At 40.0% G+C, this 72,089-nt stretch overlaps 4 protein-coding genes and 1 long non-coding RNA gene across 6 annotated transcripts; 3 read left to right on the top strand and 2 right to left on the bottom strand.

The window, feature by feature from the left end:
• The first annotated feature begins 23,806 nt into the window (after positions 1–23,806).
• On the top strand, positions 23,807–25,053 carry LOC119069412 (zinc finger protein 484-like). Its single transcript, XM_037173461.1, has 5 exons — positions 23,807–24,078; positions 24,143–24,583; positions 24,641–24,688; positions 24,757–24,835; positions 24,910–25,053. The coding sequence occupies exons 1-5, from the start codon at positions 23,842–23,844 to the stop codon at positions 24,960–24,962; spliced, it is 858 nt and encodes a 285-aa protein (XP_037029356.1). The 5' UTR covers positions 23,807–23,841; the 3' UTR covers positions 24,963–25,053.
• A 2,025-nt stretch (positions 25,054–27,078) lies between these two features.
• Positions 27,079–29,438, bottom strand: LOC119069408 (RNA polymerase I-specific transcription initiation factor RRN3-like). Its single transcript, XM_037173457.1, has 5 exons — positions 29,378–29,438; positions 28,840–29,051; positions 28,332–28,647; positions 28,154–28,262; positions 27,079–27,331 (listed from the first exon to the last, which is right to left on the bottom strand). The coding sequence occupies exons 1-5, from the start codon at positions 29,385–29,387 to the stop codon at positions 27,079–27,081; spliced, it is 900 nt and encodes a 299-aa protein (XP_037029352.1). The 5' UTR covers positions 29,388–29,438.
• An 8,017-nt stretch (positions 29,439–37,455) lies between these two features.
• On the top strand, positions 37,456–48,912 carry LOC119069413. Its single transcript, XM_037173462.1, has 6 exons — positions 37,456–37,826; positions 37,882–38,177; positions 48,057–48,162; positions 48,226–48,378; positions 48,528–48,670; positions 48,739–48,912. The coding sequence occupies exons 1-5, from the start codon at positions 37,811–37,813 to the stop codon at positions 48,629–48,631; spliced, it is 675 nt and encodes a 224-aa protein (XP_037029357.1). The 5' UTR covers positions 37,456–37,810; the 3' UTR covers positions 48,632–48,670; positions 48,739–48,912.
• Positions 41,320–45,348, bottom strand: LOC119069414. Of its 2 annotated transcripts, XM_037173463.1 has the most exons (6): positions 45,156–45,348; positions 45,056–45,100; positions 44,740–44,989; positions 44,449–44,682; positions 44,295–44,383; positions 41,320–41,424 (listed from the first exon to the last, which is right to left on the bottom strand). In XM_037173463.1, exons 1-5 carry the CDS (start codon positions 45,181–45,183, stop codon positions 44,314–44,316), a joined length of 627 nt encoding a protein of 208 aa, XP_037029358.1. In that variant the 5' UTR covers positions 45,184–45,348; the 3' UTR covers positions 41,320–41,424; positions 44,295–44,313. The 2 variants fall into 2 exon arrangements, with proteins under 2 accessions (XP_037029358.1, XP_037029359.1); XM_037173464.1 differs by lacking the exon at positions 45,056–45,100 and having other exon boundaries at positions 45,156–45,346.
• On the top strand, positions 46,816–47,946 carry LOC119069415. The gene is made up of 3 exons (XR_005086325.1): positions 46,816–47,066; positions 47,144–47,460; positions 47,773–47,946. It is a non-coding gene; the product is annotated as an uncharacterized LOC119069415 (long non-coding RNA).
• Positions 48,913–72,089: the final 23,177 nt, after the last annotated feature.

Genomic DNA, 72,089 nt, shown 5'->3' with positions numbered 1-72,089 from the left:
AGAAATGTGCGGGTCAGAGCTCCAGGATTACCGGGGGCGAGCAAAGTAAAGCTTTCATACTCACCAACCCGCAGTAGCAAGCGTGGTGTTTTAATGCTAAAAACCTTCAAACGAAGCCATAACGAATTATACATTGCCACATATAATGCCAGAACATTGTCGTCAAGACAAAAAATGCAAGAAATGGAAGAAGAGCTAGAAAAGATAAAATGGGATGTTGTGGGAGTGAGCGAAGTGAGAAAACCTGGAGAGGAATGCCTGAAATTACAATCAGGGCATACATTCTTCTACCGAGGAAGTGAGTTTCAGTAGCTCTTTTAAATTGTTTACGCAAACTAGAGTTACGCAGACTATGTCAAACGAGATATTTTTTATAATTGAAATAAATGAAATGAAATGAAATGACAGTCAGATGCTGATGCACGGTGTCGGATTGTTCATAAACAAGCGGTGGTCGGATCGCATAATTCACACGAAAAGCATATCCGATCGAGTGATATACGTAAGCCTGAAGATAAATAACAGATACAGTGTCAAATTAATTCAGGTTTACGCACCCACGTCCACTCATGATGACGAAGAAGTAGAAAGATTCTATGAAGATGTCGAGAAAGCTCTGGACGAAAACCCTTCACATTACCAATATCTAATCGGTGATTTCAATGCGAAGCTGGGAAAACGAGAAGAGGACTCCGAAGTTTCTGTTGGTAGTTTTAGCAACGACCAAAGAAATGAGCGTGGAAATACTTTACTCAACTTCTTACAGCAACACAATTTGTACGCAATGAATTCATTTTTTGCAGGAAAGCCTCAACGGAAATGGACTTGGGCTAGTGCAGATGGTGTAACGAAAAATGAGATCGATTACATCATAACTGGCTGTAAGTCAACCGTTAAGAACGTTACGGTCCTAAACAATTTTTCAACCGGTAGTGATCACCGAATGGTTCGTGCAAGAGTCACGTTAAATACCAGATTTCAAAGATCACAACTAGTTCAGAAAAGTGAAAGGATTGACGTACAACGGCTTTACACACAAAATGAAGAATTTGCTACGAAAATGACTGCCGAATTAGATAACGTCAACAATCAATGTGAAACATTGGACGAATTGAATACCAAAATCGTCGATACAATAATGGGTTTCATGAAATCCAAATGCAAATCCGTCCAAGGGAAAGAATCAAAACTCAGCAGAGAAACATTAGACCTGATCGCAAGCAGAGCAGAGTTGGTAAAAAACGGAGGACGAGATTCGGTGGAATACCGGAACCTGTCTAAAAGTATCAACAGAGCAAGGAGATCAGATGAAAGAAAATATAATGTCCAATTGGCTCAAAACATAATTGAAGCTAACTGCAATATGAAAGTCCTACGGAGAAAAATGACAAACGCCAAAAAAGAAATCTTCAAATTACGAGACAAAACAGGAACGATCCAAACGGACCGAAATGCGATATTAAACATTGCAACAGAATTTTATGAGAATTTGTTTTCTTCAGCAAGACAGAGCCCAACGGAAGAAACCGAAGATAGACCAATAATAAGAAACGTGGGATCGGAGGATATGCCCGACATAACTGTTGATGAAGTCAAAGCTGCAGTAGCCGAGATGAAAAACAAAAAGTCTCCCGGAGAAGATGGTGTTCCAGTGGAAGCCATTAAACTAGGTGGAGACTCATTATTAAAGGCAATCACGGCTTTGTTTAATCGATGTCTCCAATGGGAAGAAGTACCAGAAGCCTGGGAAAATGCGGTAATTACATTGCTGCATAAAAAAGGAGACATAACAAAGCTGGAAAATTACCGACCCATAAGCCTATTGTCAACACTCTACAAGTTGTTTATGAAAATCATTACGAAGAGGAACACTAACAAGTTCGACTTCTACCAACCTGTTGAACAAGCTGCTTTCAGATCTGGTTTCAGCACAAACGACCATTTGCAGGTGATGAGAACGCTTATTGAGAAGTGTCGTGAATACAACATCGACATAGTCTTGCTATTCATAGACTTCGAAAAAGCTTTCGATTCAGTGGAAACATGGTCAATATTGGACGCATTAGACGAATGTAGAGTAGACTCAAGGTACTCCAACACAATTCGATATGTGTACAAAAATGCTACTTCATGTATAAAACTTCATAAGACAACGGAGAAATTCAGAATTGGCCGAGGTGTAAGGCAGGGTGACACCATTTCACCGAAATTATTCACGGCGATTCTGCAGAGTATTTTTAGGAAGTTAAACTGGAGTAAAATGGGAATAAAGATAAATGGAGAGTACCTGAGCAATCTCCGCTTCGCTGATGACATTGTACCGATAGCAGCGAATCTAGGTCAGGCTCAGCTTATGCTACAACAGTTAAGTGAAGAGGCGAGCAAAGTTGGCCTCAAGATGAACTTATCGAAAACAAAAGTCATGACCAACATCGGGGACGATAGAGAAATCAAAATTGGTGACACTGTCATTGAACGAGTCGACAGCTATGTATATCTAGGACATAAACTGAAGTTAGGTCTGGACAACCAAACTGCAGAAATAAGACGTAGGATTGGTCTTGCATGGGCAGCGTTCGGAAAACTCAGACTAATTTTCAAAAGCAAAATGAATAATAGTCTGAAACGCAAAGTTTTCGACACTTGTGTCCTTCCAGTGCTCACTTATGGAGCGGAAACGTTAACTTTAACAAAAGCATCCGAAGATAAATTGAGAGTGACACAAAGAGCCATGTATGCTCGGAATAGCGCTCAGAGACAGAATGACGAATCAATGGATTCGACAACAAACCAGGGTCGTTGATGTCATGGAAAGAATAGCATCTCTGAAATGGAGCTGGGCGGGACATATTGCAAGAAGGACAGACGAACGTTGGACCAAAAAGATCATGAACTGGCGACCATATAAAAGACGAGCTATAGGTAGACCACCAGAGAGATGGACAAACGGAATTAAGAATATTGCAGGTACAAACTGGCAGCAAATGGCAATGGATCGTACGAAATGGAAAGAAGTTGGAGAGGCCTACATCCAGCAGTGGATAGAAACAGGCTGAAAAAGAAGAAGAAAGAAGAGCTCTTCTTTGGTATGTTTTTGTGTTTTATTAATTTGACATTCATTACATTTTCTTACATAATTTTGAATTGTTTTTGTCATATTTTTCCAATAATATTTCGTACGAATTTTTGCGTAAAGACGTTTTTGTCCGCAATGTCCACCTTCAACGGGGTTATCATGATATTGTTTTAAAATTGCTAGCTTTTCATCGTCATTTGAGATTATTTGAATCGGTTTTGTGAGAATAATTTTTAATTTTTTCAATATTGAATTACCTACATTCTTCGATCGGTATTTTTTCAAATATTTTGTCATTTAATTGAATATGCATTTTGTCTATATTGAATTTATTAGCTTCATTTTCGAGCTTTGAGAGAATTGTCTCGAGCGATAATTTCTCATTATTAATCAATTTAGAAGTATTTAATTGCGGTAATATGTTATTCTTGAAATATACAACAAGATCAATCCGTGGATTGCTGTCGTTTTTGAAACGCGTAAATTTAGTTAAAGGATCCTAATTCTTCATATGCATTAACTTTTATATTTTCAGTAATTATTGTAGGATTTTTATCTTTTTCTAGAACTTTTTCAATGTCTGCAGAATTTGTACAATTTTTATTTTTCATAGATCGTGTGAGTACTCGAACATATTTCGTTTCTTTATGGAGGCCTTTAAGTTCGTCAATAGTTATTTGATTATTGGAATTTGTTGACATTCTAGAGAGCGCGTCCGCCCCTACGTTGTCTTTTCCTTTAATGTGTTGTACAATAAAATTGTATTCTTCAAGGTCTAGTCGTATTCGTGTTAATTTTGAGGATGGGTCTTTTAAACCAAACAAATAAACGAGGGGTCTATGATCTGATTTTACTATGAAATTTGTTCCGTAAATATAGGGTCTAAAGTGTTTTATTGCGAAGTGGATTGCAATCAATTCTTGTTCTATAGTAGGTTTATTAGATTCACCTTTGGTAAAAGATTTAGATGCGTATGATATTGGTAAATCTTCATTATCACATAATTGACTTAATATTGCGCCTGTACCGTATTTTGATGCGTCTACTGTTATGATAAATTGTTGCGAAAAGTCTGGATATTGTAATATTGGAGGAGAGATTAAAGTGTTTTTAAGTTTATTGAAAGATTCTGTGCATTCAATTGTCCATTCAAATTTCGAGCTTTTTCGTGTAAGCTTATTCAATGGTGCTGCTATATTAGCAAAATTTTTGATGAATTTGGGATAATAATTTGCAAATGCTACAAATCTTTTGACTGCGTCTTTGTCAGTCGGGATTGGATAGTTAGTCATGGTGTCTATTTTGGAGTTATCGGGGAGTACACCGTTTTGAGTACATCTATGACCTAAGTATATAACTTCTGGTCTGAAAAATTTGCATTTGTACGGGTTAAGTTTGAGATTGTATTTACTACATGCTGCAAATACTGATTTTAAGTTGTTTAGATGATGTTGTTCTGATGTGCCAGTAACAATCAAATTATCCATATAAAGAAAGCAATGCGTAGGAGTCAATCCGGAAAATGCAATTGACATCATATGTGCGAAAGAATTTGGTGCTATGTTTAGACCAAATGGTAACACTTTCCATCGGAATGATCCAGTATCTGTGCTAAAACTTGTTAGATCACGGGATTCTTCGTCTAATGGAATTTGATGAAATCCTTGAAATAAATCTAGGACAGAAAAATAACGAGCACGGCCTAAACCATCTAATATTTCGTCAATTCTTGGTAACGGAAATTTGTCTGCAATTATCTTTTTATTAACCAAACGGTAATCTATGCACATTCTCCATTTGCCTGTTTCTTTCTTTGGAACAATCAAAATTGGACTATTGTAATTTTATGTGCTATGTTCTATAAGATCATTTTTCAGAAATAAATTCACCTGTCTGTTAGCTTCCATTTTTTGAGTGTGTGGAATACGATAATTTTTTATGTAAACTGGTTCTTTGTCAATAGTTCGAACATGTTGGGTATAAAAATTGTTAACAGTCATTTTATCTTCTTCTAAAGCAAACACTTCTGAAAATTCTGAACATAATTTCGAAAATTAAGGTTTTACATGTTGAGGAACAGTAGTTGTGAGAATATTTAATAAATTTTCTGTTCTCTTTGGATCAACTTTTTTGTAAGTTGCTACGACATAATCATCCATATTTTCAGTTGTTAATTTATTTCTATTAATAGTTTTTGTTCCATTTGTTCCATTTTCAGGATCAATTATAGTGTTTGTTGTAAAAACACCTGAAGTTAGTTCTTGATTAGGAACGAATCTTGAAGTTTTATCTTTAGTTTGTATTAAGAATCTTCGCACAACTTCACAGCGTGGAGGTATCACAAAAGTATTTTCATCAGGACCTTGTAGTATATTTAAAATTATTTTTCTCGTATCTGTGTGAATAGTCAGTGTCATGTTACTGTAGTCGATTTTGCAATTGAAATGTTTTAAGAAATCTCTGCCGAGAATACCATCTGAGGGAATATTAAATTCTTCAGTAACTACATGTAATTTTTGTCTAATGGTGTGACCATTTATGTTAAGTTGAGTATTTATTGAGCCTAAAGATTGGATTGAATTATTGGTAATTCCCTTAATATTAATGTGGTCAGATGAGTTGTAATTCACAGAATTGTGAAGAGAAGTATTTTTAATTATCGAAATATCTGCTTGAGTATCAATTAAGAAAATGCAAGGATTTGGACTTACGTCACAATAAATTTGAATAAAATCAGAGAAATTTAAATCTAAAGCAAATATTGATACTTGATTTTTCGTGTCATTGTTAGATTTTTTGTCTGGAAAAATTATATTATTTCCAGTTTCTTTGTTTAATTTTCTTAGAATAATTGGTTTGCTGCCCCTAGATTCTGGTCCAGGGGGCCATCTGAGTTTTCCGAGTTCGTATATCGAACACTGGTATTGCGATTTGTATTACGACCACGATTGTTTGGGTTTGAATTCCACTTATTATTCCTGTTGTTACTTTGATTCGAATAATTTCTTTGGTAATTGGAATTAAAATTTCTGTTGGATTTATTTCTATCAAAGTGATTTTTGTTGAAATTTTGAAAATTTCGACTCGAATGACTAGTAGAGTTGAAGTTTTTGTGGGGATTATTGCACCTATTTTGAAAAGGTTTGTAAAATAGAATTTGCTTTTCTTTAGAATCAGTGTTAGATTCGACAATGAATTTTGCAATGACGGTTTTTGCATCAGGAAAGGTAGAGGATGCTAATACTGATTTAACTAAATTTGAACGAGTCGTTGCTCGACACATTTCAATAGTTTTATCAATAGCGATTTCGTTTGCCTTGTCGCTAGACATACCTTCTACAATTAAGGTTCTTTTGAGTGCGTCAGCTAACTCTTCAGCCTGTTTCGAAAATTCTTGATTGGAAAAATTATCTTTTCTTAATGAAAGCATTTTTCCTTCTATGATTTTGGAATTGTCTGGTTTGATTTTGTCTTTAAGAGAATCTTTTATTATTTTGATTGTATTGGGAGTTGGAGGAACAGCTTCTAACTATCACCACTGGACCACAGTCTAGTGGACCGCAATCTAGCTCTAGCGTCTCGGAGTTACGTGAGTGTGCCACATGTGGTCGGACGTTTCCTACCACGCGCGGGCTTGGTGTACATGTAAATCGTGCACATCCTAACCAAGCCAACGATGCCATAAATACTGATCGAATTAAACGTCGATGGAACGATGAAGAGCTAAGACTGATGGCAGATCATGAAGCTCGTGCATTAATTGATAATGTTGATAACATTAACCAACATCTCGTTCCTCTCATGCCTGGTAGATCTTTAGATGCCATTAAAGGCAAGAGGTGGAACGTTGAATACAAACGTTTTAGTAGTAGATCGGACCGCCATACTTGGAAGTGGAGATTTGAACGCACATCAAAGTGTACCGGACAACAATGTCAGTCAGCCGTCGACCCAGAAGTTATTAGCGTTCCCCCGACGTCGCACAGCGGTCGGATCATGGACGCGTTGGAAGAGAGTATGATCGACGTGGACGCGATTAGGGGTAGTTCTGCTAAGGAACTTGTTGAGATTGGTAAGGCTTGGAAAATCGCTTGGAATATCTGTTACTCCACTGTGAAATTTCAAATACGTAAGTTAAGCTTCGTTTTACTTAGATGAAGCAAGACTTATTAGTAAACAATTTTTTGTCTTTGGCGTGGACGGCTTCTTACTGTTCGACGGCTGTGTTGTTTTTGAAAGACATCCTCGGAGGTGTGGCCCACTGACCAATCGGAGGCCGAGGTACCACTGTGAAGTCTGCCACCGGCTGGAGTTCGCCTCCATAAGTCCCTTGGCCTGAGTTCGCCTCTATAAGTCCTCGTAGGTAGATAGGGTGGATCGAACAGTGGCTATTGACCGGGGGTGTCTAGCCCAAAGTTCGTTAGATCCATTCTAGTTACCAAAAGCGCAAAATGGGTACTACTGGTTGAACGGCGAATGCCAATTCCAGGATGTCTCCCGGAGTGTTGCGACTCCGCGCAATTTGAGCAAGCTGATCGGAGCTGGAAGTTCATGCTTCCATCCGAAGTGGTCATACCAACCACGTACCCTACCCGAGGGTTTGTATCGGTACTATGGGCGCTGGCAGCCCCCCGAGAACCTTTGGGAACTCTCGGGCCCAGCGATGGTTGAGGAGCCTATCCTTGGCTGAAACGTGGTGGCTGTGGGTTGCACCCTTTGGGGTACTACTCCCGAGGGAATTGTAGTAAGAATTAAGGTGGGTTCTGGCCTCACCTTTGGTATGCGGTGCATGAAACACCGGCATAAAAAGGTAGTCTTCGGACGCGCTGATTGAGCGTATCTCAATCTATTCCTCTTAGAGAGGACGAGATGTTATGCCTTCGGGTGGGTAATCTCGTTAATCTAAAGATATTATTCTGTGAAGTCTGCCACACCGTATCTTGGGGCGCATTAGAAGAACTTTTTCGCAGACACCCTAGCGGGCTCGGTTCACTGATTCATCGGGTAGTCCTTGGTGCACGGAGGTGAGCCGTAGTGCACCGAGGTGAAGCGTGGTGCACCGAGGTGAAGCGTGGTGCACCGAGGCAGGGACGCCGACTTGTGTTTGGGAGTAGTGGTGCTCATACAACAAGCGAATCTGGGAGTAGTGGTGCTCTTTCAAGTAAAACTGGAAAGATGTAGTGGTGCTCATCATTCGAGTAGTGGTGCCCGAGCCTCGCTTGTCCTTAGAAGTCGGCGCCCCTGCACGAGGTGAAGCGTGGTGCACCGAGGTGAAGCGTGGTGCACCGAGGTGAAGCGTGGTGCACCGTCTTTGTGTTTTATATTATAGATGAACTTCATTCCTGATGCCTTTAAATTCGATTTATAAGTACGATTTATCGACGTTTATCGATGAGAAATAGTCCGATTTTGTACTTTATTGAAAAAATATATGTACTTTTCCTTAGAAAATGTCCGATTTAGTCCGACTTTGTAGCGAAAATATGTCCGATTTTGTCCGACTTTTTCAAGAAAAATGTCCGACTTGTTTTAAGTTGGACACCCCGAAAATCAGTGGGACGTCTGGTTATACATATGATGACAGGCAAACTGCATATTTGCCGATAGATGGAGTTTGCATCAATGTGAGCATGCTCACTGCTATTATAGCATAAGCTAAACGATTGAGAAAGGAGTTGCATATTGCTATACTTGACTTAGTCAAAGCATTCAACTCCGTGTATCATTCGGCTCTCATTGAAGCGATAACGGAAGCTGGCTGCCCCCCGGGGTTTGTCAACTATATAGCCGATACGTATAATAATGTAAAAACTGAAATGCAGTTCGAAGGCTTGAGTGAATTGGCATACTTGCAGGTGTCTACCAGGGTGATCCACTTAGTGGATTTTTGATAGAAGAAGAAGAAAACGTTATTTATGGTTTAACCGTTTAATTCGACCGTACTTGTTACGTGTTTTAGTGAAAAGATCAAGTGTGACACCCTGGCTACACGAATCAGTTGAAGTGCAGGATTCAAAACCAAACCATTAGGAGTAATCAAGGACACAAAATTACTGAGTGCAACGTAACCTCAAAGGATTTTGTCACACAAGATATTATCGAACTGGCCGAGGATTTAGTAAGGTAGAGGATACGACGGTAAGTCCACTCGACACTAAGTCACCTGTGTCAGTGGTCTGTTCCGGGATAGCGCCCCAGATTAAGTCGCTATTTACCTCCGCCACGGACCAGTTTGACAGTTGAAGCAACGACACTTTCACCCAGCTAGAGAATCACGACAGAAAACCCGACCTCAATTGGCTGCTCACCTTAATCCGTTTATGTTCAAATAAGTGAATGAAGGCGAACTCTGTGCCCTGGAGAAAGTTCTTGTATGTGCACCCAAGCACCCAAGGCTTCGGATATAGGTCACGGAGTGGTTTGAACATTTCGGATTAAATTGGTTTCTCGATCGAGATACAATCACCGATTCATGGACTCGGAAAGTGACGAAGGTGATCAACGTATGTCCCATCTGCCAAAAATCATTTAGCTCGCTGGCGGGCATCCGCCAACACTGGACCAAGAGCCACACTTTAGCTGATATTCAAGCTGCCATAGAAGCCAACGTCGAGGCTAGTGGTCAATCGCAAAACGCTCAGGCCGTTTCATCATCCAGTACGGCACAAGCGTCAAACGAATTATCGTATTCAACGCAATCCTTACCCCCGACTAACCATTCGTCAGACCAGACGGCTAGAGAAACCGTCAATGCACGGATCACCTGCAGTGCTTGCGGGTTCTTGGCTAAAAATGAGCGAGGTCTCAATATCCACGCCAGAGTCCATGGTCAGTCAACTGTTGAGGGACTAATCAATCCTACTCATTACAGCTTCGAACCACTTGATACACCCAACATTGTTGATAAACTAGGTGAACTGATTTACAAGTGCAAGTGCTCACTGCCGTTGGTTCGTATTATACAGAAGTCGGTGAGGTCGGCGGTGTGCCAAGAACTCACGAAAGTGATCGAGTACGTCAACAATAATAATGATTTGTTTGCGTGGTGCCGCATGTTGTGTTTCCCCATTATAGTGCTGAACACTATTCCAAAGAGTAGTTTCAAGGACAATCACCGGCCGAATATTGTTCGCCACAATCTGGGTATTTTCAACAAAATTACTGACATAACCGGCCTGTTCAACGAGTTGCTGAATTTGCTATCATTCGAAAGGCCTAAAAAACCAATCTTCCACTCAGACAAATTGATTATCAAAATCGCACAGAGAAAGATAGGCGAGGGTGACATTGGTGGTGCGGTACGAGTACTGAGTTCTCGAGAAGGAATGGCGGAATATTCACCAGAGAATTTTACAAAACTTCAAAATAAGCATCCGGACGAGTGTTTACCTCTGGCAATGGAAACCATACCGAATCTTGAACCATTTGATACTTCTGTTGAACAAGTCATTAACGCAATCAAGAACTTCCCGATCAGCTCATCGGGTGGCATCGATGGCCTAAGGCCCAGACATTTGAAACCACATTATTTCGTTTTCCTGCGGAGACGCCTCTTCGAAATTAACGACAGCCATCGCTAAATTGGTGAATACGATTCGTTCAGGTAAAGTGCTCACCGACATCGAACCGATATTTTTCGGTGCAGCATTAATTGCTCTGGCCAAAGAAAATGGTGACCTGAGGCCCATCGCCATCGGGCTTGTGTGGCGTAGACTGGCAGGAAAAATTGGTTGCTTTGCAGTAAAAACGTTACTGTCAGAACAGTTAGCCCCGATCCAGAATGGTTTTGGTGTTCGTGGTGGTGCCGAAGCAATAGTTCACGCCGTCAGAGCGTTCAGCAAAGCAGACCATAATAGACCCACGGCAGTCGTCAAATTCGACTTTCGGAACGCGTTTAATGAAATGTTGAGAAGGTTCTTATTACACGAAGTCAAATTAACCGCCCCTTCTTTATTTCCAATGCTGCAGCAGGCCTACCGATGTGAATCCAGCCTTTTCTTTGGCGACTCGATAATTTCGTCCAAAAGAGGGACCCAGCAAGGCGATCCTTGTGCCCCTGCAGCTTTCAGTATTGGATTGATGCCGTTGACGCATACACTGCTCTCGAAACTGAACGCCTGGTTTCTCGATGACGGCGTCATTGGCGATGAGTTTAGCGCTATTTTGAATGACATCAGGAAAGTTATTGCGTTCTCCGCCGAGTCCGGCTTAACCTTAAACTCGTCAAAATGTGAAGTTTACTTCCTGAACGAATCGCCTGAGGCAAAAGAGGATATGATGGATGAGCTGAACCAATTGTTGCCTGGCATTAAGCAAATTGATGCAGCGTCATTCCAGTTGTTGGGCGCCCTGGTTTTGACTGATGGTATTGAAGCTGCCCTCTCACACGGTTTGAACTCGGTCAAAACATTGTGTCGACGGCTCCTGCTTCTAGATATTCACCCAGCACTCCGTGTTTTGAGATGCTCGCTATCGTCTCCAAGGTTCCAATACTTGCTCCGTACCAGCCCGACGTTTTTATTCGAGCACCGGCTTACAGAAATTGATGATTTCTACCGACTGACACTAGAAACGATAACCAACAACAAGATAAGCGACACATCCTGGATCCAAGCCACCTTACCAATGGCTTCAGCGGGTCTGGGAATAAGGAGCACAGTTGCATTAGCTCACCCGGCGTACTTTTCGTCGGTATTTCAATCAGAAGCGTTGTCGGACCTAATTTTGGCCAGATCGAACCTCAACATTGTGAATATGGAGTTTTCTGCTTTGGTTGAAAAATATCCTACCGACTGGACCCCTACGTCGATTGAATCAAAAAGAGTCCAGAGTTCCTGGGACAACCTACGGTGCACTACAATCTTCAAGGAGTTGTTTTCGCTGAGTGGTCCAATTGACCGTGCTCGGCTGCTGGCGTCATCATCAAAATTTTCTTCTAAGTGGCTCCAAGCGGTCCCATCGCACCAATTAGGCCTCCTGCTTGACAATGACTCCACCAGGATCGCAGTTGCTTTTCGATTGGGTAACAAGGTTTGCGAGCCTCACCAGTGTGCGTGTGGTGAGCTGGTGAGTGCCAACGGCTACCATGGATTAACATGCAATAAGACCAAGGGTAAATACGTGCAGCATGCTGAAATCAACAAAAAAATTTCGATGGCATTTTCCTCAGCGGCCTTCCCCAACAACCGAGAGCCTTACGGTCTTTCTCGACGCGATGGTAAACGTCCGGACGGAATGACTTGTTACCCATGGAACCGTGGAAGAGCATTGATTTGGGACGTGACGGTGGTGAACAAAACTGCCTCCTCTTATCTAGACCTAACCTCCGTCAAATGTGGTTCGGCTGCTGATCTTGCCGAGCGTGCAAAGCACAATGATTATATCGACCTAAAGCAACAATACGTATTCACGCCTCTCGCATTCGAAACTTTCGGTGCGATTGGTCCGGAGACCGAACTTTTTATCAAGAAGTTGGGCAAACATATGAAGGATCAGACCGGTGAGCCAAGATCGCGTGATTTCTTACTTCAGCGAATATCGATAGCAATCCAAAGAGGTAATGAAATTAGTGTACGAGACACATTCTGTGATAATAGTGATACTAGCCGTAATGTTTTTCTGTTTTGCTTGTAAAATTGATTCTAATAAAAAAAACATCAAAATTAAAAAAAAAAAAACTTAGTGAACCACTTTTCACTCTCGCATATGAGAAAGCTTTGAGGGCTCTCAACGATGAAGTAGGTTTCGATATAGCTGACGTTAGAGTCAATGCTAGTGCCTACTCGGATGATGGGTTATTGCTTACAATGACTGTCATTGGTCTACAGCACAACCTGGATAAGTTTGGCGAGACTTTGGCAAAAATTGGTTTGAGGATTAACTCCAGAAAGTCGAAAACGGTGTCTTTAGTTCCCTCAGGGAGAGAAAAGAAAATGAAGGTAGTCAGCAATGGGCGATTCACTGTTGAGGGCCAGCGAATCGAAGCCTTGACTATCTCCGACCTATGGAAATATCTGGGTGTTGTATATACGACGTCAGGTCCGGAATTTGCGAAAGTAAACATGGACGATGATCTGTCTAAAATAACTAAAGGTCCATTAAAACCACAGCAGCGAATACACCTGCTGAAAACATTTGTAATACCGAAACATCTGAACCGGCTAGTCCTTTCGAGGACAACAGCAATCGGTTTAAACAAAATGGACCTTTTGACACGGAAATATGTACGTTGCTGGTTACATCTTCCAGGTGATGTTCCAGTTGCCTTCCTGCATGCGCCTGTAAAGCAAGCCCTGTCAGTGTTGGGTTGTGGAGATCAACCAACACTGGAGGGTTATCATGCCTATTGGCGGAGGATATTGATTGGCATGGTTGACGGAAAGGATTTGAAGTCAGCTCAAAACCATTCATCTGCAACGTCCTTCAACAGCATCCGTATGAATGATATTAGTGGTGAAGACTACATTCACTACAATCAACTGCGAACGAACAGCATACCAACGAGGAAGAGGACTGCCCGTGGTAGGCCTAACAAACCTACCACATGCAGGGCGGGATGCCGACAAGTTGAAACGCTGGGATGTATTAGGAGTTCCACCCTGACTCCTAACTAGTTCTACGGCATGACCAAGTAGTCGATTTACTGTTTGACGAATGTGAGACGAAAGGTTATGCTGCTGATAAAGTACGAACCTCAGAGGAACTATGGAAGCCGGACTTGGTTTTAAAGAAGAATGGGAAAGTAGTCGTTGTAGATGCACAGGTTGTACAGTGTGGTAGGCTCGAATCCGACCACAGGGTGAAAGTATCCAAATACCGTGACGACCCTGAACTTGCAGATGTGATAAAAGAGAAGTATGCAGTTCAATAGGTTACGTTCGAAGCATGTACGATATCGTACAAAGGTATTTGGAGCAAGAACAGCGTCGAAGGACTGCAAAAATTGGGTATAAGCAATTTCTGCTTATTCAAAATTGTGACTTCAGTCCTTCGAGGTTCATGGTTGAACTGGGTACGGTTCAACAACGTAACCACCGTGGTGCACTGGTAGCTTCGGCTAGAGCAATCTTGCTAACAGGGTTTTCTGGGAATATCCATTCATGCGCGGAGGCGGAATACACTAATTAATAAAGTCTAATACAAATTCCTATAATACGGGGGGGGGGGGGGGGGTGCCAAATGATGATGAGGCAAAGAAATGTGTTAATTATCCTTATAGGATACTGATCTTTTGTTTTGAACATAATTAACCTCATTCTGATGGCATCAACCCGGCTACTAGCCAAATGCCTCGTCATCTAATTAGTGACGCGCATGAATGGATTAACGAGATTCCTACTGTCCCTATCTACTGAGTGCTAGTTTAGCAGTTGTTCGGTACGGACGTGTTATACAAGCGAAAATCAGTGGATATAAAGAAACGACGATAAGAGTCGGACGTCGGAGTGTATATAGTGAGAAAGTGATTGAGTGAGAATAAAGTGATTGAAAAATTTTTGAGAAATTGTTGTGCAAACTTGGTGAATATTAATACTTGCGGAAAAGTGCGTAAGGATTGTGACATAACGGCGGTGAGTGTTGAATATTTTGATTATTCTTGGATTCTTGTTTGGGATTTGAGCGATTGTGTGGATGGAAGTGGATCCGGTTACGGGAGAGAAGCGGACTATGGAGAATAGTCCGCCGAGTGCCCGTAGGCGTCCGCCGAAGAAGTTGAAAAGTGATGGCGGTGGTGCGTGATGGGTCGACGTCGAGTGTGGTCAATACTGCTGATGAAGGTGCTGGGAAAAGGGACAAAGACGAGGACAATGGCGAAGATTTGAACGTTATCTCTGACGTTACGGGGAATGGGGTGAGGTTTTAGGGAAAAGCGGTGGACTGGCGGGAAAAATTTGCTGACGCAGCGCATGCATTGTCCGAACGGGCACGCGTACTTGCGTTTGCCGAGAGGGTGACGAAGAGCGTGGGTAAGGAGATTCTAGATCTCATGGCTTCTTTCGAGGCAATTGTGGTCCGGCAATCTTTGACGATCGCCCAACTGGAGGGCCAACTTCAGGGGGTGAATCGTGCCGTGCGCCGCGACACGCAAGTTGCTGAGCGGGTCACCGTGACGCGGCCGGCCAAGTCTTTGCCCAGTCCCCCGACGTACGCCGTAGTCGTACGAAGTGCTGCATCAGGCGACCGTACGTCGGCGGTTGAACTGCGTAAGCAGGTTGTGGCAATGGGCAAAGATATTGGACCGGTGAATGTCAAGTCGATGCGCCCACTAAAAGATGGGGAAGTGGCAGTGATAGCGTCGACTCGCGCTGACGTTGCAAAGATCAAGCAGGCCCCTGAATTTGCAGCAGCAGGTTTAGCCTTGTCTGACGCGAAGTTGAGTGCACCACACTTGCTCATTTGTGGCATGCCGTCTGATAAGACTAACGAGGAAATCGGTCAGGCCCTGGCGGGGAATCTCCGGGGGGTGGTTACTGCGGCTGAGCGGAAGCAAATTAGGGTGGTGGGGAAAATTAGGCACGGAATCGACAGTGCTGACGTCATTATCGAGGCGCCCAAAAAGGTACGCGACCGTCTGCGGAATGAAGGAAGAGTGTATGAAGGATGGATGAGTTACCGTGTGCGTGAACATGATAGCGTGCCGCAATGTTATGGGTGTGGTAGTTTCGGGCATATGCTGGCTCGCTGTACGCTGGGCAGATTGTGCCATAACTGTGCACAATCTGGTCACGCGGTGGCGGAGTGTCCGACGGCGGCAAATTGCTGGAATTGTTGGCTTCGAGGGCTACCGGCTGGTCATAGGGTCGCTTCGATAAGGTGCCCGTGCTACATTAGGAAGTGTGAGCGTAGGCGGAATCGTGTAATTGGGTAATGACAGATCGTTCAGCTGAACTGTGGTAAGTCATACGTTGCTATGGTTGAGCTTGGTATGATAATGGGTGAGGAGCGTATTCGGGTGGCTATGATTCAGGAACCGTACGTTTTGCGTGGGGAGGTAAGGGGACTGCCGTGTAGCTAGTACTAGCTGGTTACTAGTACGATAGTTAACGATGGTATTGGAATCAGTGCGATTGTGATAAACGACCCTGAAGCTGACGTGCTTGTCATTGAGGACTGTACTGATGAGTACGGTGTGTGTGTGCTGATCTAAGGTGCCACATGTAACATGTACGTTGTGTCCGTGTATTGTAGATTTGGTAATGCCCTAGGACCATATCTGCAATACATGGAAAATATGCGTGTGAAGTGTGGTAATACCTATATGATCATGGGGATGGACGCAAATGCCGTTTCTGCCCTCTGGTTCAGTAAGGGTGAGAACTTGGGGAGGGGAAGGCTGAATGAAGCGAATGGTCTGCTGCTCGAGGAATGGATACTCGAAGGCAGAATGGTTGTTACCAATGAACCCTCGGAGTGGTACACGTTTAGTGGGCCGAATGGCTCTAGTGACATTGACGTGACACTGGTAAACGAAGCTGGCGGTAGGTTCGGGTATGAGTGGTCTGTGCAACCTGAATGGGGTGTTAGTGACCATAATCTGATCCGTATTCGAGTTAGCTTGGATGGACTAGTAGATGATGCTTCTCCATCACCACAGTTTGCCAGGTGGCAGACCCGTGATACGGATTGGGGTGAATACATGAAAGATGTGAAAGCTAAAGCAGATGCATTTGGCCTGGCGCAATATGAAAAACGTGAGTGTCGATGAGAAGGTCGACTTGCTCACAGAGTGGGTATACGGTGCGAACGACTGGAACATGCGGAGACATACCGCAGTGCGAACTTTTCAGAATGAGTGGTGGTCTGTCGAACTTGCGGAGAAGAGGAGTGAGCTGCGACGGCGCAGGCATGCCTTCCAACGCAGTCGTAATGCGGGTGCCGCAAGTCTGGCAGATCGGCTACAAGCGTTTAGGGATTGTAAGGTTGAGTACAAGCGCATGTTGTGTGAAGCCAAGCTTCGGTGCTGGCAGGAGTTTGTGGCTAGCGAGTTCAATGAAAACCCCTGGGGACGAGTTTTTAAGCTCTGTCGGGGTAGGAGGAAGCCTGTCGATGTATGTAGCGTTAAAGTCGACGGTGTGTATACTGATACGTGGGAGGGTAGTGTAAATGCGATGATGAACGTTTTCTTTCCTGCCTCGATCGATGATGCGAGTGAGATTGACCGGCTGAAGGCGATTGCCAGACCCTTACCACCTGATCTGGAGAAGGATGAAGTATCCGACTCCGTGAGAAGGTGTAAGATGAGGAAAAGCCCGGGGCCGGATGGGATTGTGGGGGAGATGGTTCGTGCTGTCTGTGGGGCAATCCCGGAATATCTGTTCTGTCTGTACAAGCAGTGCTTGCTGGAGAGTTACTTTCCGCAGAAACTCAAGTCTCCGGACCGGATAAGATCCGACCCGGGCTCCTATCGACCTATCTGTTTGCTAGATAACTTGGGCAAGGTGCTTGAGGGTATCATGGTGAAGAGGCTGGATCGAAAGTTGATGGATGTGGAGGTTTCACCGTATCAGTTCGCGTTCACTTACGGCAAGTCTACTGAGGATGCATGGAGATGCGTTCAGCGTTGTGTTGAAGGCTCTGAGATGAAGTATGTTATTTGGCTGAATATCGACTTTCAAGGTGCGTTTAACAATCTCGGCTGGCTCTCCATGCTTCTGAAGTTAGATGAGGCTCAGAGTAATGAGTTTGGTTTGTGGATGAGCTATTCCAGTGGTCGTAAAGTCTATTATGCTGGTAAGACTGGCATCGTCCGGAAAGACTAGTGGGTGTCCTCAGGGATCTAAGAGTGGACCGGCGATGTGGAAGCTTGCAATGAATGAACTCTTGCTGGCACTCGTGGCAGCTGCATTCTTCATTGTAGCTTTTGCCGACGACGGTACCATTATTATTGAGGCTGATAGTCGAGCAGCGTTGGAGGAGCTGGGTACGCGGTGCTTACAGTTGTGGACCATAGACAGGACCATAGAGAAGCCTTCGAGAGGTACTGGAAGAGTTTTCTTTTCTGCTAAACAAACGTACCACCATGGAAGTCTTTTATAGAGAGATATGGTGGATGGCTTGGAAGAGCATGACATTTACTGTTGTACTACCGTAACTAATCTGATAATAAGCAGAGACCTGGGGGATCATGGTTGACGACATGGCTTCGGATTCTAGTGTCTGGCACCACCGTAACTAACTTGTCGCCTATTGTCTAATCTGGGGGAAACATAGACATATGACTACCGTAACTAACCAGTTGATTGGCACGGGTAAATGAAGTTGATCATGCGACATTTACCCCTAAAGCTGTTAGTTTGCCGCACTAATGCCAGCAATATAGGTTATGGTCGTTGGGGAAAGGTAACGGCGGTAATAGCGACTTGAGCATGGCAGCCATCTCATTAGTGGCGCTAGACTCCAAGGGGGTCGAAGGGTGAGGTGTCCGCCAGATACTACCACACCCTTAAAGTAGATATGTTCTTACCCAATCCTTGTACTGAGCCGCTAGTCGGTATAGGGTAACAGATAAACATGTCTGCATACAATCTGGTAGCAGGAGGACCAAGCCTGCGCACGATAACTCGTTTGCGTTTTTCACGAGTAGTAAGGGGGATGAGAGCCACACTGAGGAAATCGGTGCTCATCTAACAGGAGTTGGTCTCTTACGGGCTGTTTACTTTCGCTGGAGATGGGGATCGTACACGTGATCCAGGGGGAGCTCTTGGCCGTCTACTTCTTTAGCAAATAAATTATGCCAAGGGTTCAGTGATGTGACCACCGAACGCACACCCCATTAACAAGAGAAAGTTTCAGATAGCTGTTGATAGGTGCACACTGCCTTACGTCACAGTGTTAATAAAGAGAGTACGCGCCCTGCGTCCACTGCGGTGGACCTTTACCGACAATCTCTATCTCTCTTTCTCTCTTCTCCGTTGACATTTTTGTTTTGATTTCGATCGTCTCAAAAAGTTATTTTTATTCGATTAACCGAGAAAAGTTTCTGAATCCACATAGATACCGAATGGATAAATGGAATTCGTTTGCTTTAACCAATCAACAGATTGTTCTATTGAATGGCATCGACACTGTGTCGGGACACGACCACAGTCCCACCGATTTTATCAATTGTCCCGTTGGTGACTTAGGACTCGAGCAAATACAGTATCCTGAGTGCAACTCAAATGAAACAAGCAATCATCCACCGAATGTCAATGGTGACGGGCACCAGGGGCACCAGCAACATCAATTTCAAATCATTAAACAGCGGAACGGCAATCGCTACATGAAATTCAAGAAATCGAAGAAAAATGTGAAACAAAACTTGTTGATCAACAACCACAACAGTGTCCTGTTGTGCCGTGCCGGTCAGTATTTACCAGTAAATTGAAATTGAGAAAACATGTCCAGGAGCATGCATTCAAGAAGCAACATCGCTGCGATGTGATAGATGTGACCGGAGCTTCGCTCAGAAGAACACTTTGGTCATACACCAGCAGAGACATTCCGACCTTCGAATGTATCAGTGCCCGCACTGCCCCCAAACATTTGTGCAGAAAGGGAATCTGCTGTCGCACATAGACAAATGCCATACGTACAAGGAGGGCGAGCCGAGCTTTCCGTGCAACCAGTGCTCGTGTACGTTCAAGAAAATCGGTACTTTGAACGCCCACATCAGCGAATTCCATGCAGCGCAGAGCGTACTCGTCGACGATGAACTTGGATTCAAATTGGACGATGTGATGAAGGAACTGAACGATCTGCATCGATCGAATTCGTTGGAGAATGAACTGATATCCAAGGATCTGTTTTTCAATCTTCCCGTCATTATGCCGCCGACAACATCCGAAGAGGTAAATTGTGTTCATTGGCTCATAATGCAGTGGCTAATCCCTTTGAAAATTGTGTAGATTCAAAATGCGGTAAACGATGGCGATAAACAGTCGGATTATGCAAACACAACGAATGCTACACAAAGCTCATTGAAACTGGCTGTGCATACTAGCAACGGAATGGTTACACACGTGTGATGCAACGAATTTATGGGAATGTGCGCTGCTACGTGTGCCTGTACTGCCCGAAAGAATTTCGTCGTCCCTCTGACCTTGTCCGTCACATACGCATTCACACAAAGGAGAAGGTAAGGACGAACATTCCACAATTTCTGGGCATTGAATTCTAACGAATTTCGGTTCTCAGCCATTTTCCTGCCCGATCGCGAATTGTGGCAAGAAATTTTCGGTCAAAAGTTCGCTAAGCAAACACCTCAACACCCATTCGAAATCGTCACAGCAACACGCCTGCGGTGTGTGTCTGCAAACATTTCAGAGCGCCGAAACCTTCGACGAACATTGTTCGCTGACGCACCAGGACAATCCAATATTTCAATGTTTCGTTTGCTCGCGACTGTGCGTCACAAATAAGGACCTGAAGCGCCACTTAAAATGCCATCGATTGCCGGTCAAAGCTAAAAAGCCCGTACGGCAACAGGAATGTGAAGACGATGGTATCCAACTGGAGATTGTTATAAAAGAACCGATAATGTTGACCGACGATGGACAAATTGAAGTGGCGGCGGAGAAATCTGCGTCCGATCAGGGGCGAAAGTTTGAGTGCTCTGTGTGTCCGAGTACATTTAAACGCAACGGCCATTTGAAAGAACACATTCTGTCTCACCTGGGAGTTAAGTCTCACAAATGTGAGATATGCTTCAAGTAAGTGCGACCCATGACTTGTGGGTTCGTCAGGTGTATAAAATCCTTCATTTATTTGCAGGTCCTTCGGTAAAATGAGCATCTTAAATCGACACATGCTGTATCACTCCAACGAAAAGAAGTTCAATTGTGGAACCTGCAACGCCAGCTTCATCTCAAGTAAGTCAGTCAATATCGAGCTAGTGCAGCCGGCTAATGAATGAACTGGTCGGTAATAAATTTCAGACAATCAACTGAGTCGGCACAGCTTAAAGCATACCAATGAGCGTAATGTCATGTGTCCCTACTGCCAGAAGCGCTTCAAAAGCAAAGCAACATGCCGCACCCATTTGCAAATCCACAAAACCAAGTGGATGAAGCAGTTCAAAGAGCAATTAAAATCGGGAACAATTCAATTCGAAGAAGACGTGACACTCGGTCAACCGAACGACCAGCCTGTACTCGATGTCGTGACATCGGCCACAAACGAACGCCTGTTGGAATCGTTAAACAACGACAACAGCGATTCGTTTCGCGAAACGGTTTAACCCAATGACGAGAGCACCCAAGTTTTGTTCACCAATTTGGTGAGAGGCTCAGATGGACGACTCGCGAAATCAGTTTGAATATTTCTTGCTGTTGCCGTCAAATGGCGATCCGAATTGCATTGCAACCGGTGCTGATGGTAGATTGGTGGACGGTGAACAGCAGTTCGTTGTGGACGATGATCAGCTTAATTTTGCCAATTTACAGTTCATTCAGCTGGATCAGTCGGCCTTGTTAGAATTGGAAAATACTGCAACGGAAACCGTTACTTCGATGACGAAACACCGACTGTTGCGCAGGCAACCGATTCCACTGGCTTTCTAAGTAATTTACAGTATCACACGAGCTGTTCTTCAAGTTTTTATTTATCAAAACACTCGTACATATGAAACTTAAATTTTCCTGGAACACAAACAGAAAATTGCCTTAGACAACTACATAAAAAATCCACAAAGACAAAGTCTTGTCTTACTCTTAGTATTCCAATGAAATCGTGACAATAAAAGTCTCGTGTGTGGTGCAACAGAAAATTAGAATCAATAAATCAAAATAGCACCACACAATGGTCTTACGTTAATATACTAAATGAAATGAGACGACCGTAATGATATGAAAAATAATTTACACTTAAAATACGCTGATGCGTCCGGTCTTTCAAACAAAATGTAATCGAATGATCGATAGAATGTCCAGTTTATACAAATAAAACGGTCAATGAATCGGGTAACACAAAATACAATCAAACAGATGATTCACTTTAGAACATTGCCGAAATGAAGTCACTTTTGTTCAATGTTAGTCCAGGCATTTTCAACATTCTACCCCCCGTTAACAGATCCAGTCTGCTTAACAAACGTTTCGTTGAAAATGTCTAATCGATTGACCAATGACCGTGTACCCGATAGCATATTGCACGACGACTTTGAAATTCACCGTCAGTGTGTCCACAAACGTTCGATAAACACTTGAAGGCGTTGATCAGCCAGTCCACCGAAATTTCATGAATGTCTGACGGCTCTTTCAGACACCGACGAGCAGCAATATGTGTGAATGATGTAGCAGTCACCATTGCGGTCGAATTTGTGCTCGTTGACTGAGTTCGATGAACATTAACCAAACTGCTTTCGAAGCTATGTCTAAGGTCAAATTCACCATCCAGAATTGAGTACTTGAAATGACGTTTCACCTTTTTGCGTCGAACCATTGGACCATGTGGCAAAATGAAATCGTGTCCCTTTGTTGCTTTTGGTACATCCTCAATGTACGCAACTGGTAATTCACGTTGCAATCCAATCTGACTAGATGAAACTTAATGTTCAGTCCAAGCACCTTGCAAATTCCAATAGGATACTCGTTATCGTTGAAACACATTTGCAATGCAATGCGTACACAAATTGCACTGAGTAAACTCATCGGTGTCCACCTGCGGGCGAATATTTGCTGCACATGCTGTCCTTTACAGCGGAATCGAAAATTCCACATCGCCAATGTCGATCGACGAAAAATAATTGAAGAAATTGAGATTATGTCAGCAACCGTTGGCGCGTCCAAACAATGTAATGGATTATGTGATGCCGGTACGGTCGATGCCAACCATTCAGATTCGATTGATGAATCGCAACAATCCAAGCGCACCATGAAAATATATTTCCTGACAGCAGCCGATATGTGATTAGCATGGATAAAAATCGTTGAATTTCTTCGCGTTCGTCGTTGATCTCTTGATGTTTGTGATGTTGTCCCACGATGTAAAGTGAGGTTATGTCTGACAACTATTATGCAAATTCTTTTGTTACAGCACCCATGTGCTTGATGAAATTATCTCCTCACCATAAGAATGTTGCGCAGGCAACCGATTCCACTGGCTTTCTAAGTAATTTACAGTATCACTCGAGCTGTTCTTCAAGTTTTCATTTATCAAAACACTCGTACATATGAAACTTAAATTTTCCTGGAACACAAACAGAAAATTGCCTTAGACAACTACATAAAAAATCCACAAAGACAAAGTCTGTCTTACTCTTAGTATTCCAATGAAATCGTGACAATAAAAGTCTCGTGTGTGGTGCAACAGAAAATTAGAATCAATAAATCAAAATAGCACCACACAATGGTCTTACGTTAATATACTAAATGAAATGAGACGACCGTAATGATATGAAAAATAATTTACACTTAAAATACGCTGATGCGTCCGGTCTCTCAAACAAAATGTAATCGAATGATCGATAGAATGTCCAGTTTATACAAATAAAACGGTCAATGAATCGGGTAACACAAAATACAGATGATTCACTTTGGGGTCATCCATAAAGTACGTACTCACTAAGGGGGGAGGGGGGGGTCTAAAATTGGACCTTTTTGTATGGAAAAACGCGTACGAAACGGGGGGGAGGGGGTCAAAAATTTGCCGTACACCGCGTACGTACTTTATGCATGGCCCCTTTACATTGCATGGAACATTGCCGAAATGAAGTCACTTTTGTTCAATGTTAGTCCAGGCATTTTCAACACCGACTGAATGACAATGAGTTGAACCGACCGGAAATAATGGCGAATACTGATTGTATTGAGTCACAAGTGCCTGTACTTGAGTCTGCAAGACCTGCAAATGACGATGTATCAACGGAATCGTCGAAAGAAATTCAATTGGCGAACAAAGAGTTGGCAAATGCACAGAGGACTAGAAAGTCTACAAAGTCAACCAACAAGTGCGAGACTTGCTTGAAAATTTTCCAAAAACCAATAGACCTTCGGCGTCACATTCGGACCCATACTTTAGAAAAGGTACTGGCACTGATTCGTCGATTATCCGTGCGAAATCTGACTAACCAGCCTGTCCTTTTTCCAGCCTTTCAGCTGTTCCAACTGCCCGAAGTCGTTCAGCCTCAAAAGCACTCTACAGAATCACAACAAGAACAAACACTCCGACATGAAAGAGATGCATTCCTGTACGGTGTGTTGGAAGGCATTCTCGTCGAAACATGCGGTCATCACCCATTCGCTAATCCATTCCAATTCGCGTCCATTCAAATGCGAGTACTGTACGACGACATTTAGAACGCGCGGCCACCTGAAAATCAATCAGCAAATCCATCTGAGGGAAGGACGAAAGTTATGCGTGAATCCATCGGAGATTAAAACGAAAAAAGAGAAAGCGAAACTGTTGCCGCTGATAAATGTGATGCAAGAGTTTGGTGACCCGAATGTTTACGAAGAGTTTGTCGATCCGAATATGAGTGGATACGTTGAGGAAATGCCAGATTCAACGGTATTTAGAGTGGAACGATCGGTATGAGGTTACACAGATGGAACATTTGCGCAGAATTCAATTTTTGTCTATTTTCAGGACACCGACACTGACAACCACATGGTTAATACAGAATCTCTAACACATGTAAGTTCACATTACGAGGCAACTCCCCCATTACCAATATCTGACAAATGTTCCAATCACTCCCACAGACAATTTACCAGTGCTCCTTTTGCCCGGAACAATTCAACGACAAGGACAATTACAGTGCCCATGCAGCTAGTTACAAAGGTAAGACCTGCCTTTGGAGAATATTATTGCACGGCACAACCAATTTCTTAGTTTCGTTTTTTTTTTCTTTAAAGATAACCTTCGTTGTCCTGATTGCCACAAAGTTTTTACAAGCCAAGTCTACTGAAGCGACACATGATTGTGCATTACGGTCGTAAGGAATTTACGTGCAAAATTTGCCAGAAATCTTATACTCAGAAAGCGACCCTGCAAGCTCATATGGGGTAAGTCAACGCACTGTCTAGTGCTTTGGGTAAGTGGATTTATTGTTTGCCTAGTTTCTAGTCCGCTAGATCGCGCAGTGGTTTTTCGAATCAATCATGATAATTTCCCCGTCATAACTCAGTCCACATCCGACCACTTGTAACATTCGGATCGTAGAGTGCGGGAAAAATTCTATTGCTCGTCCAGATGCCACGGTCGCAAGTGAAAGCCAATCGTAACGTTAAGATAAAGAAAGTGAAGTTTGGACGAGAAAATAGGTTGAAGAGATGTTCGTGTCGGTCAGGGTCTTGCATCTAATGAACTTTAATGTCCAGCGGTTCCAGAGCAGCTAGTCATTTTAGCAGAGCTTTTTGTTATTCCTAATTTTTGTCTTTAATTTTTTTCTCGATTTTTCTATGGACGGACGCAATTTGCAATTTTACGGCCTATCTTACGGTCGCTAGATTAACTGTAGAATTAGAATTCATTAGCCGGATAGTGTTCAAGATTATGCGGCGGTAATTGTAGACCAGTGTCCTACGGCACTTTGAGTCTCATAAAACCTGTGCCAAATTGCTGCATGAAGCGATCCGAAAAACATTTGTTCTTCGCCTTTTGTTATCCAGCCCTTCTATAACGAGACTAGTCCTATTGTATACCTCGGCAACCACACATCGTAGAAAATCCAAATTGGGATCAAAATGAAGGTATTGGAGCCAAGTGAAGAATGGAATGGAAAGAAATCGTAGGCCTGACAAGTTGAAAATTCGAATAATTTAGCTTGTCAGGCACATCAAATCCGCCAACCTTGCTCTAGCCCTTCTAGCGCTTGATATCAAAGTCAAAGAGAAAAATGCTTTTCGTATCGGGTAACGTAACAATTTGGCAATAATTTCATGTCGTGGCATTTTGAGGGACTCAAAGTTCCGTGGAGCACAAATTTTTGCGATTGAAAAATGGGAAGCCGGGGATTTTTAGCCAAAAATGTTTCGTCCATTCATAAGGTCATGGCACGAACTTCCATATCAAAGAATATTCAAAGTTGTTGCTTACCTTTGTAGCTCTAATGAGCCTTTGTTTTACCGTTTCAGTCTGCATACTAGGGTGGGTCGTATTTTCATTTTGTTTTTATTTTAAAAGGCCTGGCCCCAGGCTGTACTCAGAATTGACCAAGGAATCCGAAACAGCAAAAAAAAATAATTTTAAATTCATTTTTCCCTTGCCTCTAGGCTGATTTTTGGGGTAGTAGCATGAAATTGCTCACAATGTTGACAGATATCTCGGGCAGTTGGGAACAGAAGACATTGCTGCTAACTGTAGTGAATAGCTGAGGAGTCCAGCTATGAAATACCATAAGAACGTTGTTGTTCTTCGCCTTCACTCGTGCAGGGTAACTCTGTCAGTGTTCCCAACTAAGACTTTTCAACCAAAAATTTCAACTGTATTTGCAAACAAAATCGGCAAATGACGACATAATGCATCGTGTGAGGTATGTCTGAACAGGTAATCTTAGAGAATCCATTGCAGAGAAGTTTTATGATTACAAGTTGAAAAAACTCATAGGAGCTTTGTTTTTGAAGCCAAAAGTTGGCAATTTTTTGTTAGAATGAAAAAGTTAATGTCTTCTGTTTCCAACTGCCCGAGATATCTGTCAACATTGTGTGCAATTTCATGCTACTACCCCAAAAATCAAAAATCAGCCTAGAGGCAAGGGAAAAATGAATTTAAAATTTTTTTTTTGCTGTTTCGGATTCCTTGGTCAATTCTGAGTACAGCCTGGGGCCAGGCCTTTTAAAATAAAAACAAAATGAAAATACGACCCACCCTACTGCATACGGACGGCGCTTCGTTCGAGTGTTCACAGTGTCACAAAAAGTTCAATTTCAAAACGAATCTTACGACCCACGAACGACAATGCATTTTGTTGCACAACCGGACACCATCGGAATATCACATCGGAATCTCGTAACAGAAATAAAATGAAAAAATTTAATTTTTTTTTTATTTTCATTGTAACTACTCCTCTCTCTCTCTCCCTCTTAAAAATGCACATCCTTTTCCAGGCTCCTGGATATCTCAACCATCACTTTCTTCGGATTAATAAAATACTCATCACTTAACGACTCTAGCCGAACCCGTTTCCGGTCCATCACATTCAGCGCATCATCAATGTCATTGTCCTCATCAGACGGCACCAATTGTTGCCAATAAATGGCCGATATTCGCTTACCCGATTTCTTCAGCAGATACGCGTCGAACGGATTGATTATGTCTAGGGTCTGGTCGGCATGGCTATTTCATTCGAATAGACGGTGGCCAGTCGATGACCGATATACCGATAGCAGCGAATCTAGGTCAGGCTCAGCTTATGCTACAACAGTTAAGTGAAGAGGCAAGCAAAGTTGGCCTCAAGATGAACTTATCGAAAACAAAAGTCATGACCAACATCGGGGACGATAGAGAAATCAAAATTGGTGACACTGTCATTGAACGAGTCGACAGCTATGTATGTCTAGGACATAAACTGAAGTTAGGTCTGGACAACCAGACTGCAGAAATAAGACGCAGGATTGGTCTTGCATGGGCAGCGTTCGGAAAACTCAGACTAATTTTCAAAAGCAAAATGAATAATAGTCTGAAACGCAAAGTTTTCGACACTTGTGTCCTTCCAGTGCTCACTTATGGAGCGGAAACGTTAACTTTAAAGAAAGCATCCGAAGATAAATTGAGAGTGACACAAAGAGCCATGGAACGGAGTATGCTTGGAATAACACTCAGAGACAGAATGACGAATCAATGGATTCGACAACAAACCAGGGTCGTTGATGTCATGGAAAGAATAGCATCTCTGAAATGGAGCTGGGCGGGACATATTGCAAGAAGGACAGACGAACGTTGGACCAAAAAGATCATATAAAAGACGAGCTATAGGTAGACCACCAGAGAGATGGACAAACGGAATTAAGAATATTGCAGGTACAAACTGGCAGCAAATGGCAATGGATCGTACGAAATGGAAAGAAGTTGGAGAGGCCTACATCCAGCAGTGGATAGAAACAGGCTGAAGAAGAAGAAGAAGTCGATGACGCGCATTTCGCTCCAGTATGGTTTGACAGTAAACCAGTTGATGCGATTTCGTGACGCTCGCGAATATTGTCGCAGTGTCGTTGTGACAGACGCGTAACGGATTGAACGGAGATTTGACGATTCTGGTGCCCCAAATCTGTACAATTGAGATAGACAAAATTGAAATTCAAGTCTTAAACCGAGTCCGCTGTCAGCTGTCACGTACCTTTAGCCCTTCGATCCGAAACCGCATCGATTCGGATTGCAATTATGTGGAATATGGCGTGGCACACCGAATAGTAAACAATGTGAGCTTTCATGGCATTGATATTGTTCAGCATTGTGTACGCATTCTCCATGTACGTTATCGCCCATTCGCATAACGACTGTAGATTCGATTCGATATCCTTGTTCGTTACAAATTTGGCGTGACACATGAAACTGGCTATGTAGCACACTGCTGTTCGACGAATTAGCGGCGCTTCGTTGAAATTGTTCAATTTTGACCAGCACGTGTCGATAAATGATTGCAGGATGGCAGGCTGGATGAAGGATAAATGGAAAAGAGTTAACATTCCATTAAACGTTGCATTGATTGTGTGAATAAATATCACACGAGAGAGACCGCAATTTCGTTGCAAGAGTTGCTAGCAGTGGGACATGTTATAACATGCCCTATAACAGTCTGGCCAGAGAAACGATCTCTAAGATAACAAATCAGATCCCTGACTCACCTTGAAACTGCTATAGTAGAATATGGAAAATTGAATGTGATGACTGTTGTACGTTGGTAGTATCAAATTTTCGAATATGTCCAGCAGAAGATCTTTCAATTTCCTTTTTCTGTTCGTATCACGGCTATATTCTCTATCGATAAATGAAAACAGTTGTTCCATGCACAGATCCAATGTTTCGGCATACTTGAATTTCATTTCATCATCTTCATCTGAAGACGATAAAAATCTAGTCAGTTCAATTCTTAGCTATCTATATCGAAGAAGGCCAAGACCAATACTTCAACTTTTTGGCATTACACACAGCTCTGCTACTAGCATGAACACTGACAAGTGTCAAATTTGGAGGCTTTAGTGATACAAGCTACCGCTTCGGATTGTGTGTATTGTATGTTTTAACTCACACAACGAAACAAGTCATCAACAGAAACACAGTGGCTACTGTGATTTCATCAGCCTCCAAATATTTTCTATGTTCATGCTAGAAGCAGTGCTGTGCATTACATCAAAATATTACTTTAAACTGTGAGATACTCACAATCTTTCATCGGATTTTCGGTGCAATCATCGTCGTATTCATATGATTGAATCGCTGATTTGTAAGCACTCGTATCCAATTCAATTTCAGGTTAATTGAATTGGATACGAGTAAATTATTTTTGGTCAATCAAAACATCCAGTAAATCAAAAGTAGGTGGACAAATTTGCAGTAGGAGGAGGCGATCGAGAGCTCTTTTTTTAACCAACAGCGAGTCGGAAACATACGGTAAACAAGCACAAGTGTTACGTTTTATCGAAATATTTCCGTTATTTATGCAGTCTTTTACTTCATTCGCTTTAACATTTTGCTAATTGACGAAATAATTTCACGAATTGAAAGCCACATTGTAATTTAACATGCTCGCCTGAAGTAGTTGAAATAGGCGAGATTTTTTTTTTTTTTAAGGATTATTCGCCAAAATTTTCGCAACTAATTCAAAACGCGGTTTTAGTAAGTTCTCTTTCAGACTTATAATCGTTGCAAATATCGTAGATGTGTAAAATCGTCCGAATGATCTTGGACTTATTTCTAAAAAAAATTGCATGTTTCCTGAACTGGTTTTCGAAATTTTTGTTTACTTCATTAAAGAATTTATGAGAGCTGGTTCAGAGATGAAAAAAATTGATCTTCTAGGATTTATTCCCGACAGAGTTTTTGCATGTATTTTGATGGCTGATTTTTGAACCGATTTTCAAAAACTTTCTTCTAATCGATGAAGAAAGCAATTCATTGTATTCTTACTAAGAGCTTCTTTTTCAGAATTTAATTCTTAAAATTTCCTGAATTTCTGATTCCGTTGAAAATTGAGGAATTTTTAGCTCTTTTTTTTGATAATTTTATGGAACTAAAATTCCTAAAAATAGGTCCCGGTTTGAACATGGTACATGTCGAACAAATAACATCTTACAGATAGTTCGGATAAATCGGGTACAGTTCATAGGGGCCGTCCATAAAGGACGTCCGCGCTTAGGGGAGGCGGGGGTGTTAGCCAAAAACGGACACGATGTGACCAGGGGGGAGGGGGGTATAATGAAATTCGGACGTCCACTTTATTTCTTGAGTAAAGTTTTCATTAAGGGCGATTTCCGCTATCAATATTTTTCAACTGTCGGAGACGGATTTATTTCAATGTTTTTGACGCTCTATCGCGTCAAGAAAGTTTTATTCGTCCATAATTAAAATTCAGGGCTCCGTTCATAGCAATTTTTCAGACCGCCGAGTAACAATGACAGAGAACAAAAACTTTCGGGAATGGATAGAGCGTGAAAAACTGTTGCTCAAATCCTACAAAAATGTTGATAGCGGAGGTCATTTGGAGTACAGCACCTAAAGAAATTTTAACAGTACACTGCAGAAGAAAGAAGGAAAAACGGAACATTTTGAAAAGTTTTACTAAAAATATTTTTGAAGTATCCACAATGCTTATCGTTTTCGGTGCTTCTCTGGTGCACAAGTATAGTACATTTCGGGACAAGCTCTTGGTGGGACATTCGATGGTCCGAACGAGACGAAAACTTCTGTGTTAAATATTGAAGCGTATGACATTTGTCGAAAAACAGAGGGTAAAAAATTTCAAAAGTCAATAACATTTTTTCGAAATTACAATTTCGAATTAGGAATATTAGTTTCGACACACCCATACAACTAAGGAAAAAATTGTATGGGCTGGGGAAGCATCTGGTCCAGCTTAACGGACCATCGTTTTGAACTCCCCTAGGGTCCCTATATTCAGAACAGCGATCAATTTTTGGGTGCATTTCGGTAAAACTTTATTTTTGTTCAGGGCGGGTGTGCTCAATTCGTGTACCTAGAAATTTAATCTCATCCTGAATCCTGAGGGATGTGAACAGCAAGGAGTCAGCAACAGTATTTTGTCTACAGAGGGTTAGCAAATAGGAAATTTCAACAAGAGCAATGTTTGTGGCCGCAATTTCACTCGAGATTCCCCAGAGGTGAACACAACCTTTTGTCATTCGTGCCCAGTGAAATAAAGCACGAAACGCACTATACTCCGTTTAGTCACCGTTTAGTCACTTCACTTTGTTGCACCAGTTTAGGAGAGAAAATTTAAATTTTCACCCATCTCTCTTTTCACCTGAATTGTAGTTAAACGAATTCGTCAAGGACGTATTATGTCGAGAACTTATTATGCCGAGGACGTATTATGCCGAGGACGTATTATGTCTAGGACGTATTATGTCGAGGACGTATTATGTCGAGGACGTATTATGTCGAGGACGTATTATGTCGAGGACGTATTATGTCGAGGACGTATTATGTCGAGGACGTATTATGCCGACAAAACAACAAAACACTAACTTCTCACCGCATTGAGTGGAGAAAATACGATTTTTCGCGCCCCATGGATGAAAAGTATTTTACATGCTACCAATTCTCTAGTACAACAACGAGTCACTTACTAATCATTTTCGTTGATAACGAGATAAGAAAAGTGAAGTTGATTACGAGGCTTTTACTTTGAAAAGTTTAAGTCCGCTTACAAAATCATCAATAAATAGTATCACGGCCTTGAGCCGGTATACAAGATTTACCTGTCATAACAGTCTATAAGTAAAATCATCAATTGTTACCGCGTATCCAAAAAGTGGCGATCTGCGTGACCACACCAAAGTTTACAGCCTTATGAAGCACGGGATTTTGGAGGGTTTTGAAATTAAGTTTCTCTATGTTGCACACATTGTACGTGTAAAAGACAAAAATTAAAGCCCTCTGGAAACTGATGACTATCCACTTGTCAAATAGCAATACATGAAAAAATTTCAGTGACAGTTCGCGGTAGAAAATGTCCGTTTTCTCCCCTGTCAAATAAGATAGAAGAAAATTGACATTTTATTCCCCTTATAACCCTCGTTATTGACAAACCCTTCCTTTTTTATAAATACACGAAAATAGCTCAATTCCCATCCATTATATTTCCTTCTCTCTCTCTCTCTTACAGTCTATCGCTAAAATAATTACAAGATTATAGAGTGTCAAGTGAGAGCGAATTTTGTATAACTGGTCCCGGGGTCACATGTCGAAATGACAGATTTTTTCAATTTTTGTTTTGATTCATGAATGGTTCACCCCGAGACCAGTTAAAATCAACTAGTTTTCGCTCTGATTTAACATACACACCATAAGGCAAGTGCAGAGAGCAAAAGAGAATAAACAATCCAATCAAACAATGTCATTTACCTTGTAGGATAGATTTTCAGCCAATCAGATGACAGTATTTGTCTTACGTAAGAGAAATTTCCCGTTATTTGCCGTTTGGGCTTTATAAAGTTTGCGACCCGCATTTGCATTACCTTCAGTGTGTATGTAGACTGTTATGATCAGAGGAAGAAGTCCGAAGACCAGTTAACTATAACCTGTCTTGCTGGATTTTTCATTGAATTTTTTTTCACTATTTTTCTCTATCGTCAGAACAGTAGAGGTGTGCGGGCCTGCCTATTTTGGAATCCCGCCAGGCCCGGGCCCGGCCCGAAGGTATACTTTCAAAGCCCGAATATTTTCGGCCCGAAAGGACTAGAAACCCGCCAGAACCCGAAGCCCGAAAAAAATTGAAAATTGCTTAAAAAATAAAAAAAAATCATTTTACAAGCAAAAAACAAAATTTCAAAGTCTAATAGATGTGCTGCACCTGCAAAATGACTGCAAGGGTTACGCTAAGTGTCTGAGTTTTTGTTTATAGACCTTGTCTGAAAGAATATGTCAACTAACAATAAATTGTCGCCGACCATTTTATCTGTAAACAAGGAAACAAATGCATTCAATTATTTAGGATGTCTTGTGGCTGGCTGAGGCTTTTTTATGTATATGTTGTCTCCTTACCTTTGACCTTCACGATTTTGAACACTACACTTGACAAATCATGTCCGGAGCGTTAGCGGAGGACTTGACGCAGTCTATCTTCCAAAAAAGGAACGAAGAATTTTTTTTGAGACGCGGCAACTATATATAGGCGAGAATTTAAGTTTCTTTCCTTTGGTCTGTATCACCACAAATCCTATTCTATCTTATTCGCGCTACAAATACGAGCAAAACGAGCTATCACTCGACAATGTAACTTTAAAATTGCCGGAGATACATCGTTTTGAAGTTGGTCATTTTGATAGAAAATGCACCAAATTAACGTTTTCCAAACAATCAAAATCTTTCAACTTACTCTGTATGTTTCTGTCTATCTGTCTATCTATCGACGGTCGATCTCGGAAACTAGTCAGCCAATCTCCATGAAATTTTGCAGGAACCTCAGGGTGGGCATAAAAATGAAAATGTGATACGCCATTACCCCAGGAAAAACCAGAATTTTGTTTAATTGGCCTCGAAGTGGTTTCTGAGTGTGGTTTTCGAGGGTCGGGACCGTGTTTTCGGATGTAGCTTAGCTGTATTGAAACCTACAGAGGCGTGCGACCCATCAAATGAAAGGTATTCGTAACACGATTCGAACAAAAAAATAGTTTTAAAAATCGGGGCAGATTCGTTTGAGCTAGAGTGATTAGAGTGACCAAATTTTGAGCTACTCGAGCGTAGGATGAAAGGACTAATATTTTTTTGGGTTATGAGAGATAGAGAATTACTTTCTTCGGCAAAGTCTCAGAGTTTTACGAGTAGAACAGAGTAGCATATGTGAAAAATGTCGAAAGTTGGAAATGGGTGAGTCAATTATGTTTTTAGAGGTATTTCTTGAATGGTGACAGATAGAGAGTTACGTTCTTCGGCAAAGTCTCAGAGTTTTACGAGTAGAACAGAGGGGCATATGTGAAAAATGTCGAAAGTTGGAAATGGGTGGGTCAATTGGGGTTTTGGAGATATTTCTTGAATGGTGGCAGATAGAGAATTACTTCCGTCAAATTTTCGATTTTCGTCAAATTTTCTGAATTTCGTCAGATTTTGGAATTTCGTCAAATTTTCGATTTTCGTCAAATTTTCAAATTTCGTCAAATTTCGTCAAATTTTCGAATTTCGTCAAATTTCGTCAAATTTTCGAATTTCGTCAAATTTTCGAATTTCGTCAAATTTCGGCAAATTTCGTCAAATTTCGGCAAATTTAGTCAAATTTTCGAATTTCGTCAAATTTAGTCAAATTTTCGAATTTCGTCAAATTTTCGAATTTTGTCAAATTTTCAAATTTTCAAATTTCGTCAAATTTTCGAATTTCGTCAAATTTCGTCAAATTTCGTCAAATTTACGAATTTCGTTAAATTTCGTCAAATTTTCGAATTTCGACAAATTTCGTCAAATTTTCGAATTTCGTCAAATTTTAGAATTTCGTCAAATTTCGTCAAATTTCGTCAAATTTCGTCAAATTTCGTCAAATTTCGTCAAATTTCGTCAAATTTCGTCAAATTTTCGAATTTCGTCAAATTTTCGAATTTCGTCAAATTTCGTCAAATTTTGGCAAATTTCGTCAAATTTTCGAATTTCGTAAAATTTTTGAATTAAAACTGTAAACTGTTATAAAAAGCAGTGTTGACTACACTTCTAAAACGACTGATATCCCAACAAAAATCTCTTCGAGAAAAGTGTGACGCAGTCTTTGAAATACAATTTCTAAAATGAATGATATGGCTAGAGTTGACGCTTGGGATAAATTAAATTGTACGGAATTAGAAATGTTGTTACGTAAACAACAAACCACGCAAACAATTTAATAAGATTTTAATAATTTAATAAATATTTTTTCTGTGGAGATTTTAACTGCTTTTAGTTAAGGTCTTAAGCTATGTATTCTTAAAACAACTTTTTTTGTAAAATGCGCATCTCTGCTTTACAATAAGCCCATATTCGGTGCAAACAATTGAGTTTCTGTTCATTTTGTGAAGTCAAAGAAATGAGGTTTTCCACCTACTACGAAGTAGGAGGAAAGCAACATTTTCAAGGCCAATGATCACTCGGTTCAGGACAATTTCGAGCTGAACATGTAATTTTGATTTAGTTTATTTCATTCCCATCGCTCCAGTCTGTTTGAAGACCAAAAACAAGTTGAAAACACTGAAAAATATGGGTCTACTGGAGCGACATTTTACTTCGACTAATTTTGTGGCTTGCAACACAATTTTTCTGGGGTGTATTATACGTGGAACGAAAGAGGGTAAGTCCAGCTACAACACCCTTCAGTCAGTTCAGCGGAAAAGTTCTGTTGCAAGCCAGCAGCACTGTCCAAACATTCACCATTTTTTGAGTCATAAGTCCAGAACGGGTGGCTATCCTTACCGATGATTATACTCGTTTTGAAGGTCTGTCAGAGGCCTATATTCCTACAACATTTCACATTTTAGAAAGATTTCTATCTCGAGCTATCACCGAAAAACTGCTTTCACGACCCATTGACATGCTATTACTTTCACGAGTTCACTCCGAAAATGGGAAACTAACAGAAAAAGTAAAAGATCCCTATTTCTCAGAATTGAAAGACGATTCAAACGAGCTATAGCTTGCCCGGATCGCTGAGCCGTTGTTTTGAAATTGGTTCAAGTTTTGGCGATATCACTCTTAATTGAACCTCATTTTTTACTTCAAAAGAATGTCCACTGTGAGAGAAGTGTCCGTGCATGTCGGAATCACTGTTCTGCATATGATGTGAAATCGTTCTCTCGACGTCTAAGTCAACAGCGCTGATCCGAGTATTAAACTCACAATCGTTGCAACTCACGGTGAAAATCGTATTAATCTTCCCACTGCTTCCTCTCTTATCTTTTAGATTCGTTATAATCTGATTCGCATTGCTCTTGATGATCCTCGGAGCTAGTTTAATATGGCGGAATTTCATCTTTTTTATTGCTTTTGACGAGAAGTTCATCGTCGGAGGGTGGTACGGATGGGCGTAATATCGTCTTTCTTGATTAAAGTCTCTCTTGGGTTTAATTTTCGCGGACCGTGAGACTCTTTGAATTTGTTTGTCATCGTTGAGCTCGAGTAGTCTGATTGGATCTAAATCAGTACATCCAATTGATGATGTTGTTGTGCGCTGTGCATTCGTTCATCAATGAATTTGTTAGGATAATTACTTCTACGTCAAGTAATTCGGACGTTTCGTATAATTTCTGACCAGTGTTGAGCAGACGTAACCTGCAGAGCTGATTCCACGAATTCTTGAATTCAAGTAGTTGGAGAGTTGCTCGGTATCTGGCCTTTGGTGAAGGATTTACACCTGACAGGATGAAGATGAAGGTACGTGTTGAATTTGTGTTTTCTTATGGCTGAGCTGTTGCGGATGAGAGAAGTGAATTTTGTTAGAACTATGACCGGTTGCTTTCTTGTCAAGCCCTTTTGATCACACGGTTTTCATTCCCACTAATTGTACTTGTTGTGACTAATAAGTCAAAGAAATTCAGGTATGACGTTTTACCAGTTCACAAACGATCATATGCCCGCTGTCTTGCTAAAAGGAGCAGCAACAAGCAACTGATGATGGTCAGACCACGCTGACCTAGGGCCATTACTGCAACCTGAGGCCGAAACAGCTTATCTCTTTGATAAATGCATTACGTCTCTTCAAATTTTGCTAATTTTGGTCTTGGTATTCTGGTTTCACCTTGTTAGTGATTGTGTTTCTTGTGTTTTGTTGTGTTTTTTACGGATTCAGTTTTCTTTGTCTCTCATTTAAGCGTTCTTGTTGCTTCCGAGTAGCAAGTAAAAGACTTATATATCGAATGTTACAACTCGTACTCTCGTAGTCAACTAACTTGCAGTTACTTTCACTTATAATCGATGCATATATCGTGACGATGAACAGTAAAACCACCGTCACTAACGACGACCTGCCCGATTGTTGGATTAAAAAACCATCGAAAAGTCATCCTGACCGCTCTCACTATTACAACACTGTTACAAAGCAGTCACAATGGACAGTACCACTATCCCCTGGTGATAAACAGCGGAAACATTCGTCGAGAGATAAGGGATTAGCTGAATCACCCAAGGGAAATGATAAAAATGACGCGAAAAACCTCAAGATCAGCGAGAGTTCGAAACTGTTGGAAAAATGTAATTCGTATCAACTGATCATATGGTCGCATAAGTTTAGATCAACGGTTCAACCGTTTGTATTGAAGATGTGTCTGTCATTGAATAAAACTCTACTTGTTCTAACACTAAACGTAACCAGACGTGTTTTAACTTTTGTCCCAATTCTCGTCATTACAACAGAAACAGAGTTTTATTGAGTGCCACACGATGAATTGTTGAAACATTTTTTTCGTGTAGTTAAGAAGAGCCAGGCAAAAACGCCAGCCCAAGATCGTCTCCAGAATTTAGCCAAAGAACTCAAAAATGCATCGCAAGCGAAGCTCCATGGAGGGAAAGTGGCCGAACAACTCAAACATGCAACACCAGACCAGTATCGCCTTCTGAATTTCGGCAGAAAAAATGGAACTGACTCAGAGCGGTTAAATGTGATAAAAAGGACCAGCAGTGCAACCGATGCCAATAAATCGAAGTAAGAAAAGACGTTCAAAATGTCACCACACGAACGAATAATTTTAATCGCTCAGCGGAAGTGCGTACACCACACAAACCATCCACGAATGACACCAATGTATCCCATTCATCGGACGAAATACCCAGCCTTTTTCCGCCTAGAACTCCTGCCCAGAACAGATTGGATCTACTGCGTAACACTTTGAATTCAGAAAATGCGAACACACCAAGCGAATCAGCACAACATGCCTTAACCATAATCCAATCGGAGTTTGGCCTATCATCGGTCGCATCGCCCAATACTTGCAATCATAATACCACCATCGACGAGGACGAACCTATGGTCTGGGAACCATGTGATGTATTCGAGGAAGTCGAGAATTTAGTCTACAGTGAGTCGAAGCACGCGTACACAGTACCAGATACGAATGTGTTTTTGGTTGAATTGCCCTGCATTAGAGAATCCATTCAGAGAGGTGAGTGTAATCACATCACTCGAAATGTGAATCCTTGAACAGAGAGATAATTTTCTAATCAAACATATGGCAAGTACAACGTTCTGGTGCCATTTGTTGTGCTGCAGGAACTGGATCGCCTGAAGGGACGGACGGGTGATTCACGGATCTCGCAGTTAGCATCTGCTGCTATCAGATTCATTTTCAACGAACTGAAATCGAAGACGCAAAGATTGCAGGGTAAGTGTTAGAAATCACCGGTGCGCCGGTCTGGATGCTATGTCGGTGATCGATTTTGTTTTTCAATTTGCCCTCGAATTTGCCATTACGACGAATCAATTGAACTATTTGTTGAACTATCGGTGCAAGTCATCGCGACGAAACATTTTGGTTTTGCGTTTATGCCAATGAACTCGAGCGACACCTTAACGTGCGCTGCATTTATGCTTAATTTTTCATTCAACATTTTGATCGGAGTGCAATTCCATGCCAAACCAACAAAACACTGGTGAATGGATCAGTTCAAGTTCTGGGCTTTGCAGATGACTTGGATCTTGCCAGTCGTACACATGCAGCAGCGGTAGACACTTTCACAAATCTGAAAATCCAAGCGGAGAGAATGGGTTTGATGATCAACGAATCGAAAACCAAGTACATGAAGGCCGAACCCAATACGGTTACCAATCAACAAGGGGACGTGATAAGCATTGGAGAGTACAACCTCGAGGTAGTCGAAGAATTCATCTACCTTGGAGCGCTGATTCGTTCGGATGGCGATAATACACCTGAAATCCAAAGACGAATCATGGCGGCAAGCAGATGCTATTACGGTCTAATCAAACATTTACGCTAAAAGTTGATATCGAAGAAAACGAAGTGCCAAGTTTACAAAACGCTCATTCGTCCAGTTCTGATCTATGGATGCGAATCTTGGACGGTGAAGAGAAGTGATGAACAGTTGCTCCTAACGTTCGAGCGTAAGGTCCTTCGTACTATTTTCGGAGCGATGCGTGAAGGCGAAAGGTGGCGGCGACGATACAACTTTGAATTGAAACGTGATTTTGGCGAGCCGGATATTGTGGCAGTGGTGAAAGTCCAACGGTTGATGTGGGCAGGACATGTAGCACGCATGGACAGGAACAGAGCCCCCTCAATGTTATTCCGAAATGATCCAGAAGGGCGAAGAGGAGTAGGACGCCCTAAAATGCGATGGATAGATGGCGTCGAATCAGATCTTCGGGCGCTGGGAATAAGAGGTTGGCAAAGTGCAGCGAATGACCGGGCACGCTGGAACCGGATTCTCGACCAGGCAAAGGCCCACAAGTGGCTGTAGCGCCGGTAAAGTAAAAGTAAGTAAGCAATTCCATGCCCAATTTGTACTAAGTGAGTGAGTGCAATACAAAGAGTTTGTTGCTTCGTCGTTGAAAAACAAAACGAAAATCCTTAGACAGTTCGACTGAAACTACGAAATCGATTTAGTTGTTACGCCACACTTTTATAGCACCGACACCAGAGAATAGTTCACCTCAAATCACCGGTAAATTGATGAAATTCCGTTTCGTTTAGGTCAAATAGCCACCGAAGATTGTTCACATCTCATCGATGTGATAAATGCCGACGATAAAATCCTCAACTGTTGCCTACAACTGTTGCGTCAATCGCGCGAAACGATTTTGATTAACAACGATATCAATTTATGCAATAAAGCCATTGCCAGTGGAGTTGCAACAATGACATCCAAGGAATACAAAGCGATAAACAATTGAAGCCAATGCTGTGAGACAGAGGATACATTTACATGTTTACATTAACGATAAAACACTTGTTGAGACTGAATATCATTATTGAGAAGATTTCTATTTATATTTAAACGGAAAATCTAGTCAGTTAAGAGGTCACAATTCAACTGGATTAAGATAACAAATAAATTTCTATTTTTTTATGGGAATATTTCGATTGTTATACATAAAGCCGAAGAAAAGATAAGAAATAAGTAAAATCAAATGAATTCTTCAATTTGGTGTTCAGACTATTTTGACAGTGACCGTCCTGGGACCATCATCACAACAATATATTTTGTTATTTCTTCAGGGCTTTTTAGTATAGTTCTTCCACAAGTGGCTGTTGGATGTTTCTCTTTCATTTTGTTTCGATTTCATCATTTCATCACTCCCCAATTTACTTTACTGAGCCATTATTTACTTTACCACAAGAATGAGCCATTATTTAATGCACGGTACAAGTCGGGTTCGGTCTGACCGGAACACGAGCCTGATTTCGATCCAAAGCTGAACTAAGATTTCAGGTTCAACCCGAACTTGACACGAACATGAAATCTACAATTTCGGGTTCAACTCGACCTGTATCGACCCGAAGCGAAACTGAACATGAGCTTCAAGTCATTTTCGTGTCAGATTGGAAAGTAAAGGTAAAAGTTTAGATTCGGTTCAGATTCGGGTTGAACCAACTCACGTTCAGGTCCGGTTCGGGTTGAACCTAAAATAGAAAATTTCGGGCTCAGGTCAGGTCGATTTTGGGTCAACTCGAATTGAAACAGGTCAATCCGAACCCGATTCTTATGGCACACCTTCATGTTAATAAAAATAATTTGAAGAATGTCTCGGCCAAAATTATGTCCCTAAATTCTATGTGACTTTTAAAGCCATTGAAAACATTGCTATCACTAAAGCAATCAGACAGTTCAGCGTGAGTACAACATATTTTGGACTCAACACACATAGACCTACCCATCCCTAATTTTCTGTGAACTTAGACCAATGGATAAATTCTCTGGTGGGTCATGTTATGGTTCACTAAAAATAGAAGATTTATAAAAGTCACAAAGACACAAAGTCTAAAAAAAAGGTAATTAAAATCGGTCGGTAATTACAGAACTTATCTTGGTGTGAACCCTCCGTTATATGCGAAAAGAATTTTTTTTTAAATAGTTCTCGGAGGACAAGTCGGATACTGACTATTTTCAATAGGGATCATCCTTGAGTTAAGCCACACAGTTCGTTGAAGTCGCAGGGTGTCAAGATTTACTAAAAAATTGGATATCGCTACATTTATACACTTTATAGATTGCCAAGATTTATAAACCAACATAAAGTTGCTACAAAAACAACCGCAATATACAAAAAGCTGTTTTTAAATAATAATCCCAACAAAAATCTCTTCGAGAAGATTCGCAGATTTTTTTGGTAAAATTTTAGTTGTTACCAGTCTAAATTTTTGTTGTAAAAATTATTTGGCAGATGATGAGAAAACCTAAGCCAGCTTGTTGGGTGTTGGGTGAAAATTTGACGAAATTCGAAAATTTGACGAAATTCGAAAATTTGACGAAATTTGACGAAATTTGAAAATTTGACGAAATTTGAAAATTTGACGAAATTCGAAAATTTGACGAAATTTGAAAATTTGACGAAATTCGAAAATTTGACGAAATTTGACTAAATTCGAAAATTTGACGAAATTTGACGAAATTCGAAAATTTGTCGAATTTCGAAAATTTGACGAAATTCGAAAATTTGACGAAAATTGACGAAATTCGAAAATTTGACAAAATTTTACGAAATTCGAAAATTTGACGAATTTCGTAAAAATTTGACAAAATTTGACGAAATTCGAAAATTTTACGAAATTTGAAAATTTGACGAAAATTGAAAATTTGACGAAAGTAATTCTCTATCTGCCACCATTCAAGAAATATCTCCAAAACCCCAATTGACCCACCCATTTCCAACTTTCGACATTTTTCACATATGTCCCTCTGTTCTACTCGTAAAACTCTGAGACTTTGACGAAGAAAGTAATTCTCTATCTCTCATAACCCAAAAAAATATTAGTCCTTTCATCCTACGCTCGAGTAGCTCAAAATTTGGTCACTCTAATCACTCTAGCTCAAACGAATCTGTCCCGATTTTTTTAATTATTTTTTTGTTCGAATCGTGTTACGAATACCTTTCATTTGATGGGTCGCACGCCTCTGTAGGTTTCAATACAGCTAAGCTACAGCCGAAAACGCGTTCCCGACCCTCGAAAACCACACTCAGAAACCACTTCGAGGCCAATAAAACAAAATTCTGGTTTTTCCTGGGGTAATGGCGTATCACATTTTCATTTTTATGCCCACCCTGAGGTTCCTGCAAAATTTCATGGAGATTGGCTGACTAGTTTCCGAGATCGACCGTCGATAGATAGACAGATAGAAAGATTTTGATTGTTTCTTCTTCTTCTTCTTTTTCAGCCTGTTTCTATCCACTGCTGGATGTAGGCCTCTCCAACTTCTTTCCATTTCGTACGATCCATTGCCATTTGCTGCCAGTTTGTACCTGCAATATTCTTAATTCCGTTTGTCCATCTCTCTGGTGGTCTACCTATAGCTCGTCTTTTATATGGTCGCCAGTTCATGATCTTTTTGGTCCAACGTTCGTCTGTCCTTCTTGCAATATGTCCCGCCCAGCTCCATTTCAGAGATGCTATTCTTTCCATGACATCAACGACCCTGGTTTGTTGTCGAATCCATTGATTCGTCATTCTTTCTCTGAGTGTTATTCCGAGCATACTCCGTTCCATGGCTCTTTGTGTCACTCTCAATTTATCTTCGGATGCTTTTGTTAAAGTTAACGTTTCCGCTCCATAAGTGAGCACTGGAAGGCAGTGCCTTTTATAAGGATTTTTCACTGGGGTGCACAACTTTCCGAAGGGCCCAATTTTTTTCTCGAAAGGGCCCTCACAAAAAAGCCGACGTTTATCATAAAATTTACATTTTTTGTTTTCTGTTTCCGGCACCTCTTCAGCGCCCTGGGCTTCGTATTACAGCTACCATTTCCAGCACCCCATTTCTTATTCCCAGCGCCCTTGGCTTAGCACATAGGCTAAGCCGGCACTGTCGTTAACAGCTGTGAAGGTAGGTCAGACCTCCCACTGAATTTTTCGGACAATTTTCATTAAAATTTCAGACATTTTCTACGAAGATTTCGGACTAATAGTGCGCTTGGGTATGGGTAATTGGTGGGCATAATTTGATAATCGATAGCAAATTCAATCGGACGCGATGATTTTTATTTGAGTCGTTGTTTCTAACGTGATTTGAAGGGTCGCATCATTGGTCGATGTATGCGCCGAGGTGCGCTTTGTGAATTCGAATAATGAAACTTTTGGATTACAGCGAATGAAAATTTTGAATCGCAGCGCAAAGTTTTAAGAAACGATGTGGCAATTAAGTTCACTGGACGGATTTATAAAAAGTGGGGTGCACTGGGGTGCATTTATCAAAAGTGTGGTGCACTGATAGGGGACTGGGGTGCACTTTTCCTCCGACTTTGTATGTTAAAAAAGGCTCTGCTGGAAGGACACAAGTGTCGAAAACTTTGCGTTTCAGACTATTATTCATTTTGCTTTTGAAAATTAGTCTGAGTTTTCCGAACGCTGCCCATGCAAGACCAATCCTACGTCTTATTTCTGCAGTTTGGTTGTCCAGACCTAACTTCAGTTTATGTCCTAGATATACATAGCTGTCGACTCGTTCAATGACAGTGTTACCAATTTTGATTTCTCTATCGTCCCCGATGTTGGTCATGACTTTTGTTTTCGATAAGTTCATCTTGAGGCCAACTTTGCTCGCCTCTTCACTTAACTGTTGTAGCATAAGCTGAGCCTGACCAATATTCGCTGCTATCGGTACAATGTCATCAGCGAAGCGGAGATTGCTCAGGTACTCTCCATTTATCTTTATTCTTTATTATTGATTGTTTGGAAAACGTTAATTTGGTGCATTTTCTATCAAAATGACCAACTTCAAAACGATGTATCTCCGGCAATTTTAAAGTTACATAGTCGAGTGATAGCTCGTTTTGCTCGTATTTGAAGCGCGAATAAGATAGAATAGGATTTGTGGTGATACAGGCCACAGGAAAGAAACTTAATTTCTCGCCTATATATAGTTGCCGCGTCTCAAAAAAAAATTCTTCGTTCTTTTTTTGGAAGTTAGACTGCGTCAAGTCCTCCGCTAACGCTCCGGACATGATTATTTGCAGCAACTGCTATTCAAAAGACGGTCGGAGACGTGGCAATGGATGAGTGTGAACTAGTTTTGTATTCCGCTGCAATTGTTTCACTGAAAATAAAAATATCAAGTTATCGGATGAAGGTTGGCAACGGTACGGACATTCTATAACATACCAGGCTGAGGTGATACTCTTTATCAATTCATTCAACCCTTTAACGAAGTAAGCTCTATCACTATCGGACAGTTCGCCGCTTTTTAGCGTCATACTCAGATCTGAGACCATCGATGAAAGACGGCTAATTAGTTTCTTCAATGAAACAGGGATGCGTCGCCGGTTCGCTGTTGTCTCAATCGGAACGTATTGAGGTTTGTCCGTAATGACCTGCATCTCATTCGATTCACAATCACTGAAAATAATTTCAACATAATCAAGTCTGTCGAATCGTTTTCCTGATGGGTCTTACCTCATCAGTTTCATCATTTTCATCTTGATGGTATTAAGAGTAAATTCAATGGATACCAGTTCATTTGGGTCCATTGCTCTAATATTGTTCGGATGGCTATCGATGGTAATGGACGAAACAACCTCAAATATTTTAAGTAACGTTTTTCTTTCTTTTTTAACCGATCCGCCTGACGAAATTGATGATGTTTGTGAATGAATTGTTCTGTCGAGCGTGTCCTCGCCAAATAAAACGGGATCGCCTTCATTACCTATGAATGAGAGAGACGGTATTTGTTTCACAATAACAAAAACAAGCCAAGACATTCACAACATACAAGGATATTTATTTAGCCATTCTAATATAATGTCAATCTTTTTATCTGCAAGGGCATAACGACAACATTTAATTAAATTAACAAAAATGACATTATTTACCAGAATAGCCCGGTTGTGAATAAGCCATCGCCGGAACTTTTAAATATTCAAATAAAAAACGTCTTGAATTACGAAAATAGTGTGACAGTAAACTTTTATTACAATTTGTCTATTATTTTCCAATTTTTACGTTTTATGTTTTTATGTTTACGTTTTTTACGTCGTCTTTTCTTTTCCTCAGTTTTTGTTCTTCTTTCTTTTTCGTTCGCAAGTTAACCGACGGTCATATGAATTGTGATGACCCATGTGGCCTGACTTTCGTCACATTTTGAAATTATATTTTGAGCATATAATTCAAAGGCGAAGCTTTACTGCTAGAGAGGGCGACAAATCGATGGAATTGGAATTTCTTATTTTATCCCAGAGGTGTACACAACGTTTTCCATACGTGCGAGGTGTGATTGACAGTTTTTCTTTTTCTTCATGATACAATTGGCTATGTAAGTGTAAGTAAACTTTGGGAAGAGGTCGCGCATAGACAATTGACAATTGACACAGTTGACAATAATAGATCATTGTCAATGTCGTTTGAGATGTCAAATGAGCTGTCTTTTTCGCAAAGCTAACCAAAATTTTACCGAAATTTATATGGAGCTGTCATTGTTTGAGGTTAGCTTTGTGAAATAGACAACTCATTTGACACTATTTGAGAGTAGAAACCGTTATTTGAGACTGATCTATATGGTGGATTTCCTACAAAACTTCGACTCCTGTGATGATTCTCGTCGTCGTGATGATGTGGTGAATTTGTGTATAGACCATTATGACGGGGACATTTGATTTAAACGAAGACGTTGCTTGCACTTGCACTGTCAAACACCTGCACAAAAGAATTTCTCCTTCATTTGACACTTCCCGCAAGTTCGAACAAAAGAAAATTTCTCCGTCATAACAGTCTAAAGTAAAATCATCAATTTTTACAGCGTATTAAAAAACTGACGATCTGCGTGAACACCCCAAAGTTTTACAGCCTTGGGCAGCACGAGGCTTGGGTGAGATTTGAATTTAAGTTTCTCTATGTTGTACACATTGTCAACAACGTGTAAAAAATTAAAACACACTCCAAACTTGTTAGTGGACAATACGTGAACAAATTACATAATAGTTCAAAACAAAAACCAATGTGACAGATCGGGGGAGAAAATGTCCATTTTACTCCTTGTCAAAACAAGATCCGAACTGTCATCTGACGAAGCATCAATTGTTTCATGTATTATGCTTCCTCATCTCTCATCTCACTGGAAAACGACGTGACTTGCGTAGACGTCATTTTTCAGGTAGATTCATGTGCCATGATTGAAAATAGTGTGACCCAGAACATTCTGTAATTTGCTTATTGTTCAAACATTTGTGTTCAATGAAAATTTCCCGCTTCGTCTAAATCTACATATGAGATTAGCTCAGAGAAATGATAAGCGCGGCCCCTCAATGAGGGGCCGTGCTTATCATTTCTCTGAATTAGCTCGATTAGCTGATCACATCTGGCAACAACAATGTATGCAGTCAACCACATATGATTGTGTTACCAAATATTTAACTAGAGAAGAAAACTCTTTCTTCTGCCTTCAAATTTATAACTCGTACTCGCGTAGTCAACTAACATTACTAACATTACAGTACGAGAGTTACTTTCATTGATAATCGATGCATATATCGTGACAATGGACAATAAAACCACCGTCACTAACGACGACCTGCCCGATTGTTGGATTAAAAAACCATCGAAAAGTCATCCTGACCGCTCTTATTATTACAACACTGTCACGAAGCAGTCACAATGGACAGTACCACTTTCCCCTGGTGATAAACAGCGCAAACATCAGTCGAGAGATAAGGGACTAGCTGAATCACCCAAGGGAAATGATAAAAATGACGGGAAAAACCTCAAGATCAGCAACAGTTCGAAACAGAGTGATAATCGCTTCAGCAATGTTTTACCTTTTATGGAGTGTCACACGATGAATTGTTGAAACCATTTTTTCTTGTAGTTAAGAAGAGCCAGGCAAAAACGCCAGCACAAGATCGTCTCCAGAACTTGGCCAAAGAACTCAAAAATACGTCGCCAGCTAAGCTCCGTGGGGGAATGTGGCCGAACAATTCAAAGATGCATCGCCAACTAAACTCCGCGGAGGGAATGTGGCCGAGCAACTGAAACATGTGACATCAGATCAGTATCGTCTTCTGAATTTCGGCAGAAAAAATCGAACTGACTCGGAGCGGTTAAATGTGATAAAAAGGACCAGCAGTGGAGGCGATGCCAATAAATCGAAGTTGAAAGACGTTCAAAATGTCACCACACGAACGAGTAAATAGGCATGTTCACTGAAAAATATCATCAATCGATGATAAAATTTCCAAATAATCGATACTATATCAATCGAATGTTTTATCGATAATCGATAAATATCGACTGATAATCAACAAATATTCACTGAAAATCGAATTATCAGTCTATATTTGCCGATTATCAGTCGATATTTATCGATTTTCAGTCGATATTTATCGATTATCGATAAAGCATTCGATTGATATTGATTTTCTGAAAATATCGATAATCGATTCCAGGGAAATAATCGATATTTTATCAATCGAATGAATTATCGAACATGCCTACGAGTAAATTTTATCGCTCAACGGAAGTGCGTACACCACACAAACCATCCACACCAAATGACACCAACTTATCCCATTCATCGGACGACATACCTACCCTTTTTCCGCCGAGAACTCCTGGCCAGAACAGATTGGATCGACTGCGCCACAGTTTGAATTCAGAAAATGCGAACACACCCAGCGAATCAGCACAACATGCCTTAACCATAATCCAAGCGGAGTTTGGCCTACAGTGCCTCCATCGACGAGGACGAACCTATGGACTGGGAACCATGTGATGTATTCGAGGAAGTCGAGAATTTAGTCTACAGTGAGTCGAAGCACGCATACATTGTACCGGATACGAATGTGTTCCTGGACGAACTGTCCTGCATTAGAGACACCATTCAGAGAGGTGAGTGTAATCACATCAGTCGAAATCCGAGTCCAGCCGAGTGATAACTTTCTAATCAAACAGATGGCAAGTACAACGTCCTGGTGCCATTTGTTGTGCTACAGGAACTGGATCGGCTGAAGGGACGGACGGGTGATTCACGGATCTCGCAGTTAGCATCTGCTGCTATCAGATTCTATTTCAACGAACTGAAATCGAAGACGCAAAGATTGCAGGGTAAGTGTTAGAAATCACCGGTGCGCCGGTCTGGATGCTTTGTCGATGATCGATTTTGTTTATCAATTTTCCCTCGAATTTGCCATTACGACCGACGGCTCAATTGAACTACTTGTTGACAACTATGTTGGATTTTCCATTGCCTGTAGTGAATATCGGATTACAACGGAAATCGCAGCATAATTGTCAATACCATCAAAGCAAAATTGCTCGAGTGTTTTCGGCCAACGCACAGTGCTTTGTTTCGGCTTAAAGCTCCGAATATCAATCGGAAAAGGTATTCTTGTAAGCTGTAAGTTCATGACCCGACTTTGTTGAAATTTCTAAAAAAAAATTGGTAACTCGAGGTATTTCTCAAAGAATGGATGCGTTACACAGATTCATCATCATCATATTCAATCTTCTCAGATCAGATGCAGCAACATTCTGCAACACTCCAATGACAAATAGCTAGCCAATTTCGAGAGCAATATTTTTGATATAACAACACCTCGACATTGTATACTGTACATAGATAAGACACTAGATATGTACCTCAAATAAATCTTATCAACAATTTGCTATGTATTTGCATGGCATTGTTTTTTTTTGAACTAATTCAGAAAAAATCGAAAGCTTAAGTTGAAATCCATTTTCTTAATATTAGGCTGAAGTCGGAAAATTACCAAATCGATGCACAATTATCTATCCAAATTTTCTTTGCATTTGTGGTGGCATGGTATTGTTCATTTTTTTATGCATATTCAAATATTGAGCTTTGTAACAATTGTTTCGGTGGTATTTTTGTTTCGAAAAATGAACAATGCCATGCAGAGATGCAAAAAAATGTTGCAAATCAATCGAAAAAAAAGCACATCGAGAAATGGCGCGGAAATGAAGAGAGTTAAAAGAGAAAGAATGGAAGAAGGATCGCTGATCGCATTTTTTATCATTTAAGTGAGATAACAGTACCAAAAATCTGCATACTAATTGAAATTGCAATTAAAGAGAAAGAGAATAGAGAAATTATATGTATAGATATTTGGCATACAGATAAGAGACGAAAATCAGTTTGCCCTCCAACGTTGATTGACAAACACGTTTATTCACGTTTAAAAGCAAAAAACCCTTAACCATTTCAGAGAAATTATTAACAATTAGTATTAGTATGTAGTACGTATATTTTCCTTAGAAAATTGTGTTTATGTTTCACATATGATTTTAGGTGTGAAAACCGTGAAAACATTTTGATATTGAGCGATGGATATAGGGAAATCCAATTGATAACTTTGCATCATTCCTGACTGAGTTACTTTATCGATTTTTAAGTTAATATTTCACGATCTTCAATAATTAATTTGCAAATATCCTTCGAAAAGTTAATATCTTTCATAACGAACTAACGTCGTGCAGTGTATGGATTTCACGTTGTACTTAAAAATTGTGTCAAGTAACAATGTCTCTACCACCATTCCGTACATTTCATTTTTTATAATTCGCTAAGACCAATTTTACCACAAAACAGTTCATATACGACATCCAAAAGTGACATAATTACTGGGTACCGTTGGTGGTTCAAGAGTGTATTGTGTATTCATGCACAGTAGGCTCGAAGAATCATAACTTGTACTTTTTTGCTAAATTTTGATTTATTTGATTAAGATATAAAAAAAAAATTAAATTTTATTGGAATATTTCGATTTGTTAAACATAAAACTGAAGAAAAGATATGAAATAAAATCAAATGAATTCTTCAATTTGGTGTTCAGTTTTTAGCTGGGACATTTTGGTAGATGTGACCGTCCTGGGACCATCAATACATGACTCCTATTTTGTTATTTCTTCAAGGCTTTTCAGTATGGCTCTTCCACTATTGGACTTGAGTGGATCGATTTTATCCACACCCATCGGTATTCGTACCTTGCCGAGACTAATCCAACTGCATCATTACTTTTTGAGTACGTCACAGCCGTTTAAACGAAACTTCGGGCCGTCATGAACTTGGGTACTGCTGCTCCGCTAAAACATCTTAACTTAATGAAAGCTATTTGTACTGCATGTACTTTCCCTAACCACTCCAGCGATATCCCACATGTCTGTACTGTGACAAAGAAAAGTGTACTTTTGGAAACCGAATACGTATTATTTCAGTAGAAGAACAGATATGATTTACGAATTCACGGACGATGGTATTTTTCGAAACATTTCACTTGAATTAGTCTAACAGAATAAATAACCATCCGACAAACGGTTGGAAAGCTAAAATTTTGCATTTTAGTAGCTTTAACCAAAAAGGAACTTTCTCTCCTTTTTCAATTTCGGGTTCAAGTTCAACAGTTCGACCCGAACATGAACTTTTACTTTCAGATCAAGTTCGTGGAACTCGAAAATTTACGTGAACCTTTGTGACTTCTGAAAAATTTCAGGTTAGGTTCGAGTCCAATCCGAAAGTAAAAGTTCAGGTTCGGATCAAAGTTCAGGACCGGTTCGGGTTAAACCAAAATTGACGACAGTATTTTTGGTTGCCTTACATCATTTATCAAATTAGCCTTTCTCATACGGCGCGGCGCATACTTCAATAATTTGATCTATAGTATATTACATTGGGTGCGCAGGAAAGTATGCATATCGTGAGGGATCAATTTTGTGATACGAGCCAAACTCATGAGTGTGTGTTTAAGCGCCAAGGTTTGAAAACTTTTATTTTGACACGGGTAGTTGCATACCTCGCCTTCGGCTCGGATATGCAAACTCTACCCTATGCAACTACCCGTGTCAAAGAAACAGTTTTCAAACCTTGGCGCTTAAACACACACTCATGAGTTTGGCTCGTATCACAAAATTGATCCCTCATGATATGCATACTTTCCTGCGCACCCAATGTAAGATATTTTTTTGCCTATCCCCTCCGGAAAAGGAGCATAACATGTATGTTTACCCCCCAGGACACAACATCAAATTCATTTAACGATTTACACTTTTACTTTGCCCTCACAATTTGCATGTTTAGACACAACATCTTTATTTTAAGGTTTGCACTTTTACTTTGTATTTATAATTTGCATATGTTTTGCACGTTGTAGTCTACATTTATAAAAATAATTTATCGACAATTCGGTTGGAAAACAGATAAAATTGGAAACATTATTTCGGATTGTATTTTTATCATTTTGTTTTCTTTCGAAACTCGCGCGAAATTCGTAGTTAATTGGCTCACACTTCTTCTAAAATTGTAGGTTAAAATAGGTCTAAAATAGGTGATCACGCTGATGACTGTTCTGTGATGACATTCGTTTTAATTGTTTCGGCAAATTTGCAAAAAATATAAAAACGATGGAAATGTAATTTGTGTAATTGTTTTGTTGTTTTAGTGATATTTACTACAAATTTTGCAATCATGAGTGTTATAAAAACAAAAGTGCTAAAGTGTTATTGGAAAATATATAGATGCATGCAATAAATGACAAATAAAATGTTTTGTGTGTTTAACCAATATGATCGTCATAAGAATTTTAGTGGAAACAAATATGGCCGACTACCATATTTAGTTTTACTTCTTTTTTTTCGTTTTTGTGATTATAAAGTTAAATTTAATCAACGAAAATTGAAAAATTTGTAGTAAAATACTGTTTCAATGTCAAACAAGAACTATAACACAAATTGATTTTGTCGTGATTTTATGAACAGTATTTTAGCACAGTATACATGAACGAACTTTCCCTCTCTAGGTAGGATAGGAACTTTCCCTCCCTAGGTAGGGAATGAACTTTCCCGAACGGACACAAAATATAAAATATCCCTACATGATATACATGCTTACCGTGGGGGGTAAACATACATGTTATGCTCACTTTCCGGAGGGGATAGGTAAAAAATATTATGAAAAGAATCTTACATATGTCATGTACCAAGAAGGCTGATCTCAAAAACGATAGAGGTACAGCCGATTGCCATTTTGTTTCACAATCTCTTATGATTAACATTTTGATATTTTGTCCAATTTAAACTCAACAATCAACATACGTCTTTACCACTTTTGTTGGTTTTCTTCATCCAATTCGTTCCATTCATTCTACATGTATTTCTTTGGCGTTTCACATTTTTCCCATTTCACACGAATTTCCTTCACACGCTTGAAAGATCAGAATAGCATTAGTATTTTACATGACTTAGGATATATAGATAAAAAGTAGAATTTCCGTGTGAATTTTGTTGATCCGAGACGCAGCCGAGGTCAATAAACACACGAAAACGAGACTTTTCATCTTTTTATCCCGAGTTATGTAATGGATTTTACATGCTTTAAGCGTCGTAACTAGTGCTTGAAACACGAAAAGTACGGTTTTTGACGCATGTAGCATGTAAAATACATATAGTACACAAAAATATCTCTTCTAAATGTGTTACTGCCTTTGTGAAAAAGTCAGATGTGAGCTATATTTTCCTTTCAGAATTTTCATTGACGCTACCTAGTGCTTCTTTAACTGCTTGGACACGCAATGTATGTGGTGCCACCACAAGCAAATAACGAGAACTAACAACTTGTATGTCAATGGTGCCAATCGACAAAATCAAAAATGAAACTGAATTCGTTGGTTCAATTGAATGTGGGAAGTATGTAGAATGTAAAAGTAATGCATCCTACAATCCCATAGTCATAATTCCCTTGACTGAAAGTCAGGGTCTTACACCAGAAAATACCGAAATATGTGGGTGACAAAAAAGTTCACTATGATTGAAAATGTATGAAATTGTATGAAAAACGTTAAATGTGGGTAACAAAAAATCGTTGAAGGCACGATAACTTGAGTAATTCTCAAGCAATTTGGATGAATCTTTATTTTAAATGTGTGGAAGTAAAATACCGAGGCTAAGTTCGAAGATGGGCTATGTGGGACGAAGGATCTGGAAGCTATCCCAGAAAAACAGGATTTTACACTGTTGATTATAGCCTCAATCGAAAAAGATTACTTTGATGAAATTTGATTTTGTTGCGTTGTGTGTGTAAATCGTATAAGTATGTTTTCGATAATGTGCATGAAACAAGTAGAAAGAAAAATTTCGTCACTACATGCCCAGCCTCTAACCGGTAAACATCTCTTGTTAGTGAACTGCTAACAACTTGATAGTTGACTATCAAATTTGATAGTTGACTATCAACTTGATAGTTGACTATCAACTTGATAGTTGACTATCAACTTGATAGTTGACTATCAAATTTGATAGTTGACTAACACCTTGATAGTTGACTATCAAATTTGATAGTTGACTAACAACTTGATAGCTGATTATCAAATTTGATAGTTGATATCAAATTTGATAGTTGACTATCAAATTTGATAGTTGACTATCAAATTTGATAGTTGACTAACAACTTGATAGCTGATTATCAAATTTGATAGTTGATATCAAATTTGATAGTTGACTATCAAATTTGATAGTTGACTATCAAATTTGATAGTTGACTATCAAATTTGATAGTTGACTATCAAATTTGATAGTTGACTATCAAATTTGATAGTTGACTATCAAATTTGATAGTTGACTAACAACTTGATAGTTGACTATCAAATTTGATAGTTGACTAACAACTTGACAGTTGACTATCAAATTTGATAGTTGACTAACAAATTTAATGCGTCTACTCCCAAAGAAAGATGTTTTTTTTACTCAAGGTTTTACGGCAGAAATATTTCATGAGCACACTATGATTGAAAAGTGTAGGAAATTTTATGAAAAACATTAAATGTAACCATCATTCTTTGCAGGCAATATAAGATATAAGTCATTCTCAACAAATTTCTGAATATTTTTTTTTAATTCATTATTGCAACAATCAAACAAAATATGTTACAACTAACATACGATTGTGAAATTTGCGGCCAGAGCGAAGCGAGGGCCGTAATTCTCACGAGTCGTGATAATTTTATGATATATTATAGAAAAATTCAATTTTACCGATAAAAAATAATAAAATACCGATAGAAATGTGGTACATGTCGCTGGCACCTCTTCAGTAAATCAGTAAAAAGTAAAAAAAAAATTGTCTTTCCTTCAGCCTTTGTCGATTTTGGAAATATAAAGCAAAGGCGGGTCGTTCCTAGCGAATTCATCCTTTTACAAAATGTAACGAGAAGGCGTTTTGTTCGTTCCAAGTGAATTCATCCTTCTACAAAATGTAATGAGAAGGCGTTCTGTTCGTTCCTAGGGAATTCATCCTTTTACAAAATGTAACTTAAAGACGTTTTGTTCGTTCCTAGGGAGATTCATCCTTCTACGAAATGTAACTTAAAGACGTTTTGTCAATTCCTCACTCTTGTCGTTTTCTGAATCGACAAAAGTGAAGAAACGAAAAATTATTTATCGGTCGTTTATTACCATCCACATTTTATTCACGAGTGACGGTTTTGCGTACTAAACTGTAAGAGAAGAACATCTATCGGTTTTTTTTTTAATTTTTTACCAAAGTGAAAGAGTCCTCTCATCGTTCCATATTTGTAAAACTTCGCATCTACTCTGACTAAATTTGACAAAATGACAATTAAACAGAATAATAGATAGCTCATACGAGTGGGAAGTTTGCGGCCAGAGCGAAGCGAGGGCCGTAATTCACACGAGTCGCATTTTATTTACGATTTGTGGTTGATTGAAAATCTTGCTGCAAATTTATAAGAAAAATGAGAACTCAAAAAATTGTCAGTCAAGGGACCTGACCCGCCCAAAAGGTGGGACCTAGTATAATTGGGTAACTGTACTAATACAATATGCGAACAAAAAATCGAATGTTGTTCTGTTATTCATCTAAACATCTGTGGGTTTGTTTCGTTGCCTTTCGAATGAATATGTTTGTTCTCGTTCTTGGATGATAGCGGCAATGGGAAAATGAAAAGGCGGTTTGTTTTGCAATATTTCGGATCTAATTTCGACCCTTCATCAGGCTATAATTGATAAATTGAATACATAAAAAACTAATTACAATTACATTGACTTCTGAAAGTTACCTTTAAGACTAAATCACAATTTAAAAAACTAATTTGAAGCGAAACTAAATTACTTAATCATTTTGTACACATTGTCATCACAGAAGTTGATGACAAACAGAGTTTGTTGACATTTTCTTCTTTTTCGAAAAATTGGAGAGGTTTCCTGGTTTTCTATCACTTATGGATGCGTTCTGGTTCACTTTCTATTCTTGAACAGGTTAACGTATGAATCGTGGAGTCCGTGCGTATCAAACAACAGGTTACAGGTGTTATCGGTGTTGCAAATGTGCATTTTCTCCGCGATTGCTCTTTGATGATAGTTCGGGATGTGGTCCAGAATAGTGATTTTGTCGAAGTAAAAATTATGGCTGTTTTTCACTGCGTGAATAGTTAGTCCGGTGGTTTCCGTTAACTTTTTCAGCTTTATATCACTTTTATGTTTACTTGTTCTGTTAATTAATCTCTGTTTCGTGTTACCTGGGTACTTTGCTGGGCAATTTAGACAGTCTATTCTGTACACAACTTTCGATTTCATATTATTTGGTACCGGGTATTTAGTTCTTGAGTATAGATTACCAATGTTGTTACCAGCTTTGCATCCTAAAGCCATGTTGTGTTCGCGCATAACTTTATTGATCCTTTCAGACAAACCTGGTACATACGTATGGTGTTGCGATGTAACGTGGCTTTGGCTGGTTCACGTTCATGTTGTTTTTACCATTGTAAAACCGATTCACTCTTTCTTTCAGTACATTGTTTACGAAATCGTCAGGATATCCGTTATCGTGTAGCCTTAAAGGTAACTTTCAGAAGTCAATGTAATTGTAGTAATTAGTTTTTTATCAATTATAGCCTGATGAAGGGTCAAAATTAGATCCGAAATATTGCAAAACAAACCGCCTTTTCATTTTCCCATTGCCGCCTTCATCCAAGAACGAGAACAAACATACTCATCTAAACATTTCTACCTATTGTGATAGTCCGAGAGCAGACTGTTTGACAACAATTTTTTTTACGAACGAACGAAAGCAAGCCAACGATAATAAAAGATATCTAAAATTTGAACAGTGAGCAAGGGCGAGCAATTCAATGTGTGTGGGAAAGCGGCAAGCATTCAAATTTATACCATTTGTGGCAGTTTGTGATGAAAGCGCACTCTAGGTGTGAAGATGTTCATTGAACGTTTCAGTCGAGTTTCGGCGCGAATAATATTATATGATGATGAGAATGGTCTCTGTTAGTTTTAGTTAGTTTTTAGTCTTTAATTGTAAGTTGAAGAGGCCAGTTGGCAAATAAATAAAGTACAAAATATCATAAAGTCTAATTTTGTCCATGGTCCTTCGAGCCGGATCATGGACAAAATTAGACTTTATGATATTTTGTACTTTATTTATTTGCCAACTGGCCTCTTCAACTTACATGTCACCACACCTTGCTGCATTTTGATACATCTCGCTACATGACGCTACACCTTGCTACATCTCGCTACATCTCGGTACACCAGTTACTCTTTACTCTCCAATTGCTTTCTCTTGTTCAAGTGCCTTTCTACCAAACTCAGCACTTTCACCATTACTGCTCTTCATTCTTTTTTGCAATGTTGTGAATGGAATGTTGTATCGTCGGGAGGCTTGTCTAAGGCTGAGCTCCTTGTTGCGGACTTATTGAATTGCTTATTTCAAAGTATCAGACGTCCAGCTACCTTTCTTCGTCTTGCGTTGGTAATTTCTATATGGCATCTATAGAGAAATTTGGGATTACTATTCCAATTTCCAATTACGAAATGTTTCTATACACAAAAATATGAAAACGTACCGTTGGGACAAACACAAATAAAAGTAACACAAGTTGGACAAATACAAAATACTGATAGCCATTGGCGACATAGCGTCGATCGACATAACTCCAAAAAAAAAAGCTGACACAAAAACAACAATTTTTGGGGGATCCAATTGAACAAAAACACCACTATTCACATAAACATATAACTGCATAATCAACTAAACATAAATTTATACAAATTCACTGAAATATTCTCACTTTTTCGTCGGATTGAGCACAGCCAATTTTGTTAACGATATAGTGCTTGAATTTTATTGTCGAATGAATAAAAGAAAAGTCGAAGAAAGATTGCCGAAACTCGAAAAATTAGTTATTTGTTCGAAATGTTGGTAGTTTTGCTTCAAAGTATTTCGAAAATAACATTTTTGAATAAATCGGATATAATAATCAACCATTACAAGAACTGGCGGTTTATTGAATGTACAATGAACCGCTAGCTCTCCTACAGTTGCAGACCGCGTAATGAAATTTATCAGGCTACGAATCAATTAACTGCAGCACTATGTACATTAAATCCTATCGATATGAGTAACGTATTAAAGAATCAAAGTGAACACATTTTTATGAATTGTCAAAGTTTAGTTTCGAAAATAATCAACACAATGTGCATCCATTTAGGATGATGCACAAATTGCTAGACTAATTGTAGATGCCCCTAAGTAGTTACACTAAATGTGCATTCATTTAAGATGATGCACAATTAGTTAGACTAAATGTGCATCCATTGAAAATGATGCACAATGTGCTAGGGGGCCATTCACAAATTACGCACGCACCAAATTCGAAATTTCGTATCCCCCCTCCCCTCTTGCACGCGAAAATGTATGGAGAAAATTTCAAAAATGTATGAAGCGTACGCTTTTGTCAAACCCCCCTCCCCCTTAAGAGCGTGCGTAATTTGTGAATGGCCCCTAGACTAATTGTAGATGCCTCTCAATTGATGCACAATTAGTTAGACTAAATGTGCATCCATTTAAGATGATGCACAATTAGTTATTGAAAATTGTTGTTTTGCTTGCGTTGACCAATTTAAAAAACAAGTCGCCTTGCGTGAACGTTATTTTTTATTGATTGCCTTGCATTCTGATGCTATGACCATCCATCTTCAGGGCTAAAAGTTACATTCGCATTTAGAGCTACTTGTCTTAGGGGCCATTCACTTTGCGTTTCAGACTATTATTCATTTTGCTTTTGAAAATTAGTCTGAGTTTTCCGAACGCTGCCCATGCAAGACCAATCCTACGTCTTATTTCTGCAGTTTGGTTGTCCAGACCTAACTTCAGTTTATGTCCTAGATATACGTAGCTGTCGACTCGTTCAATGACAGTGTCACCAATTTTGATTTCTCTATCGTCCCCGATGTTGGTCATGACTTTTGTTTTCGATAAGTTCATCTTGAGGCCAACTTTGCTTGCCTCTTCACTTAACTGTTGTAGCATAAGCTGAGCCTGACCTAGATTCGCTGCTATCGGTACAATGTCATCAGCGAAGAAGAGATTGCTCAGATACTCTCCATTTATCTTTATTCCCATTTTACGCCACTTTAACTTCTTAAAAATACTCTGCAGAATCGCCGTGAATAATTTCGGTGAAATGGTGTCACCCTGCCTTAAACCTCGGCCAATTCTGAGTTTCTCCGTGCTCTTATGAAGTTTTATAAATGAAGTAGCATTTTTGTACACATATTTAATTGTGTTGGAGTACCTTGAGTCTACTCTACATTCGTCTAATGCGTCCAATATCGACCATGTTTCCACTGAATCGAAAGCTTTTTCGAAGTCTATGAATAGCAAGACTATGTCGATGTTGTATTCGCGACACTTCTCAATAAGCGTTCTCATCACCTGCAAATGGTCGTTTGTGCTGAAACCAGATCTGAAAGCAGCTTGTTCAACAGGTTGTAGAAATCGAACTTGTTAGTGTTCCTCTTCGTAATGATTTTCATAAACAACTTGTAGAGTGTTGACAATAGGCTTATGGGTCGGTAATTTTCCAGCTTTGTTATGTCTCCTTTTTTATGCAGCAATGTAATTACCGCATTTTCCCAGGCTTCTGGTACTTCTTCCCATTGGAGACATTGATTAAACAAAGCCGTGATTGCCTTTAATAATGAGTCTCCACCTAGTTTAATGGCTTCCACTGGAACACCATCTTCTCCGGGAGACTTTTTGTTTTTCATCTCGGCTACTGCGGCCTTGACTTCATCAACAGTTATGGCGGGCATATCCTCCGATCCCACGTTTCTTATTATTGGTCTATCTTCGGTTTCTTCCGTTGGACTCTGTCTTGCTGAAGAAAACAAATTCTCATAAAATTCTGTTGCAATGTTTAATATCGCATTACGATCCGTTTGGATCGTTCCTGTTTTGTCTCGTAATTTGAAGATTTCTTTTTTGCCGTTTGTCATTTTTCTCCGTAGGACTTTCATATTGCAGTTAGCTTCAATTATGTTTTGAGCCAATTGGACATTATAATTTCTTTCATCTGATTTCCTTGCTTTGTTTATACTTTTAGACAAGTTCCGGTATTCCACCGAATCTCGTCCTCCGTTTTTTACCAACTCTGCTCTGCTTGCGATCAGGTCTAATGTTTCTCTGCTGAGTTTCGATTCTTTCCCTTGGACGGATTTGCATTTGGATTTCATGAAACCCATTATTGTATCGACTATTTTAGTATTCAATTCGTCCAATGTTTCACATTGATTGTTGACGTTATCTAATTCGGCAGTCATTTTCGTAGCAAATTCTTCATTTTGTGTGTAAAGCCGTTGTACGTCAATCCTTTCACTTTTTTTGAACTAGTTGTTATCTTTGAAATCTGGTATTTAACGTGACTCTTGCACGAACCATTCGGTGATCACTACCGGTTGAAAAATTGTTTAGGACCTTGACGTTTTTAACGGTTGACTTACAGCCAGTTATGATGTAATCGATCTCATTTTTCGTTACACCATCTGCACTAGTCCAAGTCCATTTCCGTTGAGGCTTTCCTGCAAAAAATGAATTCATTGCGTACAAATTGTGTTGCTGTAAGAAGTTGAGTAAAGTATTTCCACGCTCATTTCTTTGGTCGTTGCTAAAACTACCAATAGAAACTTCGGAGTCTTCTTCTCGTTTTCCCAGCTTCGCATTGAAATAACCGATTAGATATTGGTAATGTGATGGGTTTTCGTCCAGAGCTTTCTCGACATCTTCATAGAATCTTTCTATTTCTTCGTCATCATGGGTGGACGTGGGTGCGTAAACCTGAATTAATTTGACACTATATCTGTTATTAATCTTCAGGCTTACGTATATCACTCGATCGGATATGATTTTCGTGTGAGTTGTGCTATCGCATAGCGCATATAAAGTAATTCGCGAATAAAATGCAACGCTCGCGGAAAATTTATCTGTGCCAGTTGCAGTTCATTCGAGTTCGAATTTAGTGTAACATGGCAATTTGATATTTCGGTCAAGCGAGTTCTGCTAGTTTTTCGATCGATCCAAAGTTAGCAGTCCGAATTGGGACTCGAAAGAGTCGGTCTCTTCGAGAGACCAGTAAAAAATATACTCTAATAGTGAAATAGTGACATAAAAGGAGAATTCCTTAGTCATCTCCGTTTCGCAGATGACATTGTCCTAGTCGCACTAAATCTATACCAAGTCATGTTAGAAGAGTTAAATGAAGAGGCTAACAAAGTTGGTCTCAAGATGAACTTATCTAAAACGAAAATCATGACAAACATTGACGACGACAGACAAATAACAATTGGAGATACAGTTATTGAAAGAGTCGATAGCTATGTATACCTTGGTCACAAACTGAAATTAGGTCTAGACAACCAAACTGCAGAAATCAAGCGTAGAATTGGTCTTGGATGGGCAGCTTTCGGGAAACTCAGCCTGATTTTCAAAAGCAAAATGAGTAATAGTCTAAAATGGAAAGTTTTCGATAGGTGTGTCCTTCCAGTGTTGACATATGGAGCAGAAACGTTAACATTAACCAAAGCATCTGAAAATAAGTTGAGAGTGGCACAAAGAGCCATGGAACGAAGTATGCTTGGAATTACACTCAGAGGCAAAATGACAAACCAATGGATTCGCCAACAAACAAAAGTCGTTGATGTCATGGAAAGAATTGCGTCTCTAAAGTGGAGTTGGGCAGGACATATTGCAAGAAGGACAGATGACCGTTGGACCAAAGCCATCATGGACTGGAGACCCCCCACAACAAGACCTGTCGGAAGACCACCAGAGAGATGGACAAACGGAATAAAGAAATACATCAAAGGTACATATGGACACACGAACTGGCATGTCTCTAAGGTGATGCAAAATCAACTAGACTAATTGAGCATGCCTCAGAGACAATGCACAATCAACCAGACTAATGGTGCATGTATCTCACACAATGCACAATCAACTAGACTAACGGTGCATGTCTCTTAGACAACCAAAAAGAAGCTAGACATGCTTCAAAGGTTAGCTTGTCTCAGTATAACTGGAGCAAAGAACTCGACAGCGACGATGTCGCTGGAGACGATGCTTTCACTGCCGCCTTTAGATCTTCTTGTCAAGTCTGTAGCCTTTAACTCCTCAGCGAATGTACGTTATAATGGTTGGTGGTCCTCAGAGAGTGAAGTAGGCCACTCTTCAGTCGTTAATCTGATTGAAGATGTCCGCTTGAACATGCCTAGTGACCAGATGAGGGCAGAATACATGTTAGACGATAACTTTGACTGGCTAATTCCAACGGTTGATGAATGGCTGGTAGAGGGAGGCTTCCACCCTCCCTCTGACAATGTGGTCTGTTTTACTAATGGATCCAAGAAGGATGGTCAAACGGGAGCGGGATATCTATGCGAATGTTTGGGCGTGGAACGCATTATACCTACTGGTCAGATTGCCTCTGTTTCCAGACAGAGTTGTTTGCTGTCTCAGAGGTCTGTGCAGATATGCAGCGGATGAACATTTCTAATAAGGAAGTGTACATCTGCACCGACAGTCAAAACGCCATACAAGCGGTCAGTTCACCCTGTGTCAGGTCAAGAACGGCTTTAGACTGTAAGGTTGCGCTGAATACCCTAGGGGTATCCAACTCTGTCACGATTGTCTGGGTACCTGGCCATAAGGGTATTGCAGGAAACGAAAAAGCTGACCTCGTAACTAACAAAGGGGCAGAATCTGATTTTATTGGACCAGAGCCGTTGTTTGGAATCCCAGTATCCACGAGAAAGGCCATTGTGAAAGAATGGGTGATACGGGAACACAAAAAGAGATGGATGCAATATGGAGGAGCCAGACACACGAAAATATTCTGTAAAGGCCCGTCAGTGAACTTGAGGAAGTCCCTCCTGGATCTCAAAAGGAGTGATATGAAACGAGTGGTCGAAGCTGTCTCGGACCATGGAGAACTGAACAAACATCTCTTTGATATCGGTTACGCTGATAGTCCTAGATGCCTCTGTGGACGGGGTGAAGAGACCGGACACCACGTGATAAGCGAATGTCCGAGGTATAGAGTTCTAAGGAGAAGGTTTTTAGGTAAACCGGAACTTTTTGGTCCGGACCTAGAGGTTAGTTCAATGGATTTAACCAATCTGGTTGTTTTTCTTAGGAAAACCGGCAGGTTCCCATGAATACTTTGTTGGATTAGGTAATTTACACTAATCTAGTGTTCGATGTTTAAACTTTAGTATGTCTGGAAACTAAATTTTCTCGTATGATTTTCATTCTGTTTTATCACTTAATACAATTCAGTTCGTAATTAAGCTGCTCTGTGTTTCAATACAATTAAAGGAAATCTACGGAATCTAAGATACTTATCACTCTCTGCTCGGTCTCTCTCTCCAATCGTCAATTGGATTCGTATCGTTTTTTTTCGCATCCAATTTCGTTATACCTCTGGTTCCGTCTGGGTCACAACGACGCTGATGATGGACTTACGTTTTTTTACTGGTATATCTGATTTCTTTTTGATTTTATGTGTATAAGTTTTTCAACTGTTGATGTATGCTTATCAGCGCTTAGCGCAACCTCTTTGTATTGTTTTGCTTATGTTAAGTAAACAAGGAAGGGGACTAGTACAAAGGATCATGGATGCAGGTGCTGTTACAACACATGGGTTGGGAATCCCCAAAATCCGAATTTAATCTAATCTAATTGAGCATGCCTCAGAGACAATGCACAATCAACCAGACTAATGGTGCATGTATCTCACACAATGCACAATCAACTAGACTAACGGTGCATGTCTCTTAGACGATGCACAATTAACTAGAGTAATTGCACAGGCCTCTTAGACGATTCACAATCAACCGGACTAATTGAGCATACCTCTGAGACAATGCACACTCATCCTGACTAATGGTCCATGTCTCTTAGACGATGCACAATTAACTGTAGTAATTGTGTGTGTCGTCTAAGATGATGTATCATTAACCAGACTAATGGCGCATGTATCTCAGACGACTCCAAGAGTAGCGCTCGAAGCGTTACTAAACGTTGAACCATAACACATCCACATAGAATCTGTTGCCCGAGCGTCCCTTCTACGACTCAAACAATCCTCCCTTCTCATTAGTGAGTCAAATTTCGGTCACTCACAATTGTGGAAAACTATGATAAACCAATCTCCAGAATTCAATATGCCCTGTGATTTAATTACACCAACTTACAGATTCAAGAGATCATTCAGCACCAACATACCAGAGCGTGAATACTGGTCAAAATCTGACTTAAGTTTAAGTGATAAGGTATCATGGTTTACGGACGGTTCACGTTGCAATAACATGACCGGCTCTGGAATTTTCGGCCCAACTATGGGAATAGAACTGTCCATTCCACCCACTGGGTATTTATGCTACGGTCTTCGTAACAGAAATATATGGATACATTTTAAAACATTCTGACGCAAACTCTCCACGTATCGTCATATGCACAGATAGTCAAGGAGCAATTAAAGCTATAAAAGGATATAAATTCTCGTCTGCAATAGTACTTGAATGTCGCGACACCATTCAAAGACTGTCGGAATCCATTCAAGTCTCATTTACTTGGGTCCCTGGTCACTCAAGAATTACCAGTAACGAAAAAGCAGATGAACTAGCAAGACTAGCTTCGAGCACTCATTTCACCGGTCTCGAACCAGCGACTGCAGTATCACTTTCTACTCTACAGCGAATAACGTCGAACTGGAAAGCTCAAGAATTATTGGAATTCATTGACCACTATAAAAAGACTCACAAGCGTTCTAACAGGTCATAACACTTTGAAAAAACATCTTCACACGATAGGTATATCGACTGACCCGTACTGTGATATGTTCGGCGATATTGAAACAACAGAACACTTCGTCTGTCATTGTCCAGCGTATATCAAACCAAGAGCATCACATCTAGGCTCGTATACAATCAATTACAAATCAATTTGGAGCATTGCTCCATCAGAAACCCTTAAATTCATGAACAAGTCTAAGAGAATTTAAGTAACTGTATGGAAGCACAACAGGCCCATCTGAGGCTTAGGTGCAGGATATTTTCCACCCACTTCTTCTATCTATCTATCAGACAATGCACAATTAACTAGGGCGACCAGTATTTTCGGCCAGTGAATTATCGCCCAGACCGAAAAATTTAAAATTTGTATTGGAATTATCGCCCGGAGAATTATCACCCAGTTCGATTGGAATTATAACCCGAGGAATTATCGCCAAAGAATTATCACAGTGAATTATCGCCCAGACCGAAAAATTTAAAATTTGTATTGGAATTATCGCCCAGCAAATTATCGCCCAGGAATATCGCCCAGGAATTATCGCCCAGCTATCTGAGAATTATTCACCAGCTTGTTTTATTTAATTTATTTATTCAAAACGAAAAAAAAAGACTGCTCGCATACGGCGCAGTCAGTAAAAAAACGATCTTTTCAATTAACAAATATTACAATAAATAAAAATCATCCGCTCTATTACTTCCTAAAGTTCCAAGAATACATGCCGCATTGCCTCTTTGTATAGCAATAGAAATTTTCTGCAACAGATAATCTTTGGAACGTGGCTCCCCTGATCAACGATCCCAACTTGTCAATAAATTTCTTTGTTTCTGGACCCATGCAACCTAATGATTCAAAGGCAAGGGGGGTAAATAAATAGTTTTCTTTAAGACGTATATAATGATTATGCTTAAATCTCTCCGCTTTATCTGCTTTCTTAGAGGATTCACTGATGTATGAAGGAGCCAAAGTATCACGTATTGATAGATCCCATAAAAGTGATTTTCCATGACTCCACGGAACTACTGTCATACCATCAGGTCTTTTACCGTCGTCTCTAGAAATACCAGGTGGTTGCAAAATATTGGGAAATCCTGCAGAGGAAAATGCATGACTAAAAACATTATTGACAGAATCGTGTTTAGCAATAATCCCTATCTTTAATTTGCACGAAAAACCATGCAAACCGTCCTTCTTAACCACATTACCACAATTACACTTGTACTCTTCACACAACTGGGATCTTAAACGAAGACCAACAGCAATTCTCGCTGCATTGTTATCTAATAGTAAACCTAGTTCACCAGCAGTTCGTAGCTGAGGAATTATGGCCCAGTGAATAATAGCAAAGGCAAAAGTTGACCGATTTTTAAACGTCGGATTCGTTCCCTACATCCGCCGCTTATACAATGACAACAAATGAATGAGGGTGATATGGATTTTTATTGTGCGCGAAAGTTTGAAACTAAATGTACAAGGTACTTCACAGAAAACAAGTAAAACGTCCTAGAAAGATCAAATATATGTCACCCTAAATACCTAAAACCTGAAATACCTAAAAGAAAAGAAAAATAGAAAATTTCCAAAAAAATTATTTGCGTTTTCAAAAATTTCGCGCACAATAAAAATCCATATCACTTTCATTCATTTGTTGTCATTGTATAAGCGACGGATGTAAGGAACGAATCCAACGTTTAAAAATTGGTCAACTTTTGCCTGGTATAGAGCCTTTGATAATAGTAATAATAGTCAACAGAATATCATCTTGTAGGCATTCACAATTAGTACAGCCAATTGTGCATCATCTTCAATGGATGCACATTTAGTCTAACTAATTCAAATCAAAGTAAAAATTGGGAAAATGTGATATCCGGGATATCTTCTTCTTCTTCTTCTTCTTTTTCAGCCTGTTTCTATATACTGCTGGATGTAGGCCTCTCCAACTTCTTTCCATTTCGTACGATCCATTGCCATTTGCTGCCAGTTTGTACCTGCAATATTCTTAATTCCGTTTGTCCATCTCGGTGGTCTACCTATAGCTCGTCTTTTATATGGTGATGGTCATGATCTTTTTGGTCCAACGTTCGTCAGTCCTTCTTGCAATATGCCCCGACCAGCTCCATTTCAGAAATGCTATTCTTTCCATGACATCAACGACCCTGGTTTGTTGTCGAATCCATTGATTCGTCATTCTGTCTCTGAGTGTTATTCCAAGCATACTCCGTTCCATGGCTCTTTGTGTCACTCTCAATTTATCTTCGGATGCTTTCGTTAAAGTTAACGTTTCCGCTCCATAAGTGAGCACTGGAAGGACACAAGTGTCGAAAACTTTGCGTTTCAGACTATTATTCATTTTGCTTTTGAAAATTAGTCTGAGTTTTCCGAACACTGCCCATGCAAGACCAATCCTACGTCTTATTTCTGCAGTTTGGTTGTCCAGACCTAACTTCAGTTTGTGTCCTAGATATACATAGCTGTTGACTCGTTCAATGACAGTGTCACCAATTTTGATTTTTCTATTGTGCCCGATGTTGGTCATGACTTTTGTTTTCGATAAGTTCATCTTGAGGCCAACTTTGCTCGCCTCTTCACTTAACTGTTGTAGCATAAGCTGAGCCTGATCTAGATTCGCTGCTATTGGTACAATGTCATCAGCGAAGCGAAGATTGCTCAGGTACTCTCCATTTATCTTTATTCCCATTTTACTCCAGTTTAACTTCTTAAAAATACTCTGCAGAATCGCCGTGAATAATTTCGGTGAAATGGTGTCACCCTGCCTTACACCTCGGCCAATTCTGAATTTCTGAATCCGGGATATCACATGGGTGATAATACCTGGGCGTTAATTCCTCCGGTGATAATTCCAGTCTGGGGGATAATTCCCCGGGTGATAATACATGTCGCCGTCGTGCCAGGTAAAATACATTCTTCGATTATGGGCAGCAATGTTGATTAGTCTCGCCTTTCCACAGGGACCATACAAATCTCATCGGTTTCGCGTAGCCACCAAACAGTGTTCGGCGAACACCCACTGACCTTCGACTCGGTGATCTTTGTCATATTTACGTTTCCATAATTTCAGAAGCTCCAATTGCTCTGCCGCTTTGATTGACGCACAAAAAGATGAAAAATAAAATAAATAAATAAAATAAAATATCTTTTCGGTATTCAATTACCTTCCATAAAAAACTAAATCTAGCAAAATCGGTTGAGATTTACTCGATTTATGTGCAAAAAGCACTTAGGGCCGAGTAGCGGCCTTTGTGTAAGGGCCCAAATTTGAAACTTTTTTTGCCATCTTTCTATTCGGCATTCAATTATCTCTCAAATGAAACAAACACTAGCAAAATCGGATGAGATTTACTCGATTTATGTGCAAAAAGCACTTAGGGCCGAGTAGCGGCCTTAGTCCAAGGGCCCTAATTTGAAACTTTTTTCTCACGTTCTTTTCGGTATTCAATTACCTTCCATAAAAAACTAAAACTAGCAAAATCGGATGAGATTTACTCGATTTATGTGCAAAAAACACTTAGGGCCGAGTAACGACCTTTGAGCCCTCCCAACAAGCCCACGTTGCATCTTACCCAAAAACAATGTTCAGCAACTTTGTTCTACTCGTCAATACCTTTCATTTGATATATCACAAGCAGCTATTGCGTGCGTATTTCGGTAGATATCGTCGAAAGACTGAAAAACACCTATAGGGCCCTAGCTCTGGAGGGGCCGACCCTACCATGCCCATTTTCGAACTTGACCTTACTTTTGTCGATACCAATCGGGGAAAAAAAGAATTTTGAAAAAAGGTTGTGATTTACTCAAGCTAGAGGGGTCACAGACGGACGGACGGACGGACATTTTTTTTATTGCGGATTCGTCATCTATGAACATAACCAAATGCTTTGCCCTTACTGTCTGCTTCCAATTCGACGAGTTACAAACGGCATATTAATCTTATAAGCCCCCAGTACTTCGTACGGGGCTAAAAAGTTGCGGTTTTCATTTTTATCCTTGGTTCAACCCCACCCTGTCTAATGAGTTTGTCTAAATTGTCAAAATTTGATCGAAGTGTCTTAACTTGTTTTTTTTAGAACCTTGACCATTATTCTAATTCGATTTTTGTTTTAAATTCATTCGCTTCAAAAGCGAACGCATTGTTAAATGTCAGATCTGTCAACCCGTTCAAGTGTCAAAACGTCGATCAATAAACGATAAGTTCTATGGAGGCCGCAAATGTTATTCGGTGCAAATTCAGCAACATATACCACATAAAAATGACGTGAAATCGGAAACAAAACTTACGGCTCGTAAAAAAGAAACCAGTGTCACCGTTTGTGATGCACTTAACTGTGTAAACAAGAGTTCCGTGTTGGAAACGGTTATGGCAAACTAAAAATTAATTCAAGTGAAAATCTTGTGTGAGTCTTTTTCATCGAAAGACTTTTGGTTGATGGAAAACGGTTTCAGTTTTTTAATTGTGAAAATAAAAGGAACCACACGTTTAGTGCAAATTAATATCGCCTAAGCTACAGTGTCTTTCACTATTTTCATTTGCGAACGATAGAATGCCAGTGTTGTCACTGTTTCAGATGAACTTTCGAGCGTTTCTGGTTCTTGCTTCAAAAGTATGGACATGCATTTGTTATATGTTCAACAGGCAGGTTAGGGCTGTAAGTATTCAACTAACTAAACAGCGAAAAATATTTTCAAAATTTTACATTCAGACGAGACAACATTTATCTGTCGATTGCCAATTTTTTTTGGTTCTTTGACATTTATATTAGCAACATTTTTACTGTTCGTTTACCACGAGTACGCTGAATACACACAAGTGCAACGTCGACTACATAACGCTGTATACGACACTGTTTTGTTGCTTGTGTGGGTGCGGTTTTACTAACACACTTTGGGCATCGCGAATATTTTAATTCTTAATAGAGAGCCTGGGTAGTTTTTAGCCCCGTACGAAGTACAAAGGGGCTTATAGGATTACGATGCCTTGTGTAATTGATGGAATTCGAAGCAGACGGTAAGGGCAAAGTGTTTGCCTATGTTCATAGATGACGAATCCACAATAAAAATTTTGTCTGTCCGTCTGTCCGTCACGTCGATATCTTGAGTAAATCAAATCCGATTTCAAATTTTTTTTTCCCTGAAAGATAGTCGAAATAGTGAGGCTAAGTTCGAAGATGGGCATATTCGGGTCGGCCCTTCGTGAGTTAGGGCCACCTAAGTGATTTAAGGTCTTTTGGTGATATTTATGGCAAAACAAACGATGGAAATGTAAATGACATGGCAAATGATAGGTATTGTCAATACCAATCCAGGTTTTTTTTTTAAATCGGGTGAGTGGACCGTGAGTTAGGGCCTTAGAAGTGAAATGCTACTAGGGCCCTATGTGTATTTTACATATAACTCGAGTAAATTTCATCCGTCTTTCGTAATTTTTGTTTGATTTGGAAGGTAATCAAAGGCCGAATAGAATGTTGTTGAAAAAAAAAAAATAATTTGGGTCCTCGGACTAAGGCCGCTACTAGGGCCCTATGTGTATTTTACATACAACTCGAGTAAATTTCATCCGTTTGTCGTAATTTTTGTTTCATTTGGAAGGTAATCAAAGGCCGAATAGATTGTTGTTGAAAAAAAAATTAATTTGGGTCCTCGGACTAAGGCCGCTACTAGGGCCCTATGTGTATTTTACATACAACTCGAGTAAATTTCATCCGTTTGTCGCAATTTTTGTTTCATTTGGAAGGTAATCAAAGGCCGAATAGAATGTTTATAAAAAAAAAGATTGGGTCCTTGGACAAAGCCGCTACTAGGGCCCTATGTGTATTTTACATATAACTCGAGCAAATTTCATCCGTTTGTCGTAATTTTTGTTTCATTTGAAAGGTAATAAAAGGACGAATAGAATGTAGTTGAAAAAAAAAAATTTGGGTCCTCGGACTAAGGCCGGTACTAGGGCCCTATGTGTATTTATACTCAATAAATTAAAATTTTAGGGCGATTTGAAATTTTTGTTTCATTTGAAAGGAACGTCGTACGGGGCTTCGTAATTGCGCTATGCGCAATTTCTAAGATGTACACATTAGATAATAATTTTACTTTAACTACATAAACCGGCGCAATAGGCTTACGGTCAAAGTAGGGTGACAGACGCACTAGGGTCACGTACGCAATAGATATACGGGTTTGTACGGGGCTCAGTCGCAGCAAACGCTCCGACTGTTCTGATGGCTCGTTATCCTTCGATTCTGTATGTTACTTTTGTTTGGATGGTTCATAATTGTAGATTTTATCAATTAAATAAATATTTAAAATTTTTATACTTTTCGATGTTTACTTTGTGTAGCTCTACTTTTCTTTGACTTCCATTTCAGGATAGAACAAATGACACATTCTAATAAAGTTAGGGAATGAATTCTTGAGTCGCTAGCATCTCATGTCACAATACGGCACAAATCACAATTCGATGCTAAAACATTCAGTTACGACTCTGTCTTCTAATTAGCTTTCTTGGACTGACTTTTATTGACGAATTGGACTGTAATTTATATCCATCTCGTAGATTTCGTAGACTCTACCATCATCAGACGATATTTATTTTCCTAAAATGTTATTTTGAGTATAAATTCTTGAGGTTTCGATTATCTTTACGTAGTAGTAATGTTCATAATGTCCTACACGGTAAAACCAGTAATGAATTTCCATTACCGGTAAACGGTAATCGTCATTACCGGTTTTTAGCCCCGTACGAAGTACGAAGGGGCTTATAGGATTACGATGCCGTGTGTAATTGATGGAATTCGAAGCAGACGGTAAGGGCAAAGTGTTTGCCTATGTTCATAGATAACGAATCCGCAATAAAAATTTTGTCCGTCCGTCCGTCCGTCTGTCCGTCTGTCCGTCCGTCTGTCCGTCCGTCTGTCACGTCGATATCTTGAGTAAATCAAATCCGATTTCAAAATTTTTTCCTGAAAGTCTGTCCGTGACCCCTCTAGCTTGAGTAAATCACAACCTTTTTTCAAAATTCTTTTTTTCCCCGATTCGTATCGACAAAAGTAAGGTCAAGTTCGAAAATGGACATGGTAGAGTCGGCCCTTCCAGAGCTAGGGCCCTATAGGTGTTTTTCAGTCTTTCGACGATATCTACCGAAATACGCACGCAATAGCTGTTTGTGATATATCAAATGAAAGGTATTGACGAGTAGAACAAAGTTGCTTAACATTTTTTTGGGTAAGATGCAACGCGGGCTTGTTGGGAGGGCTCAAAGGTCGTTACTCGGCCCTAAGTGTTTTTTGCACATAAATCGAGTAAATCTCATCCGATTTTGCAAGATTTAGTTTTTTATGGAAGGTAATTGAATACCGAAAAGAACGTGGCGAAAAATGTTTCAAATTTGGGCCCTTGGACTAAGGCCGCTACTCGGCCCTAAGTGTTTTTTACACATAAATCGAGTAAATCTCATCCGATTTTGCTAGATTTAGCTTTTTATGGAAGGTAATTGAATACTGAAAAGAATGTGGCGAAAAAAGTTTCAAATTTGGTCTCTTGGACTAAGGCCGCTACTCGGCCCTAAGTGTTTTTTGCACATAAATCGAGTAAATCTCATCCGATTTTTCTAGTTTTTGTTTCATTTGAGAGATAATTGAAT

Source organism: Bradysia coprophila (assembly GCF_014529535.1).
Source record: "Bradysia coprophila strain Holo2 chromosome X unlocalized genomic scaffold, BU_Bcop_v1 contig_34, whole genome shotgun sequence".
Lineage (NCBI taxonomy): Eukaryota > Metazoa > Arthropoda > Insecta > Diptera > Sciaridae > Bradysia > Bradysia coprophila.
Note: the sequence above shows the minus strand (reverse complement) of the source record. Positions and strands in the feature narration are given on the sequence as shown.

Coding starts and splice junctions, on each gene's coding strand:
- LOC119069412 (XM_037173461.1), top strand. CDS start 23,842: ATGGCGAATACTGATTGTATTGAGTCACAAGTGCCTGTACTTGAGTCT. Junction 24,584..24,640: donor TATTTAGAGTGGAACGATCG/GTATGAGGTTAC, acceptor GTCTATTTTCAG/GACACCGACACTGACAACCA. Junction 24,836..24,909: donor CCATGCAGCTAGTTACAAAG/GTAAGACCTGCC, acceptor TTTTCTTTAAAG/ATAACCTTCGTTGTCCTGAT.
- LOC119069408 (XM_037173457.1), bottom strand. Junction 28,648..28,839: donor TCTACTATAGCAGTTTCAAG/GTGAGTCAGGGA, acceptor TCCTTCATCCAG/CCTGCCATCCTGCAATCATT. Junction 27,332..28,153: donor ATCGCATCAACTGGTTTACT/GTCAAACCATAC, acceptor CGAATGAAATAG/CCATGCCGACCAGACCCTAG.
- LOC119069413 (XM_037173462.1), top strand. Junction 38,178..48,056: donor AACCATGTGATGTATTCGAG/GAAGTCGAGAAT, acceptor GATGTATTCGAG/GAAGTCGAGAATTTAGTCTA. Junction 48,379..48,527: donor GAAGACGCAAAGATTGCAGG/GTAAGTGTTAGA, acceptor CATTGCCTGTAG/TGAATATCGGATTACAACGG.
- LOC119069414 (XM_037173463.1), bottom strand. CDS start 45,183: ATGGCTTATTCACAACCGGGCTATTCTG. Junction 44,990..45,055: donor ATGGCTAAATAAATATCCTT/GTATGTTGTGAA, acceptor TCTCATTCATAG/GTAATGAAGGCGATCCCGTT. Junction 44,384..44,448: donor AAGAGTATCACCTCAGCCTG/GTATGTTATAGA, acceptor TTTTATTTTCAG/TGAAACAATTGCAGCGGAAT.